General features: G+C 39.2%; 1 long non-coding RNA gene across 1 annotated transcript; it reads right to left on the bottom strand.

Moving 5' to 3' along the window:
- Nucleotides 1-27,509: 27,509 nt before the first annotated feature.
- On the bottom strand, nucleotides 27,510-52,394 carry LOC135984106 (uncharacterized). Its single transcript, XR_010602014.1, has 5 exons — nucleotides 52,314-52,394; nucleotides 43,761-43,844; nucleotides 31,749-31,815; nucleotides 30,439-30,577; nucleotides 27,510-28,148 (listed from the first exon to the last, which is right to left on the bottom strand). It is a non-coding gene; the product is annotated as an uncharacterized LOC135984106 (long non-coding RNA).
- Nucleotides 52,395-72,089: the final 19,695 nt, after the last annotated feature.

The raw sequence follows: 72,089 nt of genomic DNA, 5'->3' as shown, positions 1-72,089 counted from the left end.
ATCAATACTTTCCCTCCATATCCACCATTTCCTAATGTGATCCTTTGTGTTTGTGATGATTATACCTATACTTTTGATTAAATAAAACCTATTTTGATAGTTCTTCTCACATGAACATGGAGGATGCGTGCACGTGGAGAGCCACCCCTGCTTTGGAGAACTGAAACATACCGGTAGATTATTAATCAGAAGTCTCTCAAACAATAAGTAAACCCAAATTGTAGAGATCCGTAGCATATATATTTAGGGCCATATAATACTGCTATACACTCAACTTTGAAGATTTAAGTAGAAAAGTTTTGTAATCAAATGAATACTTACCCTTAATCCAAATGAATTACACTTTGAATAAGTGTTTCATAATTTGTTTCCCTCAGTCAGCAAAGTGTGTGGGGGTGGAGCTAAAATTTTCTCTTACAATAAGTAGATAGATTTTGTCTTGGTTATATTGTAGCAATTCAAAATACAATGAAACAAACACATAACTATATCTATATCTATCGCTATGCGCGCACACACACACACACACACAAGTCCCTCACCTTCCCTAATATTGTTAAGAAAGGGATGAAGAATAAAATTAAAATCTAATCCTTACCAAATTTTACCAAAACAATGCATTTGATATTTTGACAAAATAGGTATTTTAAGATGATCTTTTAAGTACTGATCTTGGATAGCTTCTGTTTGAATTGGTCACTCACTCAGCCAAGTCCCAATTGTTGACCGTTCTTTTACTCCTGTTCCCCGGCGATGTGGTCACACAGTGGCAATGAACTCCTGACCATAAGAACAGAATCAACCATTTGGTGGCTGTATTTATGATTTGTTTTCACAGCATGGAGCTTATTTCACACTACCTCTCTCGTTCAGGTTTAAAATGAAGTTTCCCTCCCCCTGGGCGGGAGTAACATTAGGGTGACACTGGCTTCAATAAGTAACTTTTTATTGTGTCTAATCATGTGCAAATGTGTTAAAATTGGTAGTTTTTAGCAAACAGTTATGGAACATATTACCGTAAGGCATTTGTTCATGGCGTGACAATGATTGGCCCCTGGCCACTTAAATGTTTTATTTAATAATGTGGGAATTTCAGTGTGTTTTCCTTTCATTATTTTTAACTTGAAAACAGAAACAGAAAGCCCCTTCTTTAAAGTTAAAACTTTACCGCCTACAGTCTGTCAAAAGCAATATAAGCATCTGGATTTTAAAAAGGGAGCTTTTACAGGATGTTAATTTAATATACTGGCATATTTCATGCATAGTTTTTATATTTTGTATGCTTGAAGCTATCTCTACAGTGACCACCCAGGAATAATAGACTTCTTTTCAAGGAGCAAAAGATGTTGTCCATTGTGAATTTAATGTGTTGTTTGCCAATCTTACAAACTCAGTACAGTGTTTATCATTTCAGCTGCTCTCTGCAATAAGTAAGATAGAGAGGGAAAAAAGTCCTTGCATGACAAACAGTGTACGTTTTGGTCTACCATGAACTACACTTCCAAAACAATCCCATTTTCAATAAGGAACACAGCCCACAAATAAGTTTTCTATCTTCAATTACACACAACTCTGCACGGCAAATCTTCAAGCCAACACTTTTTATCTAAGATATGTCTGTAGTTAGAGGCATCACATTATTTGTCATGTGGTAATTAAGAATCAATGGAACTGTCCCTATTCTAACCCTGAACAAGAAACTTTATTAGAATAAGGAAAACAAATATCTCTCTAATTCACTGTACAGCTTCTGCTGAGACATTCCCCAGCCACCTCCCTGCCTGGCTTTATGCTACAATTGTAAAGAAACAGGCTACATTTTCATGTTATCTTTGTGAACATTAATTGTTGGCTGATTTACAAACATAAGAATTTGGGAAATTTGAGGGGGAATTTTTTCAAAATATAATTACTCCAATATGAAAGAATAGTTTTTTGTACTAATATTTTTCAAATGTATTTCCATACAACAAACTATCAGCCTGACAGCAAAAGGAAAAACTTATATTTTATTTCCATCTGGACTATTTAAATTAGATATACCAATTTTTTAAAATTTGGATCTGTGGTGGCCAGTCTGCAAAAACTCTGAGGACATCCTTGAGTCAATTACTTTGGAAGATTACATCATATATCACCATTCTCATATTGATTGTCCCACAGAAGACATGGGGCAGCTGAAGACAACAACAGAGAATACATTTCCAATGTATTACTTTATGTTTTTAATCCCTACTGCACCAGTTAAATTTAAGATGAGTTTGAATGATGAAAATCACATGTGGCACTTTGAAAATGTAACAGAGGACAGGAGGAAAGAAGATTACTTGTTCATGCTCTGAAAGTCCCTTTGACATTTCTTTAATAACTACATTAAGCTTTGGTTGTAAACTGAACCAGAATTTGAAGCACAAAATGGCCGACAGAGCCAAGGTTAACAGACAAAATTGATGGCAAAAAGGAAGTGTTTTTTAGTAGTCAGAGACAAGAGTAAGAGTCAGGACTCCTGGGTTGCTCTATCACTGGCTCAGGTGTGACTGTGGGTTAGTCAGCCTCCATGGATCCATCACAATATGATGGCCTTGTTTGTGTCTGGCATTCTACTTTATCTCTGTCACCTATGTCTTACTTCCATTATCATAATTATTCTATCCAGAAAGGTTTTTTTCTGATATCAAAATTCCACTGAGAGAGGAGGGCAGAAAGGACATTAAGAGGAAAGACATGGAGCTACTGCCAATATCACAACTCTACTAGCCTGTGTATTTTACAGGTGTACCAGATACTGGATATGCCACCTTCCTCACAAGATTGTTGTGAGGTTTAATTAATTCACTTTGTAAAGTGCTTTGAGATCCTCAGATGAAAGGCACTAAATATTATTGTTATTTATTAACAGATTTTGAGAAGCGTTTCCTGGACATTAGACAAACTGTGTTTGAGTGTTTTTATTAATTTGTTTTTAGAGTTTAAATCCAGTTTGGACTCAGACATTAGGATTTGCCTCTGGCTTGGAGTTCACAGTTGAATTACTTGTGCTCGCTGAAAACTGAAGTGTGTAGCCTGTGATCACACTTTAAACTGCCTAATGAATAAAGAGGTTAGTTTCCCAGAGGAAGGACTATTCATTACTTATGCCAGAGTGACTATCCGACCTCTTGATGCACGTTAGAGTGGCCATTAATATTTTCTGCTGAATCAGTCATTCAGAGAAGACAAACTGTAATTATTTTAATTTCTTGTGGTTACTTTTAATCTATTAGTAGATTGGATAAAATGAGGGAAAATGCACCATACAGTTCACTTTTAAAAAAGTTAATGAAGTTGCAAAAAGTCACTTATGTAGGTTTGTTTTAAATAAACAAAATAAATAAATAAATATTGGCAGTGATATTATAAAGCAGGGACATCCAAACTTTCTCTAACTGAAGATTGCATTAACAAGTTGCCAGGAGCCTGACAGCTGCATTTAATTTTCATAAAATGGACCAGATTGCTTCAGCTGCTCTCTAATCTGAAGGTGAGGCACACAAAGAGTATCCCTGTGTGTGACGTTTCATCTTGATCCAACTATTATGCTCAATTCACGGTGGCGCAATTCACATACTGTGTCCTAAAGTTTCATTGATTACACTTACGTAAAGCTGTATGTAACTCTTTCTCTTCCAACTCCACTGGATAGTGGAGTGATTTATCCAGTATCTAAAGGAGATTGGGACATGAATGAGGGCTACTTGCTTGAGAATCAACCCAGGTTAGACTGAGATAATATTTATTGGCTGGGGGATATTTTATTTACGTATCAGCAGATTGTCCTACCTTTTTCTATAGCTGGGGAAAAAACATTCTCCCTAAATATTAATAGAATTGTTGGATATCAATTTCAGAAGTACAGATACCTTAGATTACATAACAGAGCTAAAGTTTAGCCCAGAAGAATTATGGTCTACAATCTTGGACTTTTTTTTTAAACATAAGTCTACAAAATATTATTTATGGTTTTATGACTGCTACCAGTTGCTGATGATGTCACACTTGGCTTTTTACATCTTTTCTGTTACCCCAATTTCAACTCCAAGAAACTCTACCCTGCAGTGAAAGGCAGAAAGATGTGAAAAAGCATGTGCTATGACTTATCACGCCCAAAACATGCTGAGAGCACAGACACTATGTAATGCCTGATAGAGTGCTTTCGCATCAGGATATCAACAGCTCTCTCTTTGTCGGTAGTAGTAAATGAATTGGGAGATTGCTGTTCTACAGTTTCTCAGTCAGAAGGCCTGTCAGCAGCTTTTTGATGGCCATCTGGGGAAAACAAACTCTTGGCCCAAAGCAAGATGACGTAACATACAAGGAGCACTGGCAAGGACATGGTGGATTATATTAAAAATCTATCATATTTGTTAGCTAGCTGTGGATGACAGCCCTGGAGTGCACAATAAAATGCTTTTATGCTGCTGTGTAAATCCCTTGAGTCCACCACACTTGTATAGAACTTGAGCTCATCTATTGGCCAGGAATAAAGCAGAAATCAGTCCTGTTCCAAGAATAAAATGTGTTATTATGTACATTTTTTAAAAAGATATCAGTTTAACACTGAAGTTTATATGCTGCATTCTGCATTTTTTGACATTCATCTTTGTTTGTTTTCCTTATAAAAGACTTCTTGATAACAGATCATGAAGATTCCCCTATTAGACAATATCAAGCCAACATTGGAAGTCTGTGTGTAATGTAAAATATTTATAGCATTGTGGCACAAAAATAAAAATTCCCCCATTATAACTGACAAATGCTGAAGTTCAAAAATTTTCTGCCTCCAACATTTTATAAAGTGTAATATCTTCCTCACAATTGACAAAGTTAGTCAAATTAATAAATTATAGGAAATGGCAATATTTCAAAATGGAAAAAAGGTGCAATCTCTTGAAAAGTTATTCAGTTACACATCTTTTGCTAACGGTGTTATCTCTTTGCCAACCCACAAAGACAAAGGGCTAGATTCTGCTCTCATTTCTACCATCATAAATAATCCAGAATAATTCCATTTATTTCAGTGTAGTTTCTCCTGATTTACTTCATTATAACGGAGATCAGAGTTTGGCACTATTTATCTATCTTTTGGCCAAATCCACAGCATGATGACAGAAGCATTATTGAAGAGTGTATGTCCATGAATTGGCCTGAAACAATTGATATGGATAGAGAAAAAGATGACATCGCTTAGCCTGTTTATCATCCATAACTTAGAAATATAGTTCATGGGCATTTTGTCCCAGTGACTTCATCAGCTATTATATAATACTGCTAATGGCAGTGGACATGAAAGTCCAACAGATTGTTTCACTTAAAATGCTTGGAACTGTAAGTCTGCACATATGGGGTTAGATTCTGCTCTTTATTACACCAGTGCAAATCTAGAACAGCGCCACTGAATTCAGTAAAAAGAACAGGAGTACTTGTGGCACCTTAGAGACTTACAAATTTATTTGAGCATAAGCCTTCGTGGGCTACAGCCCACTTCATTGGATGCATGAAATGGAAAATACATATATATATATATATATATATATATATATATATATATATATATTCCTACTGTATTTTCCATATATATATATATATATATATATATATACACACACACACACCCACAGAAAGAGAGAGAGAGAGAACATGAAACAATGGGTATTACCATACACACTATAGTGGAGTTACACAGTGGTAAAACTGGTACAAGAGAGGTTGGAATCAGTCTTGCATATACTATTACTAGAGCAAAAGATTGGGACTTGTAAATTAGGATTTCTAGGTTCTAATTCCATTCTGGACACTAACTTGCCATGTGGTCTTGAGCAAGCCATGAACTCTGAGCACTACCCGGCAGTAGTTTCTTAGACTTTCATCAGGCAAAATTCCCATCGAGGTTGCTGAGTTTCATGAGGTTATTCAATTAATTAGGAATGGACTAATGAATTATGTATCTAGAAACCATACATTACTCAGTATTTTCAAATGTTACTGTATTGTCTGGTTTTCCGGATAAGTGGAGTCTGGCTAAGAATTTCACATGTGAATTAGCTATTCAGTGGGAGTTTGAAGTACTGGCAAAAATCTGCCAGTTGGAAGCATGCCTTTTTGCTTTCAGACATATGAAATGATTGCTCTTGAAGTATTGAAATATCTTGCATCTCAGACCACATAGAAATAACTTTTTTCCTCACACATCATATTGGGGAAAATAGTATCACTAATTACTTTTATATTGCAGGACAAGCACTCAGAAGCCCAGTCAGGATAGAAGTGCAATTATGCAACATGGACCTTTCCTGAAAGTGGTTACAGTTAGGGCCAGATTAAATCAATCCAGGGTACTATGACCACCACAAGATGGGATTCCCGGACCCTTGGCAGTTGCAAGGATGGCAGTAGAGGTCCCCTCTGCTTCCTGGAAGGGTGGTAGCAAGGAAGCCCCCCCAGGACTAACCCCATCCCCAGAAGCCAGGGTATGTTTGCTTGAGTGGGCCAGGCCTCCTCCAATCATACTCCAAATCTTCTGTTGGGATGGTGTTGGCCAGGCTCCCTATATCAGTGGGTTCTTGGAGTTAACACCCCAGAGAGATGTGTAGGGCAGTTCATACCTCTCAGAGCTACATTTCATACTGCCTCTACTCAAGCAGACATCACTGCATAGTTTATACTCCGGCCACATTTTCAAGCTTTTCTTTGTAACCAAGCAGGACTGGTAAGTTTGGGGGTTCTTAAGTGAAAGTGGAATTTTTGATGTCATCACATGACTTTAGAGCTGGGGCCACAGTCATAGGCCTATAGTGCCTGTGCCTTAATCTGGTCCTATTTACAATCCAAGACAAATAGCAACATACCAAATCCTTATTACCCACTGCACTGGCAGAATGCACAAAATGGCAGGTAGCTGGATACTATCTATGGGCCAAATTCTGCTCTTAGTTAGGCTTATGCTGTCCGATTTTAAATTGACATGAATGGGTTGTACAGGTGTAACAAAATTTGGCCCTATTTTTATCCTCACTGTTTATAAATAGGGTGATGAAGCATCATAAGTAGAGAAGAGGAAAAACAAAGAATATGTACAAATATTCAATATCAGCTTATTGTCTGGGACATGATATTCTCCACCAAAGAAGCTCAGTTAGTTTACATTAATTTTAACTACTAAAATAGATGTACTTCTTAACTAATAATAAAATATAATATAATATAATAAAGAAGAAGAAGAAGCCAGAGAGAAAAAGTGCAGAAATCCATATGGGATTTGCTTATTAGCATCCCTTATAAGATAAAGTTCTGTCTAATGTCTGCACAAGCAAACAGTTCTATGATCACTTGGGATAAGGCAGAAAAACCTGAATGGATTTCAGAGGCTCATCTTAGCCAGACAGGACTCCAACAGAGACCTTGAGTTAGTTTATAATTTCTTCAGTAGAAAGGTGAATTGTAAAGCAGATTCTGTGAATTCCGGTAATTACAGACCTTATTTGTTCCACACAAGCTAGTTTCTAGATTGTTACTGAAACAAATTTTTTTATTTGTACATTTGAGTAAGCATGATTCATTTAAAAAGCAGTCTTGTTGAACCACATTTGCATTGCTTGATTAGTTTAGTATGTTCAATTTTCAGTTAACATATTTTTCAAATAAACTCTTTTAAAGAATAGCAAAATCTAAGTAACATCTAAGGGCTGACAATTCACCAAAATATAGCAAACATGCATGCTGGCTAAGAAAAAATAGAATTTCAGTATTCTATGGCAAAGGATGTGGATTTGATTCTTGCTTCACAATAGAGCCCTGATATGTACAGTGTGCATGAAAATGTGGGTGGCTTCAGGGCCAGGTCATGCAATTCTTTAAGAAATTGAACTGGCGAGAAATGTAAAGGAACATTTTAAAATGTTTGGTATGGACAGTATATTCTCTAATGTATAACACCGCAAGAGTTCTCACGAATCAGAAGGCATTATGTGGGAGGAAGAGGGAAAACAAAGGTTCCTTGGAGGATCAGAAAACTGAACTGATGTATAAGTAGCTGAAACAGTTCAGCAGCCCAGAGACAAATTCAAAGTCAACATCTCCATTGCTCATAGAGAAGCCAAATACAGTCGCAGGAAGAATTGTCTGCAGACAATTCTGCAATGATGCAGAGCTTCATCCTGGTCTGTGATTGGCTTCCAAAAATGAAGGCGGAACCAAATGAGATCAAACAAACCACATCATCACAGATTGCTTTTCAAACTACACTTAAAAAGGTTAAAAATGTTTCTGTTTAAAAAAAAATTACATTCTTTACAAATCCTCTTATATTATTGAAAGCATCACCACGGTGTATCTACATTTTCCCAAAAGGTTCACTAAGCAGAAACACAGAGTAAACCTGCGGATCACTCAATAAATGCAGCATTTACAGGAACCCAGAAGAGTCTTCCTCCAGCTCCTGAACTGAGGAAATCAGCCCCGCATTGGTACATTTTATATTTAAAACGCTCCATACCTGCTGGAGAAGGCACCTCATTCCCCAATTCCTTCTCCTGACAAATTAGCTAAACTTCTGTTATCACAGCTGTTATCCCCTAAGGAGATCCTGAATTCTGGTAATGTGTTCAGCTCTTCATCCCACTGACATGCCTGGTTCTCAGAACTCCTGCTTTCCTCCTATGAGGACCCCATAATTAAGCCAAAAACCTATTCTGCCTCTTTAGTAGCACATTGGGGGAAGGAGTCTCAAGAATTTGGGCCAGCTCATCTTAGGGCAAGTTTCCAATCCAAGCTGGACTTATGGTTGCCTGAGGCCTTATTACACTAGACTTTCACTTTTAGCCACTCTGGGTACTACTTTTCTCTGACAGTCACTTTACTACCTAGTTATATATCAATTATTGCATATGTCCATTAGGATATCCAGGGCTAGCCTCTTTTACCCATATGAATACCAGAGCCTACACATCAATCCTCAGGCCGGCTCCCAGAAACTGTGTAGGATCTCCTTTCGGACATGCTGGTAAGAGAATCAGCTGGAAGTAGAAGAGCTAGTTATTATTAGAATAAGAAGTTGGTAACTATGAAAATAATGCACTATTATACTCCACTGTGTGTGCAGTGCTATCAGCACAGATAGGTGGCTTCTGACCAGCCTGACCACTGTGAGATGAAGGGCAATTTGCACTGTTAGGGCTACTACAGCAGCATTCCCCATCTACACCAGTGGAAACTGGAAGTCCACATGCTCACAGCAAGTCTAATCCAAATGGTATTTGGAAAGTCTGAGCACCGTTGGGTGCAAATTTGTGTGGATATAAGATATATTAAAGCAGTATGAAGGGATCCACATAGTGGTTACAACGCAAATGTTTCTAAGTTAGGTAAAACATTTCTACCATGATAGAGGATTATTTTTGTCCATTTTAGGTACAATTAATCAGCAACCAACTGGACTGGTATTAAAAGTCATTCTAAGGATAGCCCATCACAGATTATAGTTTGACAGTATCTGTTTAAGTGGTATTCAAAATGAATACTACATATATATGCTGCTACTGCTTGTTCTAAGCCTCATGTTCATGTTCTCTTTCTTTCCTTTGTTTAATTTTATATGAATTTAGTTAGTCATAACATGAGCCAGATTAACAAACATCACTGGACAGTAAGATCTCTGATTTATCCACCCAACAGGTACAACACAGACATTAGTCCAAGCTTCCCCCACACAATCCTGACCTGGAAGGATTAAGGCCAGGTTGAGGTGTTAATTCAGTCTCTGTAAGATCACTCCCTTGGTTTCATTCTTGAGACCATGATTAGTGCCACGTATGGTTCAATAATAGACATTTATTCACTGGGAACCAGAGTGATCAGCAAAACATGGTTAGCATAGTACTTGGAAGTCCCAATCAAGATCAGGGCTCCACTGCATGTACAATCATATAGTAAGAGACAGTTTCTGCCTCAAAGAGCTTACAGGCTAAGTAGATACGAGGTAAAGGAAGTGTTATCTTCATTTTACAGATGGAGAACTGAGGCAAAGAGAAATTAAGGTCACGAAGGAACCAGGGCTGGCCTTATCATGAGGCGAACTGAGGTGGCCATGTCAGATGCCAGACTGTGCAGGGGCGCCACTAGGACCCAGAGTGTAGAAAATTGTGTCTGCTGCTGGTGCATATGTATTCTCTCTGCTCTAGATGCACAGAGATGGTGGAGTGCTGTGCTGGAGGAAAGAGGGCACAAGAGACATAACAGGCAGGCAGGCGAAAAGGTGAGAGGGAATAACAGAAAGCAGCAGAAGCTGCAGGGAGAGAGGAGGAGGAGCCTCTTATGTACCTCTCTAGCACCCCAAGGAGCCTGGACTGATTAACAATGGAAAACTGGACAAAGCAAAGTCATACCTACTGTTTTACCAGTCAGATGAGGGATTTCAAAACATTCTGCAGAGGAACTTCACACTGAAGTTATTTTCCCACCCATTCAAGAATACATGAGTCACTGAAGACGACATTTTGATTATGAGGCACGGGATAATCCCATAAGAGACCCCAAACAACAATTCAAAGTTGAATTCTTTAACCGGGTGCTAGATTGTGCAAAACAGTCAGTGGAAGAACGTTTCATGCAGCTGAAGGAACTCAGCAGTATATTTGGGATGTTGTACGATATTCCAAAACTCCTCACTATACCCGAAGAAGACCTACACCAGCAATACAAGGCACTAGAGACAGTGTTGACACATGATGACATGAGCGATATTGATGCGAGTGATTTAGGTGATGAACTGAAAGCCCTTTCAAGATACATTTCAGCAGGATCAACTCCAAAGGCTGTTCTGGAATATATGTACACAAATAAGATGACCACCCTCTTTCCAAATACTTTTGTTGCTCTGCGCATACTTCTAACACTTCCTGTAACAGTTGCCAGTGGAGAACACAGCTTCTCCAAGCTGAAGTTAATAAAAACACATCTATGCACCACAATGACACAGGAGAGGCTGGTTGGCCTTGCAACCATTTCAACAGAGCATGAGCTAGCTCAGACTGTCGACCTTCAGGAAGCAGTTCAAATCTTTGCAACCCAGAAGGCACGGAAAGCACCAATTTGATTGCTCAAACAGATAAAAATGCCAGTGTTTACTATGCAGACAAGAAAAGTTACATTTCCTGTTCAGGTGTTTGGAAGTTTAAGTGTTACTTAACATTTTTGAACAAGGCATTTTAAGTTGTTAGTTCTCCTTTATTGGGGTAGGTAGCAGAGCAGTACCATGAGAGGAGCAGAACAGGAAGAAGGCAGAATTGATACCTTTCAAAGTTTTGGCCCAAGCGAGGGAGCATGGGGGTGTCATTTGAGCTCCCCACCTCAGGTGCCAAAAGTTGTGGGTCGGCCCTGAGAATCTGTGGCAAAAGTTGAGAACTGAACCCCAATCTCTTCAGTCTCAATACAGTGACTTGTCCACATCATAATTCCTCCTCTCTGGCTATTGAAACAGTTTTAACAGCTCTGAGTCACACTGACTTTGTATCCCCAGCCATATTGAAAAGGATACTTGGCAGGGCACAAGCACTAGTATCTGAATGCAGAATCTACAAGCTTTCCAACTGGTTTGGGTTGGCACTGAAAACAAGAGACACCATACAGTGGGGAAAGGTGTGGCTTGGGGCAAGTGGGTTTTCAGGCCAGAGTAAGTGAGGAATATGCAGAGTTGCAATGAAGAGGAGAGACTTCTGGCTACCAGGTGTTGGACACAATGGTGTCTTAGTTGGAGTTCTAAGAAAGGAGTTTTTCTACCCACATGTTGAAAGATATATGGAACACATTATACCAACATTCTTAATCAAGAGGAACAAAGAAGGTGGGGTAGGGGGACAAATAAGATTCCTAATGCACTAAAGATTCAGAAGTCACTGTAAGAGAAAAATTATCTTCTGTAATAACCAAATTATTTATCAAGTATCAGGGGGTAGCCATGTTAGTCTGGTTCTGTAAAAAGCAACACAGAATCCTGTGGCACTTTATAGACTAACAGACGTATTGGAGCATAAGCTTTTGTGGGTGAATACCCACTTCATCAGACGCATGGACTCCTTGTCGCAAATTATTTGTGCGTTGCAAGAAAAGACGTTCTGGGTTAGCCATGCTAATATGAGGAAACTCCATAATGTTGCGTGTGCACACACGAAAACCCATAATTTCAAAACTACATATTGTGGATATTCAATGGACAAGAAAATATTCAGAGAAAAATATATGTATAAGAGCAAGAATTTCCTATGAACAGCTAAGAGGATTCAAGCATAAATATAATGGCTTGATCATTATCGTATTTCTATCATTAGCATGAACAGCATCATTTCCTCAATCTTAAACTACAAGACTCCTGAAAATAATTCAGAGGAAAAAATCTTGATTTCTATGTTTCTTACAAAATAACCAATTTTAATTGTATAAAGCAATGCCCTTTGAACACTGCATTCAATATACAGCTCTTTGGAAGCCATTCTGACATTCTTGCAGTGGTCAATGCAGAACTATGTGGAACATAGAAACTACTCTAAAAAAGACCAACTCAGATTAGAAGTTATGGAGAACCATTACAAGTTTTAAAGAAACTGCATGGGAATTTGAGGTTCCAATAAACTAGAATAAAGGAGGACTGACAGAAAGGCTGATTTTTTTATTAATTGTTTTGTGAGGGTGGGGAGAGGAGATATGGTGATGTTTGAGAGTGGAATCTGGTTTACCCAAGAATAAGTGTCAATAAATACCCTTAATGTGGAGAATTCACCATAGCCCTAAACAATCACACTAAAGACATGTGAAATTTATATTAGGCCTCCTGTTATTTACCTCACTAGGAAAAGCACTGTGCTAAACAGAAAAACAAACAAACCCACCAATTCATCAGGCTGTCAAACAAACTGAAGGAGGATATGAAGGCCAACAAGACCTTCAACATTATAATATGGTGTCAACATGGTAGGCACCCAGGCCTGATTCCCAACTCACTTGCACCAGTTTTGTGCCAGTGGGAAGTCAGTGGAGTCACCGTGGTGTAACATAGTAGTGAATTGGGTCCAGTATTTCCAATTGTTTGGTGCTCATTTATAGGACTATTACCAACAGAGTTAACCAGCCAAATTAGAAGCAGTCTGCTGTTAAGAATCTACAAGTGCATGCAATTTTCAGTGCAGAGATTTAGCTATATAATTCCAATTTATGCTGGTCCTACATTTAAATCCCTATGCACTTTGCTCAAAGTATTCCCTAGAATTTTCTCCCATCTCTCCCCTTCTCCACCTACCCACCCACCATTACTTACTGCAGTTACAGGTTAGATGTCTGTCCTGTTACATTCTGATAATGAAATCCTAATGAAGACCTTGAATAAATTGTGCCACATCAAAATCAAATCGTTCACATGTTCAGGGAATTTTTACTGCAGTGCCCAAAGCCAAAGACATTGTTATGCAAAGAGGTACTCATGGATCACAAACCTCTTTGAGACAGCATGTAAATGCACCCTTCAATTCACATAACTGTCAGGATAGGTTAATCAGAAAACCCCAACCCTGCCCCACCCACCCACACTGTTAAGACAAAAGGCCTTGTGAACCTACACAGGAGTTTTGAACTGAGTGGACAGAGGAACTTCACTGAGTATTGTTTTGGGTAAGAGTGTGTGTTTGTATAAGAAAAGGCAGAACACACCTAACCAGAGAGAGAAACAGACAGCCTGAAGTAGCAGCTGAAAGCACAATGGCTGACCGTGGAAACCTGGGGAAGAGGGGATGAGGGGTGCAGATTGAAAAAAGTGTTCTTGGCACTGTGAGCAAAAGAACTTGTTTTCTGTTATTTGATTATTTCTGTGTTCATAGACACAGCACTTTGTTCAATTTTGTAAATAAAAAAACTGCATAGAAGAAATACCTGACTGTCATCAATTTCTCCTCCTAATCGGGACAACCTATTAGATCCCAATTTTTTGGCTAGCTGCTTAGATCAAAAAGGGTTAACAATGCTTTCCCATGTTAGTTATGTTTCAGTCAGATATAATCTTGATGTAAACAAGCACTTAGCTCCAAAAGTGGACACAGAGTCAGTTTTTATTCTCAATGGGTTGTGAACAATTAGAAATAGACTTAATTAAGCAGTCATAGACTTGCCTAGAGAACTGGGGGTGATACAAGACATATCCCAAAACAATTAAGGCATTTAAGCAACAATGTACCAGAGGGCAGATATTGCAGGATAAAAGGTAAAAAGAAAATGAGTTAGAACCCAATTCACAATCACTGACCATTCTGTTAGATCTTTTTGTCAAATGCCAGGCTTTAGTGCCCCAAGGTTAATAGGCAAAAAGATACAGGTTAAAAAAAAGAAAGAAAAAGAGAGAGCGAGATCTGGACTGTTTATTCAAAACACAAAATTCACCTTTCTGAGTTTTAAAAAAAAAATTAAAAATTGTACAAAAATAAATTCTATTGTACACAGCTACAATTCTTGGGTTTGGCCAAGACTAGAAATGATCAATCACTTCACAGTACTGCACTCTCAGTATGTCTGTCCCAACCAGAAGCTGGAAGTACTGGAAATCTATTGGGGGAAAAAAAAGTTCTTTAAATGTTTTTGTCCAATTTTGCAAACTCAAAAAGTCTGGAAAGTACAGATAAGAATTCAAAACAAATTGCATCCCTGAACCTTTTGGAAAAAAACCTCTCATTACTAGCTAGCACTGATCTCTTCAGTGAGATTGACCATGGAAAGATGATCCAGAAAAGGGGTTAAGACACTGAGCCCTTAATAGATCATCAAAATAGCTTTAATAAGGCAGCTGTTGTTGGCACCACCAAAGTTTGCATATCAATTTAGGAGACATGGATATTTAGGTCTAGTATTGCTTAGTACTTCTTAACTTTCTTTGGAGTGCTTCGGAGTTTGGTTGAAGGGACAGTCAGTGTTTGTGGGCCCACACTTCAGTAAAATAATACTCCCCATCCCCCCCCCACACATACATTTACCAGTATTTGTCAGATTTTTAAAATAAAAACATTGTGCTCACAGATATCCATAAATGTTTGTTAGCTCTGTGTATGCACATACATGAAAAGCAACATAGGGACAGAGGGAATTATGTTCTCTTCCCCTTCCCAAAATTTTAGTCCAATGGGGGAAGTAGTTTCCCTGGGCAACTTTCCCAGCACAGTCAGTCACTTAAAGGAGCAGGTTCCTTGTCTATGGCTATTCTCTGCAGATAGAAGCTGATAAGGCACAGCTACCCACAACATCCTCTCTGTGAGTAGACTGGTCTTGCTATCCCCACAATAAATCCAAATGGCTTATTACTCTGCAGATTCAGTTCCTGCTGGGGTTTAATAACTGCCCTACTCTCCCTCCTAGTGCACCAAGGAACAGCAGGAATCATATTGCTTCCTGGTGCTCATGCAGAGAAGTGTGACTCCACAGTGTAGGCCACTACGTATATTCCACAATCCGGCCTCTGGGGCAAGCATTTTTAAAATTGCCCTACCAATAAAACCTTGAAAAAAACTTGCTCTAAACAAGGTGTGACTTACTAGGATTCACATGGTACTGTGTTTGTATATTACTGATGCAAAATAAATAGTAGCAAGGAGTGGCTATAAATGAAATACATATAGCCCTCTGCATGCTAAGGGGCCGGTCACAGTTTCATTGGTTCAAGGAGAACATAGTTTGGGGAGAGTTTTGTTTGTGACACTACTGTATTTGTTCTATGGGCTCACTTTGAAAAAGTCTTTCCAGTGGCTCTATTTTCAGATAATGACCGTATAGTTACTAGCTAGACTCTGCAGCATTTTTAAATCATGAGCTAGTAGAAAGGGAAGAGATAGCAGTGAACAATGCAGTGATCTTTCAGACTTAGATTACCATCTCTCTTGGGGAAAGGGGTGTCTCTGAAGACCCTTAACTCGGTCTGGGTTATGTGCATATAAATGCATGGGTGTCCCTGAAAAATTCTAGCTACCATTTCCCAACATCTGTGCCCTGAGCTGGTTTTCCATCACAAACTTCCAGTTTCATACCACAGCTGGTAGTTGGCATAGCAAAGTCAGCCCTTGTGTGTAGTGCACAAAGCCTGAGGCTAAAGTTCCAAGTTTTTTACAAAAGGAAATCTTGAGAGAGCAATTCCGTGATGTCTTCAAAGGGAGTTACAGAAAACTGCAAATCAGGTGAATTATATATGAAAACACCACTACGCAGAAAATAAAAAGCAACTTTAAATATACGATCTCATCTCTTGTGATAGAAATACCATATTTCTGAGATCACATATGTAAATAATATTACATTTGTTTTGCTTCCTTACTTTGTATCTGTAGCATTATAAGGAGATTTCCTCTTAGTTTTATATTAATTAGAATGGTTTCATTTAAAAAGCATTATAATTGGAAGCTTTTCTTCTAAATTAATGTGGGATTATTTGTGAAGTTTCCAAGTGCATAGCTTCTTGGACATTTTTAAAATAAAATTAAACAGCTGTTTATTAGCCAGAAAATATACATTAAACCCTTCACCCACCAATACCATATGCTGGAATTCAGTCTCCAATCTCTACAGTCTATAAGGAATTATGACAGATCTAAATTATATCTAGAATTCTTATTAGGTTTGAAAGAATGCACTGAATATATTCAAAGACATTTTTATGTATCATTGCCCGCACATGCAAAAGTTTTGAAGAACTAAGTCCGTAACACAGAAAATGAAGTGTACCCAAATAATTACACTGGTCTACAATTTTTGAGAAGTCGTCTGCTTCAGAGATAAAATGTGCTATTTATTATGTATTTTGATGTGCTGAATTCAAATATGACAATTAAAACAACTGATTGGCTACTATTTCTAAGATATTTAAGTTTTTACATTTTATCTCTATGTATATTGTGTAGATAGTAGAGTTTTAATCATAAATTGTAAACCTAGGTCTTTTCATGTGTTTATGGTTGCTTTACATGATATTTCACCTGTCCTGTTTATATAACACTTTAAAAATTAGCAAAAGGGTTATATAAATAAAATTTATTATGAAACAAAAGGCAAAAAACTATTATGTACATAGTTTAGTCCTATTCAGTGTCTACTTGGCGCTTCTTGGCTTGTCTCTGGGGATCTCTGGGGGACGGTGAGGGGACAAGGAGCAGGATGGGTTGGGGATTCTGAGGGGGGCGGGCAGTCGGGGGAGCAGGAAGTGGGGGGGGTCAGATAGGGGGCAGGGACAGGCTGTTTGGGAGGCACAGCCTTCCCTACCCTAAAGCTCATTCAGCAGTTTGAGGCTTGCAGAAGAGCCAAGCTGTTAGCTTTTCCATTATGGCTGCCGTCCCTTTCACTTCTCAAATGCTAAATTATAGTCTATATTTAATTTCAGTGCCATACAGAGATTCATGTCAGGGGAGGGTAGCTTCATTTAAAATTAGCCACTGGGAGAGGGATCACATGAGAAGAGCAATATCCTGCACCACCTACCTCCTTCCCAACCCTACCAAGGGAGGCCCCTCCCTCCCCTGCATTCTCTGAGGCTTCAGAGGGGTTAATGCAGTGGTTCTCAAACTTTTGTACCGGTGACCTCTTTCACATAGCAAACCTCTGAGTGCGACCCCCCCCCCTTTATAAATTAAAAACACTTTTTTATATATTTAACACTATTATAAATGCTGGAGGCAAAGCGGGGTTTGAGGTGGAGGCTGGCAGCTCGCGACCCCCAGTAATAACCTCGTGACCCCCTGAGGGGTCCTGACTCCCAGTTTGAGACCCCCTGGTTAATTTAATTTTAGCACCCTGTGTCCATTTACATGCATGTGCTATTTTGAGCATTTCAGTTTTCACAACATAGGCTCATCCCAGATTCTGGAACAAGCTCAAATGCTCAGTTCGTGGAGTATGTACATAAGCTATACTAAAGATAAACCCACAGTAACCATCTCCAGTTTGTGAGGGACCCCATGGAGCCAGTCTCTAGGAAACAGATAAATGCATGGAGGTTAAGTCCATTAATGGCTATTAGCCAGGATGGGTAAGGAATGGTGTCCCTAGCCTCTGTTTGTCAGAGGGTGGATGGAGATGGATGGCAGGAGAGAGATCATTTGATCATTACCTGTTAGGTTCACTCCCTCTGGGGTACTTGGCATTGGCCACTGTCGGCAGACAGGATACTGGGCTGGATGGACCTTTGGTCTGACCCAGTATGGCCATTCTTATGTTCTTATGTTCTAACCTAAATGAACCCAAAGTTTTGGAGACAGATATGAGTCAAGGAAGCCAGCAGAGTATCAGAAACCTGGAAAAATCTCTGACTGGATGGGCTCAGGCATTTGGTCACAAGCTGAGGTGGTTCGAAAGGTTTGGATTTTTTTTAAGGAGAATTTTTGTATTGTTTCTTTAAACAATCAAACACAACAAGCAGCAAATATTTGGCCACACACTTCTGAAACCCCAAACCATATTCAGGTTTTGGCAGACTAATTTCAGCTTTTCAATTAAAAAAAACACAACAAATTTTGAAGGAAAGCAGACATTGTCCATGATTTTTTCTGCTTTTCAAAAACCCCTAGTTTTCGATCCAAAAAAAGTTTTGATGGAAAATTATTTGTCCAACTCTTTTAATGAGCTTTAGTGCCTTTTAGCACTAGCTGATGCTGAGAACCAGTGATACCTTGTAAAGAAGTTTTCTCAAAACTGGGTTTGTGCTGAGATGCGGAAGGTTAACTTTTCCCAGGGCCAACCATGGGGTGGTGGGGGGGAGAGCAAGTGGGGCAATTTGCCCTAGGGCCCGCAGGGGCCCCCACGAGAATAGTATTGCAATTTTTTTTTTATGGAAGGGGCCCCTGAAATTGCTTTACCCCAGGCCCCCTGAAACCTCTGGGCGGCCCTGGTAGAGAGGGTTCGTTGGGGTTCGTCCCTCTCCAGAGTGGTGGGGAACCACACCGCCTCCCTTAGTCCTGGCATGACCTCTTGGGGAATCAGTCGGGCCGCAGGAGTCCTGGCTCAAGCCATCCGGCAGGGGGCTGAGCACACACAGGTAACAATTAACAGATAACTCGCCCAGGCCCTGGGTCAGGGCGGGGCAGTAAAGTCCAAGGCTCAGGCCTTCAGGCATGGGCTGAGCAAACACAGGTAAATAGCACACCCAGGCTTCAGGGTCCGAGCGGCCTGGGAGAGGGGGAGACTGCCACCCACGCATTGGGTGGTGGGGGGGACGCAGGCCCTCCCACTCCACTGTGTTCCAGCCCAGGGCCCTATCAGCAGCCAAAGGCCTGCTGCTGTGTCAGTGGGGATCCTGGCCACAACACACTGACATGGGTTCCGGCTGTGATGCAGCCAGACTCAGGTCGGCTGCCCCCGGGCTACTTCCCAACTCCTCCTCTGGATGTACCTGGGTCAAAGTGGTGTCCTCAGGGGGGTCGATCACCATTGGATCCTCAGGGTAGCTGGCGACGGGTAGGCTCAGCGACTCTCCCACACGTGAGTCTGCGTTGTGTCGGTCAGTCAGGCCAGTCTCCAGGTCTGCCGCTGGTTGCTGGAGTCTCCCCGGTGGGAGCTGGGCCAGAGGTGTCTGGCCTCTCCAGCCTCCCGAGTGAGCTCTGGGGTTGAGGTCTTATACTTCCTGTCTGGCCTCTGACCCTCTGGAGGGCAGGCTTGGAGTGCTCTGGCTCCACCCACTCTGGTGTCCGGCGGAGCTCGTCCCTCTCCAGGGGACTGGGGAACCACACCACCTCCTTACAGGCTCCTAGCACTGCTATTCTTTCTCCCTTTTTTTCCCCAACACCTCCATTCAAATGTATGGCTGTCCCCAATCTGAAGAAGTCTTTATATCCTTTCAACCCCTACCCTGCCCCAGCCCAGCCCAGCCAAAGCACCCATGCAACTATAATTTGGCTCCAAATGCCCCATACTCTCCAGTTTCAGAAATAAGAAATAGGTCACGGACAGCACTTGCCATGTGCTCTATTTTCAATTTCAACTGAAAGCAGCTAAAGTTTTGGGTATATGTTTTGATTCTTATTTTATCCAAATTGGTGTGCCCATCCCTGCTTTTCACTGTGTTCCTGACCAAATTAACTATTATTAGAAACTATTAACATGGCCAATTTTCTATTTTTCATTTTAGATATCAGTAAGTACCCATCCCAGAAGCAGGAAATGGAAATCTACTGTATACGGGGTCTACTAGTTTGACCAGGACAGATAGGCCAATAATCATGCTTTCCTGTTTCTGTACCTAACCAAATGTCAGCCAGTCACCACCCACAACAAACTCTCATGGAGAGCCATTCCAACTCACAAAGAGGGAAGGAGACTCCTAAATCCTTGACTCCTAACCCCATGTCAATTAAAACTCTGTGACTAAGGGAGTTATTGGATGGTACAATATATGAGAACCATTCCAGTGCAGGGGTCCTGTGGAAGAGTGAGCTTACCACTGGCATGCTCCCTCATGGTTGGACATGCATGGCATAGCTGCTCTTTCCTGTGTAGTACCCCCCTGTTAACAGTCACTCCAGTCCTGTAGTGGTCTCTCTTCTCACAACTCAGCTCTCTGGCGAGGTCATGTTTTTGACCTACCCTTTCTGGGTTAACAAAAGTACAAGTCAAAGTCCCAAATGTCCCAACACAAAAGATCCTTCTGCCCCCTTCTTGTGTTATTCTCTGGCCTGTCCTCAAGGCTTAATCTTCAGCCTCACCCTGGGCTCAATAGACCTTATGTAAGGCTTGTTCACCCGTTCCTTGGGGCAGGTAGCAGAACCAAGTCCTACCCTCTGCTGTAGCTCTCTTCTTTCAGATGCACAGCTGTTTCCAGGGCCACTTCCTACCTCTGAGCCCCTTTACTGCTTCCTTTCAGCCTGCACTTAACCTAACCTCTCCTCTGTTTCTCAGACCTCTGTCTTCTTCCCTTCTTTCTCTGCTGGAACACCAACTCCTCTGTGCCTTGTCCCTTTTCCAGGATCCATCATAGGTCCTTTGTCTGGGCCCAAGTGTACGCTCTCTGATCATGGTTTCTAAGAATTCAGCTGTTTAGCCACAACTTATCATACACTAGTTCCTTTGGTTTCCACCTCATGGTCCCCTAAATTGATTGGATAATGAGGTTTCAATTGTTTTAAGTTTTCATATTATTTCCAAATCATAATTAACAAGTCTCTATGATATAAAATTTGTCCCATGTATCTGGGTATAGTAGCTCTTTTCCAGCAATGTACTGAACTTGAGCAAATACTGTTGTTGCCTTTATTACAATGTACCTAAGGACAGGAAGATAAAGGTTTTATCTCTTCTACTCCTGTAAGCTGCATGGGATACTGAAATACAGCAAACAGAAAACTTCAGAAAAACTTAGGAATGTTTGGTCACCAGCCAATTCAATTGGAGAAACCTACTAGTGAGCCAAAGTCAGACAAGACAGAGAAAAATCAAATCAAAACAAAAAAACAAACAAAATAAAGTAGTCTATGAAAAGTAATTTTATATCCCTTTTCTTTCTCTCTTCTGAAAAAGGTATTTCTTCACTAAAACTAAATTAGAGTAAATTCAGAACTAAGTCTGGTAAAGGACTGGCCTCACACAACTGCAATTGGAAGAACTAGGGTCACACCCCCATTATGCTCTCCTCCAGAGCATTCATAAACCCAAGGAGACTTAGTGGAACATTATGCAGGTGCCTCAACAGGCATAGCTTCTAGAAGGTTCCAACTCAGATCTATTAGGTTACCTAATAGTGGGTATGCACAGAGGTCACTTTAAGAGCTGCTGTTGCCTAGGACATTGGCCAATATTAGCCCATGGATTAATACTGAAGATGGACAGATGATCTGTTTAGATTTTTGGCAAAATCTCAGTAATCCAGGTTGACAAATGCAAAGCTAAAACCACTCTAGACTTTTATGTTGATTTTGGTTTTGAATTCAAGACTTAATGAAATCCACTGTATGAGCAATTAGTATTTATACAGTCACAGTGCAACAGGTGCTCTGTAGAGACTTATGACGATAAGATCCCTTTTCTGAACAATAAAGCATTGTAGCCTATGTATGTCGGGTCAAGTTTCAATTATTTTTAAATCATCCCTGTTAACTTTCCTTATGTGCCAGATATTAGTGACAGAGTCATTCTAAAAGAATATTCTCCTTTGAACATTTTTGCCCTGAAAAAATCTGCAACAAAGCTAGCTACTTAGACTTTTTGAGATGACCCATTACTAGGGCTGGCTGGAAAACCAAGAATTTTATTTCATAAAAAAGGTTTTGAAATACGTTTTCATTCTTCAGTGAAACAAAAGTGAGATGACTTGAATTTTTTGGAGGGGACAGGATACACACAATAGCAAGGGAGGAACTTCAGAATAGTCAATAACTGGTCATTACAGCACTCACTTTGGATGTGGGAGAGCCAGATTCAAGTCCCTGCGCGGCCTGATTCCACTAGGCTATAAAATCTCAGTCTCTCCTGTTGAAGCTATTTCGCTTTGTATAAATTATTAAATATTCATTGGGCCAAAGAGAGAGAGACACACACACACACTAACTTCCACATCTCAGGTGGGTGCCCTAACCACCAGGCTATTCAGGGAGGGCAATCTCTCTCTCCCTTCCCCTTCCCCCCCCCCCAGAAATTCCATCCTGGACCTGATAAACCTTCCCAGTAAATTTTTTGCCAAAACCAGTATGTTTCCACAAAATGTTTTGTTTTCAAGAAATTGGTATTTACTAACAAAAAAAGTTTCCGCAAACATTCCCAACCAGCTCTATCCATTACCTCTTAATATAAATGTTTAAATCAGAGCATACAGCTTAAATCACTAGCTCCAAATATAAACCTCATCTTTCCTTTCCTGCCTCCAGCTTCTTCTGTATTGCATTTACTCAAATGAGTGCCACCTGTTTTCAATAGCAAAATAATTTATTAGTCAATTGCTCTCAATTAACCTTTAACAACCCTACACTGCATTACAAAAAGATTATGCATGTAGATCAGATGACAGTCCATTACAGAGAGGAGTATACATACTCAAAATCCGTTACACCATAAGCTGTGTGTAAAATACCATAGCAGGGCACCTTCAGTATTTTCACTATATCTGAAAAAATCTGGGTGCATACTAATATTTGCCAGAGCTATCAACATGGCTGAGCGAGCTAGCAATGAACAGTAAAGTGATGGTCATTCCAGGCCTTACTATACTCATACACTCATCTTATTCTGGTGTAATCTAATGACTGAAGTGAAGTTATTCCTGATTTACACCAGGCTAAGTAAGAGGAAATTGCAGCTGTACATTATATATATATGAGAATGAAGGAACCAAGTTATTTTATACAAGTTCAGGTTTAACACTAATGGGAAGTAGTAGAATTGAAGTAGTTGTGGAAGTAGTTGTGGAATCTCCATCTCTGGAGATATTTAGGAGTAGGTTAGATAAATGTCTATCAGGGATGGTCTAGACAGTATTTGGTCCTGCCATGCGGGCAGGGCACTGGACTCGATGACCTCTCGAGGTCCCTTCCAGTCCTAGAATCTATGAATCTATTAAATGGGAATATAATCTCTCTAAAATTCTAAAGAAGTATGGTAATGAGGGGGTTTATAACATGGTTTAAAATAAAACCCAAGTTCCAAATAGCTTTATACAATAGAGTCCATTAACAAAGCCTTGCAATCAAGACTTCATGAAGAATAATGACCACTCCAAGTTTTTAGTCATTGTTATATATTTTTATTTTATGCTCCTGTTTTTTTCCCAAATGTATAGATTAATAGGAACATAAGAACGGCTATACTGGGTCAGATCAACCGTCCATCTAGCCCACTATCCTGTCTTATCTTTTAACCAGTTACTGATCCATGAGAAGACCTTCCCTCTTATCCCATGACTGCTTCCTTTGATTTGGTGTGGCTCCTTGTCAAGAAGACTTTCTTAAAGTCCAAGTGTGCTATCTCAACTGGATCACTCTGTCCACATGAGCTTGACAGGCTCAACAATATCTGGAATGGCTCTGCATCATGAGTACCAACCTCAGGACAGACTATTAAGAAGCAGGGCACAAACCCCAAACTGGTTGTGAGTTCTATACTTAGATTTCACATGGAGCCACAGAGAGTCCCCTCGGGCACTCCACTCTATCTTGCCACCCAAGTAAGTTTGCCTTTCTGATAGATGGTCCCTTTCACCAAAAAGCAAACAAAATAAATTCCAATAATATTCCAGTTAGTCCTGGTCCCAAAAGACCAGTCACTTACCCCAGGTCAATTGCAATTTAGATCCTACACCAAAGACAACACTTGTAGCTAATTCTATAATGAATTAAATAAAGTTGTGTTAACAAGAAAAAGAAACGAGATATTTAAAAGGTTAGAGCAGGTAAACACACACACACAAATGAGTTACAGTCTTAGGTTCCATAAGATGGTAGAAGCTTCTACAATAAGCAATGTCCTTTATGTCCTTTAGGGCTAACCCAGGCCAAGCACTGGGGATCTTTCGCTCATGCATAGTAATTCTTGCCGTCCCACTCCCACCAAAGTCCAAGCAGCATAAAAGATCCAGTTTCTTCCTGTCAGGGATTTTTATTTACTTTGCCCCTCCCCCCTGCCTGAGTTTATTCTGATGGGAAAAATCCTCGTGCATGTCTCCTCTTCTTAGGTATAGGGGGAGCAATTAATAAAGTCTTTGTTCTTTGATGTTTCTCAATGGCTCATTTGATTTCAAGGGGGTAGGACCTAACACCTTCTGTAGGAAGCGAGCATTTTACATTAGTTAAATGAGCTGGCACTGGATCTGCCAATGTCACAGAGCACCTCAAAAAATTTTAATAAATTGGTGAGGCATGATTTCCCTTCACAAAAGCCATGTTGACTCTTTCTCAACATATTATGTTCATCTGTGTCTGATAATTCTATACTTTACTATAGTTTCAACCAATTTGCCTGGTACCGAAGTTAGGTTTACCAGCCTGTAATTGCCGGGATCGCACCTGGAGCCATTTTATTTATTTATTTTTTAAATGGTGTTATATTATTTATATTCCAGTCAGCTGGTTCAAAGACTAATTTAAGTGATAGGTGACATACTTCAATTAGTAGCTCTGCAATTTCACATTTGAGTTCCTTCAGACTCTTGGGTGAATACCATCTGGTCTTGGTGACTTATTACTGTCTAATTTATCAATTTGTTCCAAAAAATCCTCTATTGACACCTCAATCAGAGACAGTTCCTCAGATTTGTCAACTAAAGAGAATGGTTCAGGTGTGAGAATCTGCCTCACATCCTCTGTAATGAAGACTAAAGCAAAGAATTCAATTTTCTTCTCTGCAATAGCTTTTTCTTCCCTGAGTGCTCCTTTAGCACTCCTTCAGCAAAATGTATGTCATTAAAATATTTGATACCACAAGAGGGTGCTTTACAAAAAACTTATCTGAAAATAATTAGATGCTGCAAAATAATTATGAGAGATTGGTAAAGTGTCTCGCTGATTAAGAAACAATCTTCATAGTTCTGTCATGGTTTATAGGGTGCTACATTTTAGGAATATGTTCATATTCTCAAACTAATCCTTTTCTTCAACAGCAATGGCTAATTGCATTATTGGACTCTATCATGGCAGAATTTGTTTGGGCTAATTTTTCCATCCACACCACACATTTGTGGTTTCCCCATTCATAAGTTATGTGCATGTACCTACCATATGAAGATGAATGTACCACATTATCACGCCAACCACTGTGACATATCCCCTAATAAACACAGCCAGCAAGAGGAGAGAATAAGAGGAATGAGTTTGAGAATATGTTGTTGCTTAAGGACCAATTTAATCTTTTCAAGAGATCTTTGTTTCTAAATAAAGAAGCAAAAATTCAATTAAGAGCAGAGGCCTAACATATGAATGTCATTTATATGGTTAAGCAGAGATAACACACTGTTCTGCATTTAATCCCCCGCACACAGCACTAAACCAAATGTGAAACTGGAACTTTGGTGACAAATTATCCACAGCTTCATGAAGTTGTATGGCTTGTTAATTATTACTAGAGTTGCAAACTGCCTAGTCCTCTGCTCTTTTGTCTTAAGAGGTTCTTAATAAGTCTCCCTACCAGGAGTAACAGCAAAGTAAGTCTGTAGAAGTAATGCAGTGAGAACATATCTGCATTGTTATCACAAGGCATGCTACAGAAAGTGTGTGCATATGATGGCCTGTAGCACTACATTTTAGCAGGTTTTATTTCAGATCAGAGAATGTGCCCACAATCCTGCCCTGATGGTGCAGATTTTTCCCCCCACAGCATTGGGAAAACCTGAAATGTATTTACAGGGTTGCTATTAGCACTATGAAGGTTAGAACATGATAGTATTTCTAGTATTAAATGCTACACCTACTAGCTCAGATAACAATACTTGATGCACAATGTATGGACAAGAGGGGAGTATGGTCCTAACTGTGCTGACTGACGTACAAGATAAAAAGAAGTGACCTGCTGCTGTCCATCATGTCACATTTGCTCTAGGCAAATGCTCACAAGGAACTGTAATGAATCCTGAGTGGAGACTGCCGCACTGGTTAATGACCAAGAATAGTTAATAAAGCTAACTGGATACCTGTTTTAGACAGGAGCTGCAGGATCAGGTAAATACTTAACCCAATTTTTCTGGATTCACGTGAACCTGTTTTGCAACTTTACATATTCTATTGGGTAGAGCACTATATGTCTGTGTCTCTATATATGTCGTTACACTAAAAAATTTTAAATACACCAAAATTATATATAATTTATAAACAAAGCAGGACTTCAGTCAACAAGTTAGTAATTTGAAACCCACTTGCATATTGTCAGAGATCACTTATCTTTTCGTTTTGGGGCTGTATCTCAGATTTCCCAACATCAGTGCCTCAGTTTCCCCTCATTCTTGAGTATTTCGGTAATCTGATGTGATTTAGGTGCTTTGACCTTCTAGATTGAGTAAAAGTCCTCCCCCCCCTTCCAGGGTAAGCCAAAGTCTCAAACAAATTCAAAATGAAATGAACTAAATCTGCTTCCACCCAGACTCTGTATTGGGTAAAAGCTCTCAATTGTGATCTTATCCATCTTCTCCCCTCTCCAGGATGTAGCACCACTTTCCCCCAGGACATGGCTTCCTTTCCAAGTCCTTCTCTTTGGTTGCAGGTTTTTCCCCCCTCACTGTCACTAGTTAACACGTAGGGAAGTTGTGGCAAAGGGCAGTTTTAATGTGGGTTCATGGGTGCATCTGTACCCACAGAATTCATGAAACCAAGGATATAAAATTAGGCAGACATCATTCCCTGGGGCCTCTCCTCCCCACAGGGCCAGGAGAATTGGGTTGGACAATGAATGAGCCAGCCCTGCACTACCCCAATATGTCAGCTCCTGTCCCACACGGCTGGGCCCAGCTTCCCACTTTGGGCATTGCATCTTGGTGCACAGGGTCATATAGCACCACTCAGGTTTGGCCAGCCAGCCTTCTGTCCTGAGGGAGGAACTGGGCCCAGTCCCATGGAAGAGGAGCTGCCATTGCAGGGTGAGTGTGGGGCAGGCTTGCTCTCCATTTCCCCACCTTGTGCCTTCCCTCTGCATTAGGCTGGGATTAGGGTTGTGGTGCTGGGATGGATGGTGCTGCTGTGTCTAGTTGGTGTTCCCTTGGCAGTTTAGTATTGTGCACCCTTTGAATCAGTGAGCTATATATACCCTTGGCCCTGGCCTTCTTTTACTACAGATTCTAGCCCCCAACCCTTTACCATAGGTGTCTGCCCTCAAACATTAAACAGCTCTGCTTTCCAGGGTCATCTTTTACCATGCCCAGTCTCTGCCTTTTTTTAGACCTTCTTTCTAGCACTTCCACAGCAAAACCTCCCAGCCTTTTCACATGCCCCTCTCATAGAGTGACCAGATAGCAAGTATGAAAAATCAGGACGGTGGTGGGGGGTAATAGGTGCCTATATAAGAAAAAGCCTTGAATTTCGGGACTGTCCCTATGCAATCAGGACCTCTGGTCACCTTACTCTCTCGCTACAGGGACTCACTTCCAGTCTCAGTTCAGACCCTGGTTCCTGGAGTATTCTGATGATCTGCTGCTCTTCCCAGATCTGTTGATGGGAAGAATGATTCAGTAGTTAGTGCAGTCGTCTGGGACTTAGGAAATCCAGATTCAAGTTCCTGCTCTGCCACAGACTTCCTGTGTGATCTTTTGCAAGATAGTTTCTCTGTGTCTCAGTTACCCACCTATAAAATGAGTATAACAGCTCCTTCCTAACTCACAGGGATGTGGTAAGGATAACTACATTAAAGGAATCTGAGGCCTTCAGAGTTGACTGTAATGGGGGCAGTCTCTACCAAGCAGATGTATCTGCTGCTTATAATTAAGTCAGTGAGGTCACTGTGACATCAGAGGTAAGTTAACCAATCACTTTCCAGCTTTTCCAAAATAATGTAAAATAATTCCAAAAAAATGGAAATGCTAATATAGGATTCACTTAATAGGACAAGAATGTAATTAATACCCATCAACATGGTTTTTTTTTTGGAAAATAGGGCTTGTCAAATGAACCTGATTTCATTCTTTGAGGAGATTACAAGTTTTGCTGTTAAAAGTAACTGCATATAGATGTAATATACTAAGTTTTTGTAAGGTGTTTGATTTAGTACCTCATGACATTTTGATTAAAAAATTAGCACTATACAATATCAATAGAGCACACGTTAAATGGATCAAGAACCGGCTAACTGACAAGATCTCAAAAAATCATCAGTGGCAAACCATCATCAAATCGGGGTGTTTCAGGTGGTGTTCTGCAGGGATCAGTACTAAGCTTGATGCCACTGAACACTTTCAGCAACTATCTGGAGGTCAATATAAAATAATTGCAGATAAAAGTTATGGATGACAAAGACTGGAAGAGTAGTAAATAATGAGAAGAACAGGGCAGTCGTACAGAGTGTTCTGGATTTCCTGGTCAGCTAGGACAATTCAAAGAAAAGGCATTTTACTTCTACCAAGTATAAAGTTATACATTTAGGAACAAGGCATGCAGGCGCTGTATCCTTGGAAGCAGTGACTCTGAAAAGGATTAAGGGACCATAGTGTTCACGCAACTCAACATGAGCCCCCAGTGCAATTCTGTGGCAAAAGGGCTAATATGATTCTTGGGTGTATAAATGGGGGAGTAATGAATAGCAGAAGGGAGATGATTTTACCTTCGTATACAGCATTGATAAAATGAATACAGTGTACAGTTCAGGTGTACACATTTTTTAAAAGATGTTGACAAATTAGAGAGGGAACAGAAAAGAGCCACGAAAATGATTTAAGAGCTGGAGAAAATGCCTTACAGTGGAAAGTTTAAAGAGCTCTATCTATTCAGCTTATCAAAAAAGCAATCAAGAGGTGACTTGATTATGGTGTCTAAATACCATCTTGGGGAGAAAATGCAAGGTACTAAAGGACTCTCATCTAATGGAGAAAGGCACAACAGGAATCAATGGATGGAAACTGAAATCAGATAAAAATCTGTGCCATATTTCCATTTTGAATTTAACAGTGAGAGTGATTAACCATTGGAACTAACTATTCAGGTAAGAGAGAGTTTCTCCATCTCTGAGTCTTCAAATCAGGAATGGATGCCTTTTCTGGAATAGATGCTTTAGCCAAACACAAGTTAAAAGCCTGTGATAAACAGGAGGTCAGAGTAGATCTAATGGTCGCTTCTAGGCTGAAGCTTTATGAATCAATGAATCAATCACGTTTCAAGACTTCTCAGTGGTAGATCAGTTGTCCTAATTGTCACTATTCTTTAGCTGTTCGATGGCGGTGTTCTCGCTTGAGCTTGAAAGGCTCCTTATGCTTCTACTGCTTCAGCTCCACAGTGCCGTTAGGCTAGAGGAACAGCAGCAGAAGTACCAGGGAAGTCCATCAAATGTAGAGACATTGGGACTCTGGGACAGGGCCTCCCCCCACCCTTCTTCACTAATACAGCCTTCTACACCCATAAAGTCAATTGCAAATTAAGAACTAAGTTCACCAGTACAACACAAAGCATCTGAAAACCCAGACTAACTGCCTAGTACCCTGTATACACTGGACACTTCGCATCTTTGCACTTTGAATATTCCCTTGAAAGTTTTTTTTAATGACTTTAGGTTGATATTACATAGCTTCAATTCCTTAGAAATAATGTTTGGTTGCATCCACTGTGTGTTTTTTGTTTAGTATTCAAATATGAAGATACTTAAAAATGAAGGACATTCCAAGACCAAAAAAAGAAAAAAAAGAAAAGAAACTATTAACATGAAGTTAAGGTTGAAAGTACATATCAGTAACAAAAGGGTAAAGAGACATCACAGGGATGCCGTAATTATCCATGTAACAGGGACACTCACCTCTTGAACACCTCCTAGCAGCTGGATGTGGTACTGCAGTTTTTCTTCCCCAGCACCCTCTGCAGGCTGCTGACCAACCTTCCTGGGTCTTCCATCACTTGGGCCTCCGGCCAAGTCACAACGTTCAAATAAACCCCTTCTTGGGTTGTAAAGAGTTCAGTAAATGAATAGTTCCATTGCCATCAATAGGGTCTTCGCACATGGCTCTGGGCCCTTTAAATTCAGCTCTTTGTCCAGGCTCTCAAATAAGCCCTGTCACCTTCTTGGGGGTTATGCCATTGTGGCCAGTTGGGGAGCCTGGGCTCACCCACTATTCTGAGTTACAACACAGGGATACTATAAACAGCAGCTACATACTGCTCAATTTCAATCTATTACTGCTGATTCCCTGGGCCTCTTCCTACCTAGCTTCACCCTCACCTCAGGGTTAAGGTTCTTACATCCTTTCTCTCTCTCTCTCTCTCTCTCTAAACCCTGCTTAAGCAAATACAACCAGAAACAACCCTGGTTATCCCTCCAGGTCCTTTGGCCAGAGAGGAACAGCCTTCTAATCCCAGGCAGGAACTGAGCTGCTAAACCTCAGCAGCTCTTTTAATCTGAGCCTGCTGGGCTCTGATTGGCTGCTTTGTGAGGCCTCTCTAGACAGGCCTGGAGGACCCACCTTTGCTGCTCCTTTCTTGAGACAGGGTTTAGTAGGATTGTGGGGTATTCTGTAGAGAGCTGCAAAGGCCAGGTACACCCATCACAATCCCCAAACCAAGTTTAGGCAGGCAGACAGAATTTGAAGAGCGAGAATTTAAAGACAGAGTCTGGGGCATCACTCATTCTCACAGTCACACAAACCTTCCATCACCAAAAAAAGGGTAATCCCCTTGCCCCAGTCTTTGACACCACCCATCATAGATCCACTGTCGGACCAGACTCCACACAACAGCTGGAAGAAACCAACAGCTGTTGGGAGACTTATCAAGAAAAAATGTTTAAAATCTTTCACAAAAATATTTCTTGTTTGTTGATCAGCTCTATAAAATACCACCAGGAAGTCTTACCTAAGGAATTAATCATTTTGTGCTCACAGATGCATATTTTTCCACACAAAAGTACTTGATCGCACCCAGACATAAATTTTGCAAATCTGGCCCTGGATGCATAAAAGAAAAATATAAAAGACTATAACAGGATTTCTGAAAGCATCTCTGTGATTTAGAAAAGGGAAAGCATTGATCAGTGGACTTCGCATTATGTAGCCATTAGATGTGGCAAATGTGTAGGGATCACTGGGGAACCAAATGCAATGAATAAATACTCACTTTCTCTGCTTATGCATAAATCTCACATTGAATGTTGCAGGTTAATCGGCCCCATTACATCTGGCAGCTGTGAAGAGAATGAGCAGAACAGTTAAGGCCATTATTTGTTAGGGACAGGTAGTCTAATATAATTATCTTTAAATTGTGGTAAACAGTGGTATACAGTATATAATAGGTGATTTCCAGTTTAAAATGGAGGAGTCCTAGAAATTTCAGCTTCCACAAGTCAATATTTTATTAACTAATACACCTCTACCCCGATATAACGCGACCCGATATAACACAAATTCGGATATAACGCAGTAAAGCAGTGCTTCGGGGGGCTGCACACTCCGGGGGATCAAAGTAAAATGTAGGTTATAAAAAGGTAAAAATGAAAAGCTATCATGCGATTTCTAACACCTAATAATATTGCTCATTGCAGCCACCAGAACTGTTTTGTGCTACTCCTCCTTGCGTTCAATACAAGCCATTCATGCAGCCATGATGTTGTTTAAACATGGCCTTCTCTCACCTGTGTAGGCCTATACCCTTTGAAGTTCTTCTATCCCTATATATCTATTGAGGTATACATTCTGCAATCATCATTAGAGTATCTGAGCACATTAGCATATTCCTTCCATGTTTCATGTATGGTGTATTAATGTCACTGTCACCAGATCTCTTGGTCTACTTGTTTTGAAATGAATGTAGTGTTAACATACTCTAGGACTGGGCAGATAGCTTTGTAATCATTTCTGAATGTGGTCTATATTAATGGGTATGTTCTTCCTTCTGAAAATATGAATATTTACATGGGCTGTGCTGGATTTGACATTGAGAAATTGAGTTTCAAAGATTAGCTCCCATTTAGGTACTAAAATAAGTTTTTGGTGCCTAAATGAGAGTTGAGTTCTTTTGAATGTCTGGCTCTTTTGTGGATCCCAAGCATTTGAAAATCTGGCCTTGTATTACAACTTCTGCTTTTAGATACATGCATACAACAACCATGAAAGTCAATAAGAGCGGTACAACAATCTTGCAAAGAGCTCTGAAGAGAAATCTCACAGATCAGACAAAATCCTCATTTACCACTCTGTTGGACAGAAATAAATTATAACTTTATTCCAGAATTAATGCCTCTAACTTATTTGGGACTTAACCCTTTCTATTATCTGTCCCCATGAAATTGTTATCTCCCTATTACCTTGCTCAAAGCATTTGTCTCTCCATTACTCATAATTATTCCAATGTGCCTCTTTTCTGCCCTTTTATTTCCACTAAGTCAGCTATAATTACTAAGCGATTTCTTGTCTTAGACATCACTGCATCACGAAGAGCAATAGACCTTTATCAGGCTATATAGTTAATCTTACCCATAATGACAGAACTTGTAATATTCTAACATCAAATCCATTTTACAGCTCATTTTACAGCTCTGGGGTTAGCTGTAACAGTGATGGCTCCTATGAGATGAGATTAATGTATCTTTTACAAAACATGTAAAACATTACTTCAGCTAAGTTTTGCTAGCAATTTTAATATTGCACACTACTTCAATCACTGTGGTACTGACAATACTATACACAGCAATAAGGAAAACATTTTATGAGTCTTCATACTGATGCTGAAAATACTCCTTCCCTGGGTGTTTGTTTGTTGTTGTTATGTACTCATGCTGGGAGATTTAAAAAGTCATTATGAAGGTTTCAGTTTTAATTCTTCTTAAATCTGATCAACAAAAAGACATACATCCTTATTGATTTCCCGACGGTTTAATGAATAGGACCCTTAAAAATGGTTTCTCTTTATTAGCTGTATGGAAAAGAAAACAAAGTAGACCCATGGCAGCCCCTTGAGGGAAAATAGTAAATAGTACTGCATGTAAGCAAGTTTGTAAATCTAAATTTAATATGCTTGTAGACAACCCGAAAAACTAATTAGCTATAATTTAGTTCTTTGAAATTGCCACTGCAACTTGGATTTATGGAGTTTGATAAGAATAAAAAACAGCATAGATTAAGAGCAGATGGGTCCTAACCCGAACAGTGGATCTGAACCTCTGAACTTTGGGGGCATTAAATATGGTCTCAAGTTTTGGCTTTGGTTCATCTCCATAGGAATGCACAAAACCAGAATTCATGTCCAAACTTTCAGAGTGTTGTAAGCTAGATCTGACCTTCGAGGGCTTGATCTGTAGCTAATGTTGAACAAGTGCTTTGTTGAACTTCAGTGCAGGATTTAGGGTTTATAAAACACCCAGCAAATGTATAAAGAAAAAAATGTGGTTAATTCGGTGAGGAAAAGTATGGTTCATGTTTTCAGGAACAATGGACAAAAATTACACAGACATGTAAGCAAGTTCAGTATAGACGTAATAAGAGCAACTGTTCTCTGGTCCATTTTTTCCTCCCTCTGTGGTCAAGATTCTGATAAGAAAAAACAGCATAGATTAAGAGCAGGTGGGCCCTAACCAGAACAGTGGCTCCAAACCTCTTTGAACTTTGGGTGTGTTAGATATGGTCTGAAGACTATCATTCGATGTAAGCTTTTTTTTCAGTTTATACAACTTTATTTTGTATAGCATTTTTCACACAAACTGTATCCCACAATGATATTTCTTAATGTATAGAATACAGTTACAAAGATTTAAGCTTTATAAAAAAAACATTTGTTTTAAAAAGAATTGTGGAGCCTGAATTTTTTCCCTAGTTAGAGCCATATTACTCCATTGATGTCACTGGGCCTTGTAAATGGTAGTTGTACTAGAACATTTCATCACTTTAATGCTCATTGACATCGAAGTTTTAATGAATTAGCACAAACGACCCCTTTGACTTTGTTTCAGAGTAATAGTTCCCTGATCAGCATAACAATACCTTTGCAGGGGCTATTATTCTTCCAGGCAAAATACCACTAACTTCTCTGGGGTAGGACTAAGCTTCCCACTTCCACAACTGTAGGTTTACACCCCTGTCAGCTTCCTCTGAGTCTCTTTTCTGCTCCCCTGGCTTCCAAACCTCAGAGGCTGTCTTATTGGCCCCACATCTTCTACAGTGGCTTCACCCAACAGCCCCCCATTCTTCCAATTAGAAGTCACAGGTTGTTTGGGATGCAGGTCAGGCCATAAGGCAGTGACAATTCATTCTAATAGTTACTAGGGAGGGAGGGGCTTCTATGTTGAGAACTCAATTATATGTCACATACGCAATGAAATCAGCCATATTGCAACTCATTAAACTAGATATGAAGCACAGAATGGAAAGACGAAGGTTACCCTGCACTTAGGGACGTCTGAGAAGCCTGAATATATAAAATCTCCCTTAGAGCTATTGGGCATAAGACAGCCAAATAATTGTATAAATTATGAGCCCTTGCACTCATTGACTTTAATAGGAGCTAAGTAGCTAAATCTTTGTGTACTGCTTCAAAATTTAGGGCAATGGGAAATACATGGCCAAAATCCAACCAAAAATTATAATAACCAAATATTTTAATTGTCATATTCGCACTTATTCACCAAGATTGTTAAAAATTATAGTGGCAAAAAACAGGCACCTTTACATCATTGCTAGACAATCCACAGTACAACTTACAACTAAAGCAGCCACTCTTAGAAACAATTAAAGTATCAATGTATTTAATAAATGGCTGCTGGAATGAATAATCTAGGTACCAAAGATACCTATAAAGTCCATAAAATCTGAGATTTTCACATTCTAAAAAAGGTAGAAGTCAGCACATCAGACACCTACTCAAGGGCTCACCTAAACCTAATGATTTTCCATAATATCTGCACACTAATTGAATAGTTTAAATATTCTGAGTACTATTAATATTTAGACCTGGACAGAATGTCACTAGTTTTCATAAAGCCTGTGGATTTAGGAACCAATGAAGACGCTTATGTCAGGAAAGTGGGTATAACCCAACAACCTTGTGAGGAGATTACTGTCTCCTGGATAATTTTACAATGGATTCATTAAAACCCTTTGCAGAGAAACTGCAATACCTGACAAGTGGAATTGGGGAAAAAATTGCAGCGCTTTCAGCAGTATCTTTTCCTCCCCATTTTAGTAAAAGCAAAGAAAGCATCTGGATCCCTCTCTTCTACTTGGCAGTTTCTTCCAGAAGTTGCTGACTTAAGCACAAACAAGCCAAAGCAGCTGCTGCTGATTTTAAAGAAACTACAAAAGTCCATCACTTGGTAGTGAAAGAAATGTTAAACGTGTGTCTGAGCATTTTTGTTTATCGTGTTTTTACATTTTGATGTATTTTTAAACATTGTACATTTTTTAAAACAAGACAATCTAAAAATATTTTTAAAAGCCAGGAGATCTAGCAAGGCATATCTGTCAAGAGTAGATCTAGCCAAATGGACCTTCTTTGGGGTGGGTGAGTTTGGGGGCTACTTTTTTTCTTTTACATAATTCTGAAGTTTATTGTTAATGAAAACCCAGTGCAAAAGGCAACTGTTTCTCGGGAAGTGAGTGTGAGTAAAGGACACAAATTAAAGTCTGAATTCTGTCCCAGGTAGCACAGCAGTGCAGGGACTTAATGACACATCACAGATAGTTGTGTGGGATGAAAACAGGCTCTATAAACGCTCCAAGTCACAATCTCTTTCCTGGGTTGCTTTAGGGCTAATGCAACAAGGCACTGAATCTTGCACTGGGCAGATTGCAATATCACGATATAGCCCTATAGGATTAATTCAGATTTATTTAGCTCCTGGTGTTTTCAGAAGGGTTTACATTTACTCCTAATGTGCTATCTTTACTCCATGGAATACTATTTACCTCTACTATATCTAGCAATTCCCCTGAAATTTTGATTTCCAATCCTGATTGTATTGCCAAACGGCTAGCTACTTACAAAAGAAATGGAAGAAGTTGAAGCACTCCTTTTGAAAGCTTTCAACTTTTCTTATGGGGAATCTTCTATCTGACAGTTAACCTTTCTGAAAGGCTTGTTAAGAGAAAGTTGTAAATCCATTACATAATACTTGGAGTGAATATGACATTTGTATTGGTAATTCAAGTCTTGCTAGTATTACAATAGAGTGGAGTGATTTCCTGTTATCTGCTGATGGTTATTACAAATTCCATGTAAAACATCATTTATGCCGGTTATTCAGAGTATCATTTGTTTCCATTTTAGGCTTTGACAATAAGTAAACCTATCAAGTACAACATTTTGTGGTAGAATACCCAGCAAATAAAATTTCATCAGTCCAAGGTAAATCTGTGGATCATGGCATCTAGGGAAACCCTGGCAATTCAACAAGCTTTTAACCAGAGGGTCTAAGACAGATACATAGATAGCTTGCAACAGATGACAAATTCCAGAGCTTTTTATCTGGAGCCTGTAGCTTTCAACCATGTTCAATTCTTGTGGTCACAGATGTTTTCTTGAATCATTTTTCTGAGGAGCAGGGGAGGAAGTTTTCAGGTCCAGGAGTGAAAACAATAACAGAAGAACAGTAGCTGGTATTTTATCACACTAATGAAGCACATATGCCAATTTGCTGTACAGCTGTGTTCTTTACAGGCATCTAATTTTGTTTTCACTAAGGCCTGTTGTAGCCACAAGATATTAATAGTTCTTTGAGTGTGTGCAAGAGCATAGTATTGGCTTCAAGGATTGGTGAATTGATTGTATTATATTGCATAACCCAAAGCGCCAGCCACAACTCAAACTGAACTGAACTCCAATTTTGGGGGGGGGGGGGGGAAGTCAACTTTAAAAATAAAAAATGTTCATGTTCCCAGTGTTGGTTAGTTCTGGAAGTGGAAGATCTGCAATACTGCAAGAAAGCTATTTCATTACTGTATATTTCCAGTCATGCAAAACCAGAGAATTCTTTAATTCCATGATAAGGACTAATTCCATGAGATTTTTAGCCCAATTTTCAAATGAAAGGAGTTTGGCTACATTCATATAAGTATCTAAATTTAGGGATGTTTATCCAAATCTAAAATCCAACCTTTTCAAAGTTTACCCATTATGAGTCTGTGATGCTATATGATTGAATATGACCATTTATATCATTGATATTGCCACTGTTATACAATTGCAACAAATCTTGTACAAAAGTAGGTCATGCAAGGTGTCAATGGAAAAGTTATGATTTGCTAAGTATGATTATCCTGTTTAAATGCATGTATCGTTTTTGTATCTGAAGTTATGAATATTGGCTATGTACAGGCATCCTACATATATGTTGTATTCCTGGGTAGCACCCACCAGGTAAAATTTACATTAAGACCAGACAGCTATGTATTGATGGCCCATCATGGACACTTAGCTCTCACAATGGGCCATAGGAGAAACTCATTCCACCCAGACAGCTCTTCCTCTGAACACATCAGCAACAATATGGGCAATGGCTACCTCCTGGGAATCATCAAGCCATGTAAGGAATTGTGATATGCTCATGTGATCCTGGACTCCATTTTAGGCCAGTAACTTTCCTCAAACAGAGACAGTAGATGTCCAAGTACATGGTGTAATCCACACACCTTCTGGGTGTGGTATTCTGTCCCATCTAGTGGCACCGAGACCACTTAGGGTATGTCTACACTACCCGCCGGATCGATCCAGCAGGGGTTGATTTATCATGTCCTAGTCTAGATGCAATAAATCAATCCCCGAGCACTCTCCGTCGACTCCTGTACGCCACCGCAACGAGAGGCGCAGGCTGAGTCGACGGGGGAGCGGCAGCAGTCGACTCATCACGGTGAAGACACCATGGTAAGTCGATCTAAGTACATTGACTTCAGCTACATCTACGTTATTCACGTAGCTGAAGTTGCGTAACTCAGATCGATCCTACCCCCCTCCCAAGTGTAGACCAGGCCTGAGAGAGAAAGAGAGAGAATGAATTAATGAGTCTGCTCTACAGCCTTAGCTAACAGCCCAGGCTGTAGAGCAGACATTAATCTCTCCCTCTAAGTGGTTTCGGTGCCACTAGATGGGACAGAACACCACACCTAGAAGGTGTGTGGGTTACAATGGCAAAAGATACAAAAGACCCCTGAGATATCTCCATTTTGCTTCTTTCCTGCCCCAATTCTCTGGACTGTGGATTTACAACTAAAAGGAGCATTTTGAGCTATGAACTAAGGACCTTCCAATCTTTTGGAAGTTACCAGAAAGACTTTACAAGCCAGCTTGTTTATTCCGTCACTGCTACAAACCTGATATAAGGACTTTGCAATTATTTGTATGTATATGATCTATTAACCCTTGTCTTCTTTTCTTTTATTATTAAACCTTCAGTTTTTAGTTACTAAAGGATTGGTATCAGTGTGATTATTGGGTAAGATCTGAGTTATATATTGCCCTTGATAAGTGTCTGATCTTTTGGGATTAGAAGGATCCTTTATTTGATTAAATTGGTTTTCAGTAACCATCATAGAGTTCAGTGTCTGGGTGGTGAGCCAAGGGCTAGAATGCCTAAGGAGACTGTATTGTTGACTTCTTGTTAACCAATGTGGTGAGACAGAAGTTTACTTTTGTTACTGGCTTGGTATAATCTAATGAGAGAATAATCTCCAGTTTGGGGTGAGTCCGCCCTATTTCTCAGCAGTCTGTCCTGAATTTGGCATTCTCAGCTGTGACCCACTGAGGAATGGTGACAAGGTCTTCCCTTTCTTTCTTACACTCATATGACTCATATGTTAAGTAAAGATCTTGTGAAGTTGCCCAACAAAAAATGGTTATCTTATTATGAATTTTCTTATTTTACATTTTTAGCATGCTTAGTGCATTTCTTATGCATCACAGGTAAAGTTGCTTACCCCTTGCATGATGGGAGTTTCTAAATTTGAATGCTTTCATAACAGTTCAATAGTTTCTGAGAAGGAGTACCCTTACCTTTCCTCACAGTAGTCTTCAGATTAAGAAAATAAGAAGAAATGAAGAAGCATGTACTGTCCCTCCTTTACTAAAAAGTAGAAGAGATTTTGGTGGCCAAATTGTTTTAATTAGACAGAAAATAACTATTTGAGTTGGATAGACCATAAAACTATAACTAGCTTTTAAAATTACTGCTAACAAGCAAATTAGCTGGAGTATGGAATGGCAGCAGATCAATAACAACAGTAAAACTACACAGTTTTTGCTGATCGCATATTGTCTGTGAATGCAAACTGTAAAAGGGGTCCCCACAGGCCTCGCAACAATAACCTACAGAAGAATGAGACACAAAGGCTATTGAGCTTAAAGATGCTTCAATTTCCCTTGACAGCTCGCTCTTGTCACATCAAACCACCTATTAGTCACAAACTCGCACAACTAAGAATTCTCAGGCCTCTTGAGTCTCCTGTCATCTTGAAAGAGGTAATACCAATGAAAGGCACTGGTTCCTCTTGTAACATGTTCCGTTTATTGTTTTTCAATGGCTCAAGCAATTTATGATGTTGCCATCACACACAAATAAGTTTGTACATACTTACTTCAGCAAAGGATAGGAAAACCATTGCAAATGACTGAATTTTGAGAATTAAAGCTAGTTAGTGAACAAATACAATTTAAAAACAATGATAAAGCATCACAAAATATTTCTTCTGTTTTGTCAACTGTAGTTTGCTTTATTTATTAGAATGCTTAATATATTAGGAAATATTCTGTACTATTGTATATTTTGGAAAAAATAATTAAGCCTTAAGCAACATGAGACCTCATTACAGAACAGTGGTATAATATTTTTTTCCTAAGAGGTGGGAAGAGACTGCCATTTTTTGACTGAATGTACATTTTAACAGTGTGACTAGTGAGGTACTGTTGTACTTCAAAAGAAAGCATTATAATGTTCAATTCTTAAATACTTGCAAATTTTACCTAAGAAAGAGCTAGTATCTTTAGTACTTCAGTATCTTTAGTATTCCCATGTTCATTACTCTACTCACTATAGGAAATAACTAAATAAGTATTTGCAGTATTTAAGATATCTGACACAACTGGTAAGTTTTCACGAACTATCACTGTAGACATATTTTCCAATTAATTTACAAATACTGCAGTCAAATTCAGACTTTAGCCTATTTCTTATGGTTTGTGTAATCTACAAATGAGTTAAACATTTTCAGTGTTGTATCTGTGTTGGTCCAAATGTAACATACTACAGTCTGGTGAAGTATTTGCCTTTATGTCAATGATAATATATTTGTATGTCAGTGCAGCAAGATAAAAGATAAGCCATTGTATTTATAATGGGAGACTAAAAGTTATTAAAGCTTCATTTCAGTTTAGAAATTGGACATATATCAAGAAGGCACAATCTGGGGGGAGGGGTAAAAATGTGACAGATGGCAATGCTTTCTATATTCCTGTAATACACTCATTTGCGTATGTGCATAGAAGGTTGGTTCGGTTGGAATGCAGGGTTCAGACAATTCTAAACAGCAGCTATTCCACGCCTTTAATCAGTCACTCACAGCTGTCCTGATAATTATACTATTAATTGCTCAGTTTGTAAATTTTAAGTGACTTCTCTATGGATGTTTTTCCTTTGAAAATGTAAGTCAATAGCAACAGCAATCAATGGACCTTCAATATGAAGTTTGATTAGCTGTCAAAAGCTGCAAACTGTGTTCCAGAGTGCTTGAAATACAAAATGTTTGTGGGACCTTCTGCAGCAACGGAAAAACATCGGCCACAGACAACTCACTCTAAACAACTATTAGATAATTAATAACTAGTAGATTCTATGCACTGAATATTGCAGAGGTCCTCTGGAAAAAAGTAGTATGTGACTATGTAATTAAAGACTATTGTAAAGCATATGCACAAAGCAAACTTTATTTTGGCACTTTCTAACTTTTGAGTGCTTGACTTAGCAACCTTAATGTTCTTTTGATATAGCTTTTTGTGTTTAATGTGTCTAACAAGTAATAATTTGTTAAAGTAACAGTATTCATTATAGGGTGTATCATTTTGCAAAATGTACCCTGTAGAAGGTTGGTCTTCCTGAGCTGACAGGTAGTGAGGGACTCTCTCTATGTAGGTAACTCAAATTCAATAAGAGCTTTGTCTAGATGGCCTGCTGTGCTCTGGATTAGATTCTGATCCCTGTGTAGAACTGACTTTGTGGAATAAGACAGGACTGGACTGAACTACTACTCCTACTGATGCTGGTGATGATGGAGCAGCAACGGCTGCTGACTGACTTTGTGGAATCAGTCCAGATAGTAGCTGAGCAGGTGGAACTGACTTCATGAAACTGAAGGTGGTAGCTGCAGGTCGGAGCAGGACTAGACTTCACTGGTGGGCTTCACTGGACTGGAACAGACCAGCAGAGGAGAGCCACCCTCTGATGCCTATTGACCATCACTGAGTATTTCTGGGATTGAGGGATTGACCATACCCTTAATACACTGTTTGGGGTTTGCTAATTTATATGAAAACATTTGATTATTGTGTTTTCCCCAGATAAAAAGTATTTGTGGTATTCTATTCCCAAAGTCTCCTGAGCGTAAGTGGTGAAGAAATATCCCTAAAGGGGACTAGGAGATTTAAAAATATTTTAGGTGAGGGCTTGTGCCATATTTTATTTATTTTAGAAAGGATCCCCCAGACATATTATTGAACCTAGCCCTGGTTACTGCCATTTGATACCTGCCAGAAGGCTACACTTAATCACTTAGGCTTGGTCTACACTAACCCCCCAAATCGAACTAAGGTACGCAACTTCAGCTACGTGAATAACGTAGCTGAAGCTCGAAGTACCTTAGTTCGATCTTACCTCGGTCCACACGCGGCAGGCAGGCTCCCCCGTCGACTCCGCGGTACTCCTCTCGCCGAGCTGGAGTACCGCAGTCGACGGCGAGCACTTCCAGGTTCGACTTATCGCGTACAGACAAGACACGATAAGTCGAACCCAGAAGTTCGATTGCCAGCCGCCGAACTAGCGGCTGGGTATAGACGTACCCTTACATTTAATAGCAATGGTGAAGCTTGGTATGAGGAATCTGAAAAATCCAGACTGACCAGCTAATCTACCACTATGGAAAATGTTTTACAGACTCCAGCAGGCAACTGCATAAAGCACATTGCACAAATTCAACCCAATGAATAAGCCGTCATATACACAAGCCCCATAAAAACCATACCAGCCAATGAGATAGGAGATCAGAAATGCACAGCATCTGAATAATGCATATAAGTCAGGACAGCAAACACATCCTCTTGCAAGGGGGTGAGAGAAAGAGGAAGTGGTGAATTGAAACCCCCTCCTTCCACACGGCATCCATCTACCCAATCAGACCCCATAGTGGAAGGGACAAGCCATCACTCTTGAACTCATGGAAGGGAGTGGGCAAATGTAAAGATGCACAAACTCAAAGAAGAGAGAAAGAGGGAGCTAAAAATTAGAAGTAATACTTTCTTGTCTCTGAAGGACCCTTGAGTGTCTATTTCTGTGTCAGATCCATGAAGAACCTACTACAGCAAGCAGAGCTAGTATCTTTCTTAGACTACGCTATAGCTATCTTGCAGCAGGTGGTAAATATCCACTATTTGCCGGTGGTGAGTTACTGTGCACCCTAAACTTCCAATGAAGTGAATGGGATTTTAGAGAAGGCCCATGCTCTCCACAGCAACCTGAACCTGAATTTTGCATCATTAATTCAGCCTCATTGTGGGGCAGTGGATTGTTAATTCTGTAGCTACTTCATTCTAACTAGAGAACTATGGTGTATATGGAATTAAATATGAAAATAAATAATACAACCAATACAGTAGCCCCGTCTTATTTATTTTGACATTAAACTCAGTTAGTGTTATACTGGACTCACATTTTCAGTTTCAATATGCCAAATATTTTGTATTGTCAGGATATCATCTTGGGACAGATCATCAGTTTGTGTAATCTGATGTAACTCCATTGAAGTCACCAACTCTCACAAGCCTGAAGTCAATAGCAATCCACAGAATTACACCAGCTGAAGAGTGACTTGTATGTGTCTTAATGTAATCACTCTGGTCATTAAATTTAAGTATCAGGCATTTTCCAACATCATTGTTAAATACCTTTTGTTTTCCTTTCAGCTTCCACTATGCAGTGTCTTCATTCCATGCTGAGATATAGGAGATGCTATATCCACCTTATCTCCTCTGAGAATGGGAAAGAAATAAAAGTCACACAGATATTGTGCGCCACACTTATATTTTAAAAAACAATTTAACAGACTAGTAACAGATGCTTTAATTACAATGTTGCACACAGTAGCCATTCACTTTTGCCACACAGTTAACCTGTAATTACTGTGAATTTGCATGGGGGACTCATATCCTAGACATGTAGCAGGAATGTTGGCCAAATCGTTTTTTCCCTATTGAGGTTGCTACTTCTTTGTTTCTAAAGCGGAATCAAGCATTTACTCAGCTTCTAAAATATATATTTTAAGCTATTTACTAAGAAATTAACAGGCATATCTGTCAAGGGACAGTTAATATATATGTCATTGACTGTGGTTTAAAAAAAATAAAACTATCTACATGATTTGCGATGTAGTTTATGGGTTGTCAATTCTTCCTCCAAAATCCTGTTGGCTAACATTTCTAAACAATAAATTTCACGGAAGGTATGTTTGTTCCACACACACAAAAATGTTTGGTTTGGGAATAAAAATTGTTTGGTTGACCTCTGATAATGGATCAAATGACTGTCTACGACATTTTACTGAAACTCACTTCAATTTAAATCAGGTGTCTATGAAAAATAAAAACATCTTGCCCAGTCAGGACTATTTCCTTACTGTATCCTCACTGGGCAGCAGTAGCAGCAATTGCCACAGAGCTCAAAGGTGCTGGAAATAGACAAGCATCCTGTCCCTGCTGCAGTAGGGCCATTACCAAACACCATCCCCCACCTTGACCTCTCAACTCCCCTTTAACCACTAAGCAGTTAGAACTCTGGTGAGTTTCTTCTGAATGACTAATACTTTTCATCCCTTTGTGATGTAAATCTCCTATAGTCAGCTCAAGGTCTATGATGAACTATTCTCCCTTAAGCAAGAAAATTCAGAGCTGTACATGGGTATTGCAGGGTTCTCTGAATAGTTATTGATTGTATATGTCCTCTGTGCTCACACAAAGCATGGGTTGCAGATAACATTTTGGCTTTAAGGAATTATTCTATAAGGTGCTCAGTGCTCCTTGTGAGCTCATACTTCAAGGTTCTAAAGAACCTCAACCCCAGTTCAAGAGACTAGGAATTGAAGATACTCAGCATCTCAAAGTTCTTGGATTGGATCATATCACTATAGTATCTAAGTAGCTCCTTTGTATTTTCTTTCTCTCACAGGATCTCCCATATTACAGATCAGACCTTAAACTGAGAGGTTCTTTTGTCTGTTGAATTCACTCTTACAATACTTTTATTTCGAAATGTGTGAATTATTTTAAAGGTGTTTTATTCTGTTGGTAAGTTCGGTGCATAATTTGTCATTTTACAAGGCAAAAGGAAAAAAAAAAGAGACAAAAATTGGCAGGCTTTAACAACACAACACATGACACCAGACTTCCAGAAATGTAGCGGTCTTGTTCTTAAAACAGTAATGCTTCACAGTAGCTTTAACATGACAAATAAAAGGAAACCCAAACAATTCAATGGGCTTTAACAGTTGATGTACAAATATACATTTAAGAAAAACCAGAAAGTTTGGACAAAATAAAAGCTGTAATAAGTAAAGGCAGCTGGGAGAGTGGAAAGGGGACCTTGAATGTCTGTGCCAACAAATGATAAAGTGTAGTTTTTATAAGACTACTTTCTTTACTCTCCCATTCAATAAAAAAGATGTTTCTGCTGTCCAATGACATTTATGCAATGACTTAAGTTAGAAACACACTTGCCAATATCTCATGTGACATTTAGTACTTTGTACAACCCATCCACCTATTTTTTTTAAACAAGAAAAAGAAATCTATTCCTCTAAATATATTACTCGTCCGAAAATCATTGGGGATTTTTTTTTTTTTTGAAGAAATGTAGGACCCTGCGAACCTTTCCTTACATGAGTAATCACTTCAGGTAAATTAATAATAAATAAATGAACAATATTTAGCCCTGTACACTTTCAAACCATGGTACAGGCATAAACTAATCAATGGGACAACTCACATGGGTAAAGGCTATACCTGTGAATAAGGATGTGATAGCATGATCACCCTACACAGGACTGGAAGGGGTAAAGGTGGCCAGGTAGGCCTATTAACTCCAGAGGCTGCACCTGGAGGAAGAGCCAGGGAGCAGCGAATTGATTGCAAGCAGGTTCATCTGTGCAGGAACAGGTGGGGCCTATAAAGCCAGGAAGCTAGCAATAGACAGGAGTTGCTCCTGGGAGGGCAGTCACTCCCTAGGAAGAGGAAGGATGGTTTGGAACTGGTACACCCAGAGCAAAGCAGGAAACCAGGAGTTGTAGGAAGCAGTCCTGGGAAGGAGCAGTGTGATCTGGTAGAGGAAAGCCCAGAACTGCTGGGTTGAGGGTCCCTGGACTGGAACCAAGAGTAGCTGGTGGGCCTGGGTTCCCTTACCAGCCACCAAGAGCATGGCACAGACCAGTGGGACAGTGAATGAGAAGACTGTCTGGGTCATTGTGGGAGTGACAGTGAATTGAAGGACTGTACCCCAGAAGTGGGGGAAGCACTGAGTGACCTAACCAGAAGGCTGAGCCACAAAGAGAACGCTGTGGTTCCTGGGATGAGAAAGGAGCTGAGAGGGTGATGGTGTGCAAACTGCGGGAAGGGGTGTTGACCTCAAGAGCTAACCCCCAGAGTGACCAGGAGATGCCACCATACCAGCAGTGAGTGGTGCACCCCGTGACAAGGGGTTTTCAGGATCAGGTTCTTAACTTTTTTCTAAATGAGATTGTATTCAATATTTTTAGAGGATTAGTAAAAATATGATACATATATGTATGTATTTGACACACCTGAGAGAAAACAATGCAAGCCCAAGAGTCTAGGAAAAATAAGCTACATACCAATTTATAAATGCTGGATATGATATCCATATATTTTACAACATTCAAATCAGCCTCAGTTTTCACTCTATCAAACATGTATTTTTAAATAAAAAAATAGAATTAAAGATTATGGAGAAAAAGCAGTGTGGAGATACATACATATACACAATACATATATTCATACATATACATAAGATGAGGAACATCTCAATATGGAGAGGGGGACACTGGGCCAGCTCCTCAGTTGGTATACCTCCATTGAAGTCACCAGATGAAGATCTAGTTCATTATTTATATCATTATTTGGTACCACTAAAGTACTTCAAACACTTTATGAAACCTAGTGTAAATTCAAAGAGTGATCAGTTTTTCTATCTGTAGACAAGGATGGATATCAGGCTTATAGGAGCTTTGCACATGTATACTTTCAGTAAGGTTTCTTTCTTTTCTTCTTTCTCGGGGACTTTTAGAGCCAGTTTTTGAGCAGAAGTTGAAATCAATGAGAAGTTCTTCCTAAAAATCGATAGCTCTTACGTACTTACTGCTGCAAGGTCCAAGATACACACAAGGAGCTGCATGTAAAGGAGCCCTCGTACCAGTTTTGAAGATTCCTTTGTTTGGTTTCCATCAGTTTCGTTATGTGTCCTAATAGTTCAGATGTTGTACGGAAAATAATTCCTCTTTTGCAATGAAGTAACAAAAAAGAAAACAAACCCCACAATATTTTCCCAGCTAAAATCTGAACAGTTTGTAAATTTTCAGTACCAGAACCAAGAATTTTGTGAATTTGGCAGTAGTACTAGTAAAGGTAACTTTGTACTAATAAAAAAAAAAAGTCTCAAAAGCCAAATGCTGAAGCAGTATATGCTAGGCAATTTAGCTGGCTAAAGCACAAGTGGAGATTAATTTTACAGTGAGCTGTCAACACAGTAATGAGGAGAAAGTTCCACTGGTTAAATTAAATTATGCTGAGGCTGTATTATAAATGGCATTTTAAATGCACAGAAGAAAGGGGGAGAAATCATTTAAACACAAGCTGTTAAGCATCTCCAATAATGGAATATATTTCACAAAGAACCGGGTATATTATTAACATGGGATTTTCTAATACTCAGGACCTAAATCAACATCGACAGCTGAACACGAGCAGTATTGGTATAAGTTTTGTCACCGTTAACAAACAAAAATTGATGCAGATCAAAACACCTTTTTCATGTTGAGAAGGGAGACTGGTTGTCAAAAAAGCATAGTGATGAGAGACCGTGGGGAGACATCCCAGCAATAATCAATCGTCAATCAGTCACAGAAAGTGCTTATTCTGCTCCTATATGAGGCTCTTCATTACTCTGTGCACTGATCTCAAGAGGGAGGAGATAAAGGTTTCTTTCAATGAATAAAGCTATAATTTCCATGCAGTAGAAAACATTGCATTCTACAAAGACAGAAAAAACACCAAACAACTTAGATTGAAGCAACTGTATTCAAAGATTTATGAAGCTTTTTTTGTTTTGTTCTTTCTTGTTTTTTAAATAATAAATAATAATAATAACCTTTTCCAGCCTAAAATTGGGGAAAGGATTACTTTAATTTGCAGCAAAGTATACTTGCTTGAAGAATTTATAAGTTAATATTTCTTTCAAAAATGACAGAAAACACTGCACTGGTCCAAATTTTGACAGTGGAAACTGATGTAGTGAAATGTGTGCCCTTTTAAAATAAGCACAGGGCTATTTTAAGTTCTGTGGAAAAAAATGTTTAAGTATATTAAAAGGTTAATAATAATATTAGTTTAAGGTAAAGGTTAGGCAACTAAATTAAATGTATATGATTCATAAATGTAAATGCAAAAGCAGACAAGCAAATGGTTTGAATTTACAGACAAGATTTTTGATATTCTAATTCATTCATCTTGTGATCTGCACATATTAAATCCCACCAAAAAGGGGGGAGGGAGCCCATTTTTTCTTTTCTATGCTGTTTATTTTTGAAGTATATGCATTTTTTTCCCCTAAGTGAGCCTACAACCACCCTGGCACCTATTCCGCACCACTAAATAACAACTGGATGATCACACTTGGAAAGCTGGGTGAAGGAAGCAATTTAAAATTTATTTTCATAGTGGAAAATAGGTTTGCCAAAATAGTTTCAGTGTATGAAAGGGGAGAACAGCTGTATTTGGTTTATAATAAATCTTTCACAAATCAGTAAAAACAAATAGACAGCACAACTGTAACCCATAAAAGTGGAAAATATCAAACAACAGGCAGTGAAGTTGTTAAACTTTCCCACAGAGGCTGCTGGTAAAAGCCTCTACAAAATACATACATAAAATGTGCATAAAAAAGTGGAACCGATGGCAAAGGCATTGGAAGAAGATGGAATTACTTCTTATTAGAAGAATATCCTACTAAGGTGACAATTCTGGATATAAGGATGAAGGTGTTTCCAGCAGTTTCCTGCTCCTATTACTGAATGTTAGTGTAGAATAATTACTTGCTTGCCAAAAATGACAGGACATTGACCCTGCAGACTTATTGAATTCGTATTGCTTGCCTCCAGGCCATGTCGGGGGTTATTCAATTTTGCCTGAGGAGGACAATCTATTATGAGATATGAGTCAAGAAGGCATCTTCCCTGATTGCCCACCAAAACCATTATCGCAGCATAGAGAGGGCATCAGCAGTGAGTGGACAGACAAGACAACACTGATCTCGATTACCTAGGGACAAGATACAATTTACATTACTTGAAGCAATAGGACAGAGGGCAATCAGCCCAGGGAATAGGGCTACAGTCCAGGAGTCTGCAGGTATACCACCACAGTAGCAACTGAGCTAATTGCTTATGCTAACCCTGATGACCTTTAGCCTTACAAGACATTAACTGATTGGCTTTATCTGTAATTAGATGCATATTTTTACATTTACAAAAACTGAAACTTTCATCAAAAAGAAAAACCATTTATTTAAACTGGATTTTATTTTTTTATTATTATTATTTTGCTTCTGATGTTGACTCTTACTACACAACTCTATAGCATTGATTGTTTAATTAACAAGACCTTAACAGCCAGGTCAAATTTAGCCCTTTATTTAGATTTTATTAAAAAAATAAGGTTAATATAATGGTTTCCATGAAATAAAATTTAAAAATCCATTGGAAATAGCGTTAATTAAAGGAAAAAAAAAAAAAAGAGAGCGAGAGAGAGAAAAAACTAAATATATATTTCCCTGCAATAGTCTTGATTCATTGGGAATCCTTCTGTAGACTTCAGTGGACTTTGAATCAGGCTGATTGTTTGGCACCGAAAGACCTTGATCCTATAAGCACTTCACATGCTACTCAATCCTTCTGAGTTAAATATAACATTTTTCACACAAATGCTCCTACTTAATTTATTGGGACTACTCACATGTGCAATGTTACTCAAAGTGTTTTAGTGTTTGAAAGATATGGGCCTAAGATTGTAAGGTGCCAGTAAAATCGATCTAAAATCAACAGAAGTGAAACTGACTAGTCTGCTTCGCAGCTTAGGTGTTATTTATAATATAAATAAAGGCTTCTTGGTGTTGTTATAAATATATGGGGTTTTGAACCTGTTGTGTCCTTTTAAGGCCGTTGTACTAAAGCAAACACCTGATGCAACATTTCATGCAAAATAATATAGAGAGTGAAAAAATGTAATAGAAAAATGGGAAGATCCTCCTCCTTTTGGCACTGTATCCTACCCTGGAATGCTTAGGGTAGAAGTATTGTAAAATTGTCATTTGAGGCTCAGTTAGCTCAATAAGCCAATTTCATGGTGCTAATGCTAACCTATAAGAAAATCAGCAATACTTCTTTCTAGATTTGAATGTTTAGTTTAAACCTTAGCATGGTAAGCTCACAATGTTAGATCCTAATACCCCTGCTAAAACATCCTATTAAATTGAACATTCCCTCCCCCTTTTTAACATTTTTCAATTTGAGATATATTACTACTACTTTTAAAAATGGATTTAATTGAGAGAATAGGAAATTCTGATATTATCTCTCAATCACCAAGGCCAAGAACTAGGCAAAGGGTTTATAATACGATGGTGTATCCAATTTAATATACCAAGATGAGATTATTCTCCTGGGACCTTGTGACATGCCTAGCTCACCAAATGGGTGAGACTTCATTCTAGTGGAAACTATAAGCTTGTATTACTGAGATATTATACAAGAGATCATGAGGAAATTGCACCAAATCATACTCCCAGTATAAAAAATAACTCATGCTGCCACTGTATAATGTGTGTATTGGTTGTGCTATTAGTATATTCTTTACTAATTAGAAAACAAATCACCTCTTACTCCTATGAAAACTGATTAATTAGGACATGCAATAAGAAAGATTTATGAAGCAGCTATGGAAAACAATGCTTTATTGTTTAGCTTTAGAAAACCTGACCTTTGAGGAAAGGTTTAAAAATCTGGGCATGTTTGCCTTGAGAAAAGAAGACTAAGGGGAGAGTTAATAATAGTCTTCAAATAAGGGTTGTTATAAAGAGGACTTTGTCAATTGTTCTCCATGTCTACTGAAGATAGCAGAAGAAATAATGGGTTTAATTTACAGCAAGAGAGTTTTAGGTTAGATAATAGGAAAATCTTTCTAACTATACGGGAAGTTAAATTCTGGAATAGGCTTCCAAGGGAGGTTGTAGAATCCCCCTCATTGGAGGTGTTTAAAACAGGTTGGACAAACACTTGTCAAGGATGGTTTAGGTTTACTTGCTCCTGTTTCAGCATAGTGGGGCTTGACTGGATTTCTTGACGTCCCTTTCAGCTTTATATTGTATTTCCATTGCTCCATGATTCTATGAAATTTTCTGCTCGAAGTATTTTCTCAACTAAGCTACCAACTAATATATATTATACTAAACCACTGACTCAAAATTAGAACATTTGGGCAGAAAGTGTCAGAAATGTTAGAATCTACTAATTATTTAAGGACCAGTGTCTCGGTTTAAACCTTGCAACTAACACAAATTGACACAATTTCACTTCCCTGCCCCAATAAAACTAAATTGCATACTATGAAATGACAACCCAATATCCTACCAACTTTCCAGACCAACTTCTATCTCAGCTGATGGAGCTTTGTATTTTTTTCCCTACTCGGCATTCCTTTTATGCAATAGGAAATAAAAACATTCTATATAGCTATTATACACTGTGGCAGAGCTCTGACCTTGTCCCCATGGGTCCTGTGCTTCTAGGTGGTATATGCTAGCCTCAGTGGTTCTCTGTGACCCTCCACGTAGCCCTTCTCTCTCTAGGGCCAGGGTTACTGTCTACTGAGCCCTTTTCATCATAACCCAGCAAGGAGGTTGGTGAGAGAATTCCCACAGTCTCTGTTGTCCCTAGGGCTTGTTTTACAACAGTTTAGCCTCCTGTCCTGACAGGGGCCTGACTTCCCCTCCCAGGAGGTGTTCCTGTAGTGGTGGGTTGGGGGGAACCCGGGCCCGCCCCCTACTCTGGGTTCTGGCCCAGGGACCCTAATGATAGCAGCTGTTGGCAGCCAACCTTTCACTGCCAGAGTTGCTACATTTCCCTGGGCCACTTCCCCACAGCTCTCCTACTTCTCCCTTACCTTAGGGCTCCCATATCAATAACTTGAGGGTGTCTTCATTAACCAGCCCTTCAGCCGCACTTCCTCTCCTCTGGCTCTCTGGCTATCCTCTGCCTGACTGGATGAGCCCTTTTTATAGTATCAGCGGGGCCTTAATTAGAGTCAGGTGGGCACATTAGCGTAATGGCCTCACCTGACTCTTTGCAGGTTAATTGGAGTCAGGTGTTCTCATTAGCCTGGAGCAGCCCCTGCTCTGGTCAGTCGGGGAACAGAAAACTGTTAATCCAGTGGCCAGTATATCTGCCTTCTGCTATTCTGCTGTACCCAACTGGTCTGGGTCTATCACAACACACAAAAAAACCCCACATTAAAATATTGTTAAAGTTGCAAAGTCATTGTCAAGCACTCAAAAATTCAGAAATGCTAGAATTAAGGTGCTTCAGCCACCTTAACTCAGCTCCCTTGTAGATATGCATATACTGTCTTATTTAGATATCCTATTATCACAGGATATTTTCATAGAACCTCTGCTTCATTCACTGTACAGGATGGATAGTATTCCTGGAATGGGCAGCTATTCAATATTTTGCTTTAACCTCATAATTCAATGTATGGTCACATTTTTTACTTACTGACCACAAACCCTGCTCTAAAACCAGAATTATTAATTTTCTCATGGGCTATTTTATGGTGCTTATCACTATAGCATCTAAGGGCTTCACAAATATTGATGAATTTATCTTCACAATAAGCCTGGGAAGTGAGGGAGTGGTATTATTCTCGTTATACATATGGGGAACTGAAGCACAGACATTCAGTCTGAATACCCAAGTTGAGACGCCTAGGACCTCATGTTTCAGACTATGTAGCATGATAAAGCACTTCATATGTTCAAAGCACAGATCCCATTGGCTTCAATTGCCGCTTGAGTGTTCAACACTTGTGGAAATCAGACTTGAGGGTCTCTCATCAGGCACCCAGAAAATAACGAGCATGTCGTTAGTGGCCACCTGTGAAAAGTTTAGTTTAAGAGACTTGTGTAGTATCACATAGGAACTCTGCAGCAGAGGCAGGTACAGAATCCAGTTCTCTAGGGTGACATTAACTGCCTTAACCTTAAGACCCTCCTTTCTGCTCCTGCAATCCCTTGCCTTATTCACAAAACACCTTCCAACGTCTGCAACAAATGAAGCAAGGGTCCTACAGATAAGTTTTCTTCAATATATAACACTGATTCATCCCCATATCATGTTCCATCCTGTGCACTGTATGAGGCAGAGGTTCTGTGGAAATCATCATAATAATAAATATTAAAAATAATACAAACACCTAACTCATATATAGTACTTTTCATTAGTAGATTAAATAGTACATGTAAATAAAGATTGTATCCTAATGCATACACTCAAAGGGAGCTGAATTAGGGATGCATAGGCAATAAGAGGTGGCTCTATCAGCTCTGACTATAATAATAATTTAAAGTTTGGAAAATTTAAAGGAATCCCCATTAGAGATGGAATATTAGGCAAATGCAACTGAGAGGGTCAGAGGTGTGCAATTAATGCAATTTATGACACGGATATCACTTACACATATGTAAAAAAAGCCCCTAAACATAATTCTCTCAAACATTTCTAAAATAGTTTTTCTGTAGCACATATGACATGCAAAACACAGGTTCATATGGTATAAAGGTTTATGGGTGTTCATTTGGGAAGACCTGCATAACTTACTCATGAGTAATGACTTCAGCTCAAACGGTTGCTGATAAAAGATGTAAACCACACCACATTATGTAATTCTCTACACAGATACCTCCTATTTGCCCTAACATAGTGGACCAGATGGTAGGTGAAAATCAGCATAGCTCCGTTGAAAATCCCACAGGATCTTTCCTGGATTTTGTAGATCTTTACTGACACCTATTTCCCAGGTAAGTAATCTTCTACTTACTGAATTTCCTTGGATATCATGTCCTACTCTGGAGGGATGACAAAAGACCTACACTATCTCTGTGTTCACTTACATTTGGAAAGATGAAAAGCGGTACCCTAAAATCCATGTCTTCTAAGGAATTATGCATAAATGTGACTCTTGTAGCAATAAAAGATATTACCTCCCCCACCGTGCCTCTCTAATATCCTAGGACTAACATGGTGACAACAACACTGCATACAAAAATCTCTTTGGCTACCATAGACCAAATCTAAGAGTTTTTGCTACTGATGCTTGTGGTTTTTCTGTGGATATGCCTATTTCCCAGGTGACTTTTGCAGTACACACCAACCTGGGAAGACATTCTCTACAATAAGATGCATCTGTACAAGCTTTAGGAAAGAGAAGATGATCACATAGCTTCCAAAGGGCTGCTTAGATTATCTAACCAGCAATCTGAATTTTTAATTTAAACAAATAATAATAGAGCTGACAGAGAGAAGTTTAATCAGTAGAGATGAGGTATTTCCACCTCTGGAATCACTGATATGGGATTTTTAGAATGGGGTTCATAAAAGGGATAGCAAGTAGCACTGTTAGAATTTTAACTGAGGAAGATAATTATCTATTATATTACTCATTTTAATAAATATCCCCAGTACTAAAGCACTTAAGCCGAAATTAACACTAACATTTAATTTAAATTAGAACATAGATGTACAAAGGACAAAAATCTTCACTTTACTCATGCAAAACTCCCATTGAAGTCAACAAGAGTTTCGCATGAGTAGGGTGAATGGGATATGACCACAAGGGTGCTCGCTGGTGAGCTTCTACTTCAGCAGGAGTTAAGGGCACTCAGCACTTCGCAGGATCTATATCAGGAGGCAGAAATTAATTCCTTTCATTTGTCAGCATTTTACAAAAGATAGTTATTCCTTTGATGAATTTGGGCCATTGTTTTTGAAAGCCCTTCTCCTGCTGCTGGAAACCACTGGAAACTCAATCAGCACCTCATCTGGAAGGATTGACTTGAAACATTGATTCTCAAGGTGCTGGATTAAGGTAGCAGGAGAAAAGCAGATTGATCCCATTTGTAGATTTGTGTCACAGTTTTATGTAGATAAACCTACTTTTAACATTTGTCTCTTTAGACTATTTTAAAGGGAAATAAATCATCTTTCAGTGAGGTCATTCGAGGGTCTTAGGTAAAAACATATATAAATATATTTCATGTATTTGATAAATTATCTGCTCCACTAAAAATGTAACACAGTTTGGTTTTAAGAATGATACCTATTGTTAACCATACATTAAATAAACAGTTTTGTGAAAGGGACTGGGCCACTGACTAGACAGGCCTAGATTCGAGGGTGCATGAAAATGAAATAAGACTGTAAGTTTAATAAATAATATCCTCTGTCAGTTTAAAGGAAACTGTTACAGTTACACCAGTCTTTAAACCTCTGGTTATCTGAATTTCAGGGGCCTGAGTATAATCTCACTAACACTTGTGTAAGTAACTCCATTGAAGCTAGTGCAGTTCTGCATGCATGAGGCCAAAATTCGGATCTTTGGTCTCAAAACGCCATTTTCTGCTCTGGGAAGAGACTTCTCTGGTTAAGCTATATTCTGTTCTACATGGATGGATTAAGAATAAAAAGGGCTCAAATAAAAAACAAAACAAAATCCTGGCAATGCCTTTTCCAATGTGTTCACATATTTCTCATTAAAGTATAATGAAAAAATGTATACTGGTGTGTAGTGAGAACATTAGAGTAGTTAAATTATAAAATACACCTCAGTTAATAATTTTAATTGCCAATCACACATACCATGTTTCTCTTGAATTTGTTGTTTATCTAAAGTACAGTAAATGAATGTTTTAAATATCAAAATAGAAAGCACTGTTACATAAAAATTACAGAAAGCAAAACAAAAGTATGTATATGATAGTCTTTGCAAAGTTTAAATTAATGCATATGATACACACACTGACTTGCAATATCTATCCAGGTAGGCCCGTGGACCCACACAATGACCAATTTATTTCAGTGGGGCTCTGCATGTGTGTAAGAGTCTGGCTGCATGATCTGAGCTTGAGGATGTTAGAACCCATCAAGAAGGTATACAATCAATAGCAGTAAATGCCAGTCTCGTCACAAAATTGCACTTGTATCTAATTGTATCCTGGGAAGTTGATTTTGGCAACAATATAGAATTATGGGTCCTTCTTTATTTGTCAGAAATAGGTGGGGCTGATAGCTCTGCTTATTATGAAAGTTGTCCAACATTTCCCATTATAAGACCCTGTTTTCAGTTGCTTATAACTTTGCCAAACTTTAACCATTTGTGCTGAAATTTTCAGATCAAATAAGGAGCAGGGAGGGTGGATCTGGGAGTGGCTGGACCAGGACACTGGGAGTGTGGGAGAGACTGAAATGGAAAGTCCTGAGGGGAAAGACTTGCTGGGACTTGGATGGGAAACTTGAGGCGTAGAGACTGGGTTAAGTGAGGAGAATAGGTCTGGGATGAGGAGCCGAGGTGGAGAAGAGACTGAACAGAGACAAGAACAAGTTGGAGGGTATGAGGTAGAAGGAGTTACATTTGTTGAGAAGAAATAGAAGAGTCAATATTCACTAAAGGATGCTCCCTCCAGAGCCTGGAAGACAACCCAAGATTCCTGAGTCTCACCATTCCTCTGCTGTCAGCAAATACCTGTGAAACTCACTCTCAAAGTATGTGCCTCATCCCCCTGTAGCACTGAGCCTCATAGAAGATGACAACATGCTACTGCTGTCAGTTACTCCCTTAGCTCCATTGGCAGAGGTCTTTGTGTGATTCTAAAGCTTGCAAACTTGCTAATGATTGATGTAGGTGTCAATACTATTGGATTTCTGATTTTCAGTTTGCTTTTTCTAAAATCTACATTAAAAGAATTTTAAGGTTGCAAAGTCAATCACTCAAAAGTTAGTGTCAAAATTTAAGGTTGTCTGTCAATCCTTAATTCAGCCCCTTTCTGCATATGTATTCTGAAACAATCTTTAATTAAATGATTGCATACTACTTTTTTCCATGGGACTCCTGCTTCATTCAGTGCACAGAATGGATGGAGTTCACTTAATTCATAATGTTCTTTCAAAAAATTTTGTGTGGAACTATAAAGAAGTCAAATGCTATGCTGTCAGAGACAGTTCAACCAAAAATAATTCTAAAGTTAGAAATGTAGGTGATTACTTTACTGAAACATCAATTAAATTCAAAATTGCCTTCCCAGACAGTGATCATACATAATGAAACCTTTTCCATCCACATGCGCTCAACTTTCACCTCATAACACCAAGTACACACTTTTGACCGGATTCAAAGTCTGTTGCAGTCATGGGTTTCAAACGTACTTCTGATTCTCTACCATCAGAATATTAGGTGCATTTGATGCCTGATTCTGCACTATTGAAGTTAGTGGCACTTTCCCCATTGTCTTGAATAGAAGTAGAATCAAAAGGGTATGTTCCTTTCTGTCTCTCAACAGATCTTGTGTTCCCTCTTACTACTTCCTTCAGCTGTGTTTCTCTGTTCTTATTCTCTTTGACTGCACATAATTCTGTTTAACTACCCAAGTGCCTTATCTTTCCACAAACTTCCTCTGTGTCCTTGCAACATCAATAAAATAAATAAATAATACATAGCATTTATGTAGCTTATAACTAACTTGCTCAAGCTGGTTAAGACATTAGTCTCAAGCATAGCACAACAGATTGGCTCCTTGAACTAAATAGACTGTAACATAATGGATTATCCATGCTAGTTGATTGGCTTTCTCTGCCTTGAGCCAGCAGAAGGAATTAGAGCCCTGCCCACAGGAACTGTGCATTCACTGATCTGCAATCCCACATGAGCTTGCTCCTCAATCTGAAGATGCAAAATAATCTCTCCACATGTGAGCTACCTACCATGCTTAGACTTTCAACATGTACCCTCCCATAAACAGGTTTGATATGATAAAAATGGTCTCTTTTACTGCGGGGCAGCAGATAAACCTGCCAAAAGCCAACAGACTCGAAGAAGTAACCTTCCAGACCTGAGGAAGAGATCTGTGTAGCTTGAAAGCTTTCTCTTTCACCAACAGAAGTTCATCCAATAAAAGATATTACCTCACCCACTTTGTCTTTCTAATATTCTGGGACAACAGCACTGCAAAAAGCCAAGTAACTTAACTGAAGACTATCAGCTTACCTCTCTGTCTAGGGAGAGAGTTGTTTACAGAAAAAGTATCAGAGTAGACGTCTTTGAAGAAAAGGATGATGACTACAGTGTGTCCAGTAACTAGGGGAGGCAGAGGAGTTTAAAATTTAAGACTTCATTCTGGAGCTGATAGTGCCATAGTCAACAGCCTTAACATCAAGTGTAGCAAATCTGGATGGAGGGAAGGGGTTAGATATGGAATCCATGTCATTTACAGACACAGGCAGGCTCCTACTTTCCAAAATAAATAGGTATAAATCAATGGGCATGCTCCTTATACCCTTTCACATGAGTTTCTCTGTATCCCTGCCTGTGCTGTACATATATCATAGCTGGGAGAAATTTGTTTCCATTTATTCTGATCTCCACCATGAGAAGTATCAGGGCGCCTTATGGAACTAATGGGGTTCAGCCCTGAAGTGGCCTCTGGCATAACTCCAAAAATGCTTGTAACTCTGAAAGCATGGGACAGAAGAATGTTCCTCCCAGTACTGAAACTAATCAAGCCTCTGGTGAAGCACCAACAACAACCAATGCCAACTCCTGAGTCATGTTGTCCTCACAGGGACTGATATACTTTCCATTTTCAAAATTTCTCTGTTGTAAGCCCTCGACCTTTTGCTGACAAGCACATGCTTCTGTACATTTGTCATGTCTTATACCTGGCAAATTATTCCAAAACATTATCTCTTTTGTTGCCTCTCTCTCTGTCTCATTTTGCCAAGTGCCTATAAAAATCCCTGCCTTACTTTTAGAAACATTTTCCACCCATACTGATTTGCACTCAGAGGACCTTTTAAAGTTAAAAGGCAAGCTCTGTTGTGAAGCAATATCTTAAAAAAAAAATAAAAAAAAACAACCATGGGAGAGCCAATGCCACTTGTTGTTGTTGTGCATAGTTCATTTAAATATATATGTAAGAAAAGTGGCAAATAAAATGTTAGGGTAACATCCAGCATTTGAAACAGTATTACAGAAATTCATATTTCCAGCTTGCAGATAACATTTATATTAACCACTGATTTATTAAAAGATCATATTTAGAAAGATCATTTGATGGAAAATCTCAGAGCCTATTGAATGTGAAGCTGTTTCAAATAGCCTTTCTCCTCCTCAACCCCCCCCCCCCACCCGCAACAGAATTCTCCAAGGCAAATGGAATAAAATATTTTGCTGGAGGGGATACTTTACTTTCAAGATTTATTTCTTTGCATCACAAATATATCAGGGGGGAAAATTCAAAGAAAATACAAAAATTGTTGAAAGATGTGGAAAATTTGTGTTTAGTCTTAACAGGAGAGTTTGATGCTCTAGCAAGATTTGTTTATTTAATGTTTATGCTAGGCATCTATGATAAATATGAAAACCCATTTTTTATTTTAATATTCATTGTTTCCCCTTTGATGCCATGTCAAGGGAAGAGAATGCCCTTTACTGCTTATCTCATACATCTGCTACAGAAGAGGTGTCTGTTAATTATCCTGACAGACATAACCTATGAGCTCATTTTGATGAGCTGTGATCTGTAGGATCTAAAATAATGTAGTCAAAACACTGTGTACAAAAACTTATGTAACATATTATCAACATATTTCATGTTCCTATAGATAGTTTCTATTAACATTCCCTTATACATACCCAGTCCCTGTTAATAGTTCGTATGCAGATCTAACACTCGGTGTATTCCGAATATGCTGTTAAATCCACAGTGTGTGTGCGTGCTAGTTCTATCATCTGCCTGCCACTAAAACCAGGAATATGTAACAAAAAAATTAATATATTTGTCAATTTTAAAGAATAATCACATGATCCAATGCTAGAAGAATATTTTCCTGGTAATTTCCCTTCACAAATTCTCACTCTCTCTTTTTCTTTGGGGGGGTGGGGGGAAGAAGCATAGTTAGTATCTCCTCTTGCCCTTAACAAATGTTGATAGTGAAAATAAACAAATGCATGTTATTATTAAAGAGATTCTTGCCTGGAGGCAGAAGGAAGATTTTCTCCTATGAGATTTGCTTACATATTCTGTGGACTGTAGATAGTATAGCTTTACATTTATTGAAATTGTCTTTTCCCCTGAGTTCTAAGAAAATATGCCTAAAGCTATTATCGCATCTATCGACTCTGTGGGATTTAACGGACGTGGCTCCTGTTCCCAAGTGGTTGGAAAATGACCTCTATGAAGCAAAGTTCAAGCAGAGTGAAAGCTCTGAGACAGAGATTAGAGACCTGTCAGTTGCCTGGTAGGATAAAAGTGTAAAATTGTATGTGACGCTCAGTTCAGTCACATCAAACAGCTAAGAAATGTTTACTGAATGAACTACACAGTCGCTAATTACACATTCCCCTTAAGTATTCACATTATCATGGGCAACAAATACCAAGAGAATCTGGAAAGGGAAAGCTTCTAATAAGTATGCAACAATTATAGCAGGCATGTTTTTGCACCTTAATTTCTTACAGTAATTATTTATACCGCAGAGACAAATTTGGCTTGTTATCATGTACAGTATGTTTTGCTTTTCAAGATAAATTAAAGCAAAAAATTATCAATAAGATTGGAATCAACAAACAATAGCAAGAGAGAGCCATCTCTTCCAGTCCTCATAACATGTATACAGAACCTTTTATTAATCAAATGACCTTTAGTGACAAAGCTATTCATCTCGCTAGATCAGTAATGTCTAATAATTGGGGCTTTCATTTAAAAATCCAATCAACCAAACAGGTGTCCAAAATTATAGTTACATAATAAGGACCAATCCCGTGGCCCAAGTAAGGATCATAGAAGGCACTGAATACAGCAGGACAGATGTGGTTCAAATTGGGGCAGAGCAAGGTGCAGGAAGCTAATACCTCCATATACCTCAGACTGTGCCTTTTATGTGATCCCTGTGCCTCAACAGACATGAAGTTTTGGGTGATGGAGGAAGGGCTCACCAAGGAAGGCCTGGGACAGTGGCTCCATAGCTCCAGTGTCCAAATCCCTCTGTGGAGGAGATGCTGCAGGTGTAGGATCTGCTGCATCTCTGAGTCTGTAATATCTGCTGCAAAATGGTTCTGCTTCCACTTAGGAGAACGCTTCCATGCCACCATTGATTTTTTCCCCACCAGGCCTTCCCCAGTGCAAAGCCCCTTTACCCTGTGCTAAGATACCAAGGGGTTAAAAAGGTGCCTTAAATGCCTAAGATATAGGGATTTGCACATGCATACAGATGATTGAGAACACAAAGATGCATTTACACATGTAACATAGGTAATTGCTGGTGTAATTACCCCTTTGTATGTGCATGCATAATATGTGAGGATGCAGTTTAGGTATCCAATTTTTAAGAATGTGGCCCATAAAATTTCATTGCTATACAGTTCACATGATGGAATTTCATGTTTTTCTAGATGGCTTATTTCTACATATTGTATCATGGTTAGGAAAGGAAGAATAAATTAATGTGATGGACTAACTATAGGAGATAATAACTGATGGACTGTAAAACTTACAGCCAGACTAAATTGCTAAACACATAACTCTGAGGTCTGGAAAACCTATTATTTTAGCAGCTGTATGTTTTTATTAGTCACTCAAGCAGAGTATAGTTGTATTATTTTACACTATCAAGTTTAGAGTAGAAATATTCTTTTCTTGCATTTCACTGAATATTGTATTATGACGATTCATTCCCTCATAGAAATGTATTTGCTGTAGAAGTTATCATTATAGGGGCTTCCGCTTTATTATGGCATTATTTTGTGAATTTTATATAAGGATATCTGATTTTTCCATTCATTCAGTTTTTCTAAGTTAAAATTAGTTTCTCTTGATCTTCACTAACACCAAGTTCCATAACATGTTTAAAAAGACTAATTATCAAAAGCAGAATTCTCATTTTTCTAAATATACAATCAATAACTACCTAGTGACAAAAATAATATGATTATTTTCTCTCCACTTGTATAGAATCTCTATAGCCAAGCCCTTAATTAAAATTGATCTCCTTTATTTGACATCTGAAGTGACTTGGAGAAACATGGCCTAAAATAGAGTTGTGCAAATTTATACTATCTCAGGTTCTAGCCCATAATATATATCCACTATTACATATTTTCATTTTCACATAATGTTACTCTCTATAGAATTGTAATAGCTCCAATGCATATGTTGTTTCCAGTAGTGTTGTGTTGGCTATTTGATTGAAACCACAAAAATACTAAAACAATTACCGTTGCAACTGTGATCATAAAACGGGAATGGTTAGATCACATTTTAATTATGTCTATGAAGAGTTTGTAGAAACTTTTTTAAAGTGTTTTTTTTTTCCTCTCAGCATGGATAGCCATGAACTTCAACAGTTGGCTGTTTGTGTTGCATTTCAATTTGAAGCCTGATTCATTGGGATAGGTCATATGGGGTAAGCGTGATGGGGTGAGTTCACCCCGTCCTTCAAGTTGCCCTCTGTCACCAGACTGTGAGATCTAAGCACAAGAGTCCATAGAGATGCCCTGATCCACAGGGCTTTAAGGCCCAATGGCCAGAGTCTATGGAATCGCCTTGCTCCACAGGGCAACAGGGTCACGTGACTCTCGTCTGAGGTTAGCCCTTCTCTGCCGGGCAGTAAGGCCTAGCGGCCAGAGTCCACAGGGTAACCCGGGGTTTTCAAGGCAGTAAGGCCCAATGGCCAAAGTCAACAGAGATACCCCGAGTCTACAGGGCAGTAAGGTCCTAGTGATCAGAGTCCATAAAGTCACCCTTTGGGTGGGGCTGTATGGCCTTGCAGCCGGATCCAGCAGGGTCACATTCTGGGCTCGGCTGTATGGCCTAGAGGCCAGCGTCAATTGGGTAGTCCTCCGGGCGGAGCTGTGTGGCCTCGCAGCTGGAGTCAAGAGGGTCCCTTGTCGGCACAGTATGTATGTCGGCACACCCCTGTATGACCTAGTGGCCAGAGTCAATAAAGTCACCCTCCAGGAGGGGCTGTATGACCTAACATACGTCTGTATGGCCTAGCGGCTAGAGTCAATACGGTAGCACTCTGGGCACAGCTGTATGGCCTAGTGGCCAGAGTTAATATGGTAGCCCTCTGGGCAGGGCTGTATGGCCTAGTGGCCGGAGCCAACAGGGTCACTTGCTGGCACGGCTGTATGGCCTAGTGGCCGGAGTCAATAGGGTAGCCTTCTGGGTGGGGCTGTATTACCTAGCAGCCGGAGTCACTAAAGTTCCCCTCTGAGTGGGGCTGTATGGTCAAGCAGCCGCTTGTGAGGGGTGGCAGCCAGGTAGGGGAACCTGGGCCCTCCTTGCTCCACTGGGTCCCAGCCCAGGGCCTTGCAGTGGTGAGTGTCCCCACCATTGGGGATCCATCTGCAACACACTGACTGGCCTCAGAACAATGGTTTATTTCCCCCCACCCCCAGGCTACTTCCTACGTTGTCACTCCAGTCAATGATCTGTGTGTCTTCAGGGTCTCTGGGTTCTTCGGCCAGTGCAACCCCCTGTAGCCCCAACCTCCCTGGAGTGTCCACAGGTAGCTGGGCGTCTGTGTGGGTCTCAGTGTCTCTGGTTTCCACGGGGCTCCAGTGGTTCCTGGGCAGGAGCCGGCAAGAAGCATCCTTACTCTCTGGCGGTCAGCCCAGACTGAGCCGGGCTGCTTCCTCTTATATTGCTGCTATACCTGGAGCATGCCCGGTAGGGCCGTGGGGGCAGGGTTTCCTCTGCCCACAGTGAGGAGTTAACTCTTCCCCGTCCAGGGTGGGGTGAGTTCACCCCATCAAAGTAAGTCACATGGTATTTCTCCTGTGTTTCTGATTGGCTGAAACATAAAATTAATTCAACACAGCAGAATCTATTTTCAGCTTTTTAAAAATTTTATTTTTATAATAAACAATCCAATCTAGCTGGAAAACTCTGGGGAAAAAATGTCTAACTCTAATAGGCAGTGGCCTAATAAATTTGTTACATTCTCTAATCTCTTTGGGAAGACTCATTTTATATTTGGCCTGGGTTAGTATTTTAATTATCTTTCTGTTTAAGTGCTAGAAAAGTCAGTTGTACAAAGGTAACTCGGTGTCCAGAAAAGGATAGGATAGAAATTAAAGTTGAACTGCAGTGGGGGCATTATGAGATGACAGAGGTACATTCCAGAAAAGTAACCAGAAAAGACAAATTTGGATGTAAGAAGAATATAAACACTTGGGAAGCAATGGTCTGCCTGTGCTAGAACTCACCGTGGAGGAGAAAAACAATGTTGTTATATTCCTACACATCTTTGGACCTTCCCTCTTCAGATATCTTGGAGACAGGATGTCTCAAAGACAGTATGAAAATAAAAAATTAAAAAAAGGATTGTTTGTGAGACTTTTCAGAGGCCCCACGGAGCACAAACAAATTAGAGCTGGTCACACTTTGGAATGCTGAATATATCAAAAGATAACCGAGGTCCCTCATACACAGGTTCTGTTAGACAACAGCACTGTAATAACAGACCTGACTAAACTTGGGGCAACCAAGACAGAATGATCAATCTAGCCATAACATTCTGGAAGTTATGCTGGAACCTGAAGTACTCGGTATTGCTGCCCACATGATATGGGCACAATGCAGTAGCAAAATGCAATAGCCTATAGCCCTGGAAGAAGATATTTCTCAAACTATCTATGTCATATGTTGCCAATTGTGGAGCTAGATCTGCTTGCAGTTTCATAATCTTGAAACAAATTCTTCACAAGATTCCCCTGCTTGGCTGCAATAGGAGGGGAGGCATTCTCCACCCCACTGGCATGGCCCCTCCTCTCAACACCTTTTTTTCCTCCTTCTAAAGCACTGGGAAGATGTTGGCAAATATAAGAACTATTCCTGACAGATGTCTGAATGGTTCTGCAAAGCTGATAAGTGACTTGGATGCTGAGGAAAACTGCTGTCTTTGGTGAATACATGCTTGCTGACAGGGAATCCTTATTAAGTGCAGGATTTCTGAAGTATAATGTCAAATAGATCAGACATCAGGGCTTAACATAGACATGATCTTGGACCAAAATCTGAAATACAAGGCCCACCTTTTGTTTATGGGAGCTTCACCTGTTACACTTGGTTAACTCCTTTCCTACATACATACGCACGCACATAAAATTGTGTTAAAAAACCCTTACATCCATTTAAACAAGAAAATGCTTTCACAGTTTTTAAACTTATTCATTCATTCAACAACAAAAAAGTTAGATGATTTACCTTGAGCTTAACTTTCTGCAGGTTAGGAACAGGATAATTCAGTCTAACTCTTTCATCATATGTTTTCAGCTCTAAAAGGTGATTTTTTTTTCCTTCCAGCTGCCTTACTATTTACACAATATCTATAGGTATTTATACCACAGCGGAGGAATTAACTTTGCCTGACTCACCTCTTGGTTTATTTTCTTATCATTTTATTTATTTTGAATGGATAGATGTCCTGATGGCAGATTATGCCATTGAAGACAGGTTCTTGAATATACTTTCTATTGAATTGGGAATGTATTTGGGAATACATTCTTTTGACGCAGGACCAGTCAGAGATACCAGATACCTCTATCAGTTTTGTTGTGAGTTTTTAACAGCGGAATTGAAAGGCTATGGGGGATGCTGAATCTTTAAAGAAGGCTTCCTTTATCCAAAATGTGAATTAGCCATTATGAAGTTAAGTACCAATAGATGTTAATGAAAACAAAAATTAAAATGTTTTATACACCAGCTAAAACCCCCTTCCTCTCTTAGTTGTTCAACTTTAACTTTTGCTTCTTCTGATGTTACTGATTTACTACCCTTCCACTTGTAAAAGAGTCTTCCAGCCTAGACAAGGCTTGTATTTCTAATGTAAGAATCAACCAGAGGAAAAGAAACCTTTTCTTTAATAAACTTTTTCAGGCCTTCTTTATACATTATAAAGAATTTTTTTAAAGGTTTCAAGCCAAAAAAATCAGTTTTGTAGGTCATCTTTAATTATATGCATTTTCCCTTTTCTATCGTATGGATTGCTTCTGCCAAAGAAAGTAGGAGCACCGAATTGCCATGCCTTCTTCATCCTACATTGTATCATTTCTCCAAACTATTTCACAATATCCTCCCTCCCTCATCCTCCCAGCTGCAATAACCCTCTTTACAGCTCTCTGTCCGATTCAAACCAACCTGCATGGCACTTTTCTATAACAGTTTGATTCACTTTCTCCTTTCCCTGGAGTTGAAAGCAGTATGGCATTAGCTATTATATAATGTGACTTATGTTTTTTCTCTCCTATTATCTAGGCTAAGTAAACTTTAACAATATAGTTGTGTGTTGATTTTAATTAAGAAATATGGTTCACTGTTCAAATAATTTCTTTCACTCATTTATAAAAAACACCATATTATGAGAATGACACGCCAAATCAAGACGTGCACGTATTGAAAAATTATTTGATTAGCCTGTGTATTGTAAAACATCTCCTTTTGGCAAGTACTTAAGCCTGTGAGAGCTGCCAAATTCAAGCTACTATGACTCATGCTATAAGTCTTTCTGCTGTCCGTTGGGCCATTCTGTAACAACAGCTACCATTTTGCTGTCACTGTCACTTCACATATTCAGTCTCTAAAGCTCTGTTTGTTGTTTCATTACGTTCTATGTCTCCCTTAGGAGCTTCTTCATTTTAATATAAATAGAGCGCTTCATCATGCAATGGCAAAGAATCATGGAAGGTACAACTCTCAATATTACTGGAGATGATGCATACAGATGAATTTGGCAGCAGCAGGTCACAAACAAAGGAGCTCAGTGAAAAGGGGACAAACTTCTTTAGCCAAATATATATATAAAAGAATAGTTTGTAAAATCAAAAGAAGGGGGAAGTCAATAGCTCTCTCCACTAATCTTTGAGTTTTTTTACCAACATTCACAAAATTCAGAGTACGCACATATTTAATGGACCTTTTCGATGAAGGGGTCATAACTCAAGAATGCTATTCCCATATACACCAGAGTACACTGGGCTATACTTTGAGCTAAAGATTTGTGTGTGTCCTTTTGAATTTTGCTTTTGGCTCCTGTGTTTCTTATTTACCACATATCACTGTAAGGGTGTTTTCTATTCTCTGGTTCTTGGATTCGATGTTTTTATTTTATTATTAATTATTATTATTAAAAGTGTGCTGCCTCTTAAGGGTGTTTTCTATTCTCTGGTTCTTGGATTCGATGTTTTTATTTTATTATTAATTATTATTATTAAAAGTGTGCTGCCTCTTTGGATTTTGGTTTTAGATTGTATGTGTTAAGGTCTATAATGGTCCCAAGTAAAGTCTTCTAGAAATTTAGGTCCCAATCCTGCAATGACCTTGGCATAAGCAGAAGTCTCTCCTATGTGGAGCTCATTGCTAGACCAGGACCTAAAATCACTGATGCAAAAGAAAGTTTATTTTTATATTATTACATTATTATTTTGAATTAGTACAGAATAACATGTTGCTTGTTAAGACCTGATTAGTGGATGGCTTATTTTAGGGTTTAGGTTCAGCACTTTGGTCAACCAAAAACTTTCTTACCACAATAGTTTCACATATTAATTGGCTTAGGCAGTCTATGGAGATGGAGATTAAATATTGTTTGTAAGAAAGAACCTTTCTTCTTTCCCCTTGTCTGCCCTTCTATGTTACCTATCCAATAGATGGACAGAACAAAGGATTGATTTGGTTTTGGTTTTGTAAAAGCAAAAATATGGGCTTTAAACATCTGAGTTCCAATTTATCTGAATCCCCCAGTGTTTGGGACTTTGAAGAGATGGTTATAGTTTGTCCCCTCTCTATTTCAAATTTCAGAAAAGAATTAACAAAACTGGGAGTGGTTTTGGTTTTACAAAACTTCTCTCAGGCATTGGCATGCAAAACTAATAACAGGGGTAGTTTGGATCTGGGTCCCATCTTGTCTGAACTTCTAAGTTTAGAGTTGGATGTATGTTGTGTAAAAAGTTCTGGTTTAGGCCTGTCTATAATTTCAACCAACTCAGTTGGTTATCTTCAGACCATCCTGTCCACAACTCTTTGTACTTTATTCTCCTGCCTTCACAAGCCACTATATTCACCATGTCTGTGCAAATGTGTTTTGGAATACAAATGAGTTCATGCCTATACGTTTAACACAATTTTGCCATTTTGATAGCTTTTAGAATGGCAACTCTGAGGCCTTTGGTTTTCATTTGTACCACAAAAATTAGTACATGTCATTGAGCCATGAAGTAAATATACAGGCTACAGTGAGTATTTACTTTCTGATTATTGTATATGCACAAATATCTCAAGCATCTGGAAATTGCCAATATCCAGTTACAAATTCACAAGTGGCAAATATGCAACCATGAAATTCAGTAGTTACAAAGCAGAACATTTGTACATTGTAAATTCCTTTAGATTTCTTGAGTTGCATGATTGGGCCTGGCAGGTGATATTTTCTAGTTTTATGTATACTTCACCTTTCTCTTACACTCTCTCTCTCTCTCACACACACACACACTATTCCTTTCTGGCTATGTAATGCAGCACTCTACAACATCTTCTGGGGGAAAAGTTCTTTTCTGAGAATTCAGTAAGACCAAATCTGGTACTGGCTTCGACCTATCTAGGTATTTACATAGCCCAGGTCACCATTGGATCTGATCTATCTATTGTACTTATATGGTCCCCCATTACCACAGTATCCAAATACCTCACAGTCATTAAGAGGTTGGAAAGTATTATTATCTCTATTTTATAAATGGGGAACAAAGGCACACAGAGCCTAAATAACCTGACCAAAGTTACACAGGGAATCTAGTCTTTAGCAAATAATTGAACCCATTCTCCTGAGTTCCAGATTGCTACCCTAATCATCCTTCTGAGTGCCTCACACACACTAATTAATTTACCCTCACAACTGTTAGGTGGGGCAGTGTTATTAACATTTTACTGATGGAGAAGTGAGACACAGAAAGACAAACATTTGCCCCAGGGTCACCCAGGAAGTTTGTGGCAAAGCCAGGAATTAAAACAAGGAATCCCTGTGCAATGTCCTAACTGCAAGACCATTCTACATAACCCACCTTATACAACATATACACTCTTCTAACATAGTTATAGTTATTCTTGTTGCTACGCAGCTTGGCAGGTGGTAAACACTGTGGTAAAAGTTACACCCAAAACCATACAAGAATGAAATTTGCTTTTAAATGTCATAGAAGTGTTCCTAAAAGAATATGAGGCCATTTTATTGCAGAAGTAACTAAGCTAGCCTATTCACTGCAAGTTTGTACAATATCTGCATGTTCCAGAGATGGTTTTTTTTTTTACAACAAATAAATTACTTAAATGTTATAGAATATTTAACACAACTAGGATAGATGCTATGACTGGAAAAATAGGTGTGCACAGAAGAGTAAACCCTTTTATCTACAACATTTTGTGACGATTGTCCAATGTAATGATCTGTTTATTAATTACACCATAAACCTCCCTACTATTAGCTGGTCTATTTACTAATTACGTCTTTAAAATATATCACAGAAGATACTTGCTTGAAATCCCTGATAAGGCCTCTCCTTTTCACTAAAATGCTGGAACATTTGGCTACCTTTAGATTTTTTTCAAGTTGATAGTATTTTACTCCTTAAATACTCACATATATCTCAGCATGAATACTTATGGAGTGAGGCAGAATCATGCCCATAACTACAAAAAATAGACTGTGTAGCAACACATAATTATAGGTTTACGTCTAATTGCCTTGCACCGTAATTGGTACCTTTCTGTCTGGCAGAACATTGGTTACTGTAGGCACAAACATTATCTTAGCATAAAAGAAAACTTTAGATAATGGAGGTCAAATTTTCCTCTCACTCACCCCATTGCAAATTCAAATTACACTGGTCTACAATTTTTGAGAAGTCGTCTGCTTCAGAGATAAAATGTGCTATTTATTATGTATTTTGATGTGCTGAATTCAAATATGACAATTAAAACAACTGATTGGCTACTGTTTCTAAGATATTTAAGTTTTTACATGTTATGTCTATGTATATTGTGTAGATAGTAGAGTTTTAATCATAAATTGTAAACTTAGGTCTTTTCATGTGTTTATGGTTGCTTTACATGATAATATTTCACCTGTCCTGTTTATGTAACACTTTAAAAATCAGCAAAAGGGTTATATAAATAATTTTTTTTATGAAACAAAAAGCAAAAAACTATTATGTACATAGTTTAGTCCTATTCAGTGTCTACTCGGCGCTTCTTGGCTTGTCTCTTGTATTCATTAAATGGAGCATCTCTTGTCACTGTCCAGCAACAGTCTGCAAGCATTGATGGGCTCCATTTGCCCTGATAGCGTTTCTCCATTGTTGCAATGTCCTGGTGAAATCGCTCGCCGTGCTCGTCACTCACTGCTCTGCAGTTCGGTGGAAAAAAATCTAGATGAGAGTGCAAAAAATGTATCTTTAGTGACATGTTGCAACCAAGACTTTTGTATGCCTTGAGGAAGTTTTCCACCAACAACCTGTAGTTGTCTGCCTTGTTGTTTCAGAGAAAATTTATTGCCACTAACTGGAAGGCTTTCCATGCTGTCTTTTCTATGCCACGCAGTGCATGGTCAAATGTATCATCTCGAAGAAGTTCACAAATCTGAGGACCAACAAAGACACCTTCCTTTATCTTAGCTTCACTTAACCTTGGAAATTTTCCACTGAGGTACTTGAAAGCTGTTTGTGTTTTGTCAATGGCCTTGACAAAGTTCTTCATCAGACCCAGCTTGATGTGTAAGGGTGGTAACAAAATCTTCCTTGATTCAACAAGTGGTGGATGCTGAACACTTTTCCTCCCAGGCTCCAATGACTGTCGGAGTGGCCAATCTTTCTTGATGTAGTGGGAATCTCTTGCATGACTATCCCATTCGCAGAGAAAACAGCAGTACTTTGTGTATCCAGTCTGCAGACCAAGCAAGAGAGAAACAACCTTCAAATCTCCATAAAGCTGCCACTGATGTTGGTCATAGTTTATGCACCTCAAAAGTTGTTTCATGTTGTCATAGGTTTCCTTCATATGGACTGCATGACCAACTGGAATTGATGGCAAAACATTGCCATTATGCAGTAAAACATCTTTAAGACTCATCTTCGATGAATCAATGAACAGTCTCCACTCATCTGGATCGTGAACGATGTTGAGGGCTGCCATCACACCATCGATGTTGTTGCAGGCTACAAGATCACCTTCCATGAAGAAGAATGGGACAAGATCCTTTTGACGGTCATGGAACATGGAAACCCTAATATCACCTGCCAGGAGATTCCACTGCTGTAGTCTGGAGCCCAACAGCTCTGCCTTACTCTTGGGTAGTTCCAAATCCCTGACAAGGTCATTCAGTTCACCTTGTGTTATGAGGTGTGGTTCAGAGGAGGAGGATGGGAGAAAATGTGGGTCCTGTGACATTGATAGTTCAGGACCAGAAGTTTCATCCTGTTCCTCGTCTGACTCAAGTGAGAATGATTCTGGTGCATCAGGAACCGGCAGTCCTTCTCCATGGGGTACTGGGCGTATAGCTGATGGAATGTTTGGATAATGCACAGTCCACTTTTTCTTCTTTGACACACCTTTCCCAACTAGAG

The sequence above is a fragment of the Chrysemys picta genome, chromosome 5 (genome assembly GCF_011386835.1).
Source record: "Chrysemys picta bellii isolate R12L10 chromosome 5, ASM1138683v2, whole genome shotgun sequence".
Classification (NCBI taxonomy): Eukaryota; Metazoa; Chordata; order Testudines; family Emydidae; genus Chrysemys; species Chrysemys picta.
The sequence above is the reverse complement of the archived record's forward strand: the minus strand, read 5'-3'. Positions and strand labels throughout refer to the sequence as shown.